This window comes from Tiliqua scincoides, chromosome 5 (genome assembly GCF_035046505.1).
Source record: "Tiliqua scincoides isolate rTilSci1 chromosome 5, rTilSci1.hap2, whole genome shotgun sequence".
NCBI lineage: Eukaryota > Metazoa > Chordata > Lepidosauria > Squamata > Scincidae > Tiliqua > Tiliqua scincoides.
Genome location: NC_089825.1, coordinates 103,098,879 through 103,170,967, shown reverse-complemented (window position 1 = coordinate 103,170,967; position 72,089 = coordinate 103,098,879). Strand labels below are relative to the sequence as shown.

The window sequence follows — 72,089 nt, the reverse complement described above, 5'->3', positions numbered from 1 at the left end:
TGTAAAGAGCATCTCCCTATCCACTCTGTCCATTCCCTGCATAATTTTGTATGTCTCAATCATGTCCCCCCCAAGCGTCTCTTTTCTAGGCTGAAGAGGCCCAAACGCCATAGCCTTTCCTCATAAGGAAGGTGCCCCAGCCCCGTAATCATCTTAGTTGCTCCCTTTTGCACCTTTTCCATTTCCACTATGTCTTTTTTGAGATGCGGCGACCAGAACTGGACACAATACTCTAGGTCTAGCTTTACCATAGATTAGTACAACGGCATTATAATACTAGCCGTTTTGTTCTCAATACCCTTCCTAATGATCCCAAGCATAGAATTGGCCTTCTTCACTGCCGCCGCACATTGGGTTGACAATTTCATCGACCTGTCCACCACCACCCCAAGATCTCTCTCCTGATCTGTCACAGACAGCTCAGAACCCATCAGCCTATATCGAAAGTTTTGATTTTTTGCCCCAATGTGCATGACTTTACACTTACTGACATTGAAGCGCATCTGCCATTTTGCTGCCCATTCTGCCAGTCTGGAGAGATCCTTCTGGAGCTCCTCACAATCACTTCTGGTCTTTACCACTCGGAAAAGTTTGGTGTCGTCTGCAAACTTAGCCACTTCACTGCTCAACCTTGTCTCCAGGTCATTTATGAAGAGGTTGAAAAGCACCGGTCCCAGGACAGATCCTTGGGATACACTGCTTTTCACCTCTCTCCATTGTGAAAATTGTCCATTGACACCCACTCTCTGCTTCCTGGCCTCCAACCAGTTCTCAATCCACGAGAGGACCTGTCCTCTAATTCCCTGATTGTGGAGTTTTTTCAGTAGCCTTTGGTGAGGGACCGTGTCAAACGCCTTCTGAAAGTCCAGATATATAACGTCCACGGGTTTTCCCGCATCCACATGCCTGTTGACCTTTTCAAATAATTCTATAAGGTTGGTGAGGCAAGAATTACCCTTACAGAAGCCATGCTGACTCTCCCTCAGCAAGGCCTGTTCGTCTATGTGTTTTGAGATCCTATCTTTGATGAGGCATTCCACCATCTTACCCGGTATGGATGTTAGGCTGACCAGCCTATAGTTTCCCGGGTCCCCCCTCTTTCCCTTTTTAAAAATAGGCGTGACATTTGCTATCCTCCAATCTTCTGGCACCGTGGCCGTTTAGAGGGACAAGTTGCATACCTTAGTCAAGAGATCTGCAACTTCATTCTTCAATTCCTTAACCCTTGGGTGGATGCCATCAGGGCCCGGTGACTTATTGATCTTTAATTTATCAATGAGGTCTGAAACATCTTCTCTTTTAACCTCTATCTGACTTAACTCCTCGGTTAGGAGGGGCCGTTCGGGCAACGGTATCTGCCCGAGGTCTTCTGCCGTGAAGACAGATGCAAAGAACTCATTTAATTTCTCTGCCATCTCTAAGTCTCCTTTTATCTCCCCTTTCCCTCCCTCACCATCCAGAGGGCCAACCGCTTCTCTGGCGGGTTTCCTGCTTCTAACATATTTGAAGAAGCTTTTATTATTCCCCTTAATGTTGCTGGCCTCATAGACTTGCTTGGCTTCCCATATCACCTTCTTACATTTCTTTTTCCACAGTTTATGTTCCTTTTTATTCTCCTCATTAGGGCAAGACTTCCATTTACGGAAGGAAGCTTCCTTGCCCTTCACAGCCTCTCTAACTTGGCTGGTTAGCCATGCAGGCACCCTCCTGGATTTAGTGGCACCCTTCTTTCTTTGCGGTATACACCTCTGCTGGGCCTCTATTACTGTTGTTTTAAGCAGCCTCCATGCACTCTGGAGAGATTGGACTCTTTTTATCCTCCCTTTCAACCTCCTTCTAACCAGCCTCCTCATTTGAGGGAAGTCTGCCCGTCGGAAGTCACGGGTTTTTGTGAGAGATTTGCCTGGTATTCTTCCCCCAACGTGCACGTCAAAACGGATCACAGCATGATCACTGTTCCCCAATGGCTCAGTAACGTTTACATCTCTAACCAGGTCCTGCGTATCGCACAATATTAGATCCAGAGTCACCTGTCCTCTGGTGGGCTCCGTGACTAGCTGATCTAAGCCACAGTCATTTAGCACGTCAAGAAATCCGGTTTCCTTATCGTGACCAGAACACAAATTGACCCAGTCAATATGAGGATAATTGAAGTCCCCCATGATTACAACCCTCTCCCTCCTTGTCACCTCCCTGATCTGTTTCCTCATTTCAAGGTCCCCATCAGATTTCTGGTCTGGAGGACGATAGCACACCCCCAGTATTACATCGCTGCACAAGCCTGGTAATTTAACCCGCAGAGAACCCTTCTTCTTCATAGGTGTCTGCGGTAGGCTTTGAGAATCTGTGGGTCTGTCTGGGGTCTCCGGCTCATCGCAGCTCTCCATCTTGAGCAGTTTGTGAACGTAGTTTTGAGAATTCACGGGTCTGACCGGGGTCTCCCCCCCTCAGAAGGTGGCATGTTCTCCTTCTCTTCTTCGGGGCTCTCCATCTTGACCACCACTATAGTGTGATTTTCACTCCCCTCCCCGGCAGGGGATTCGCACTCCAACTGGGGAGCCTCCATCTCAGAAGGCGAAACGGGTGAGCTTTTCAGAGGGGAGGCCATGGCAGAAAACAGCAGCAACTGCAAAGGCTGAACGGCTTTCTCCCTTCCCCCGAAGGCCCTGGGCCTTAAATAAAAGGACGTACGGACCTGTTCCCACTCCCCCTTTTTTTGCATTGGCTCCACACGGTGGTCCGAGAGCTATGAAACCTGCGCCTATTGGTCGGCGGCGATGGGGCAAGTTGTTTGAGTGGTCAGGTGAACCCCTTTCCCACACTTTATTGGCGGGCTCCTTTTCCCACCAAACCAAATGTCAGGGTGCTACAAAACCCTTCCCTAGCGTTTGAGGGGAACGGCGGGAGTTGTTTGAGTGGTCACATGAACCCCTTTCCCACACTTTATTGGCGGGCTCCTTTTCCCACCAAACCAAATGTCAGGGTGCTACAAAACCCTTCCCTAGCGTTCGAGGGGAACGGCGGGAGTTGTTTGAGTGGTCACATGAACCCCTTTCCCAAACTTTACTGGCGGGCTCCTTTTCCCACCAAACCAAATGTCGGGGTGCTACAAAACCCTTCCCTAGCGGTCGAGGGGAACGGGGGAAGTTGTTTGAGTGGTCACATGAACCCCTTTCCCACAAGTTATTGGCGGGCTACTTTTCCCACCAAACCAAATGTCGGGGTGCCTCAAAAACCCTCCCCAGTGGTGAGGGGCAGTGGGGAGAGTTGTTTGAGGGGTCACTTGAACCCCCTTAGGGGGCGGGATTTCCAGTAAAAAGGGGCGGGACCAGCTGTCAAAGTTAGTTTTGACATAAGGTATGTACTTCCTACTACTCATTTGTCCTCCTATACAGGGTGAGCATCCACAGAGTGAAGGGTTCTACTCAGACTTGTGCCTCCACAAAGGGTACCCTGTGGTCATGCGCAAGAGGGGGAGTCAGTGGCATTCTCGGGAGTGGCATCTGTGGTCCTGGCCGCATGCAGTAGAAGGGCCAGGACTGCAGCTAGTACTAGCCACCTTCTCAATACTGGTGAATCCCCAACTTAGGAGTTTCTATGGCTTCTAATTTCATGACCAGAGGGCAGACATCTCAAGTTGCTTGCTCTTTGTAAAAGAACACTTTCCCCCTCTTCTGTGTGTTTAAACTTGCTAGCAATCAAATTCTACATTGAAATGTCCTCCAATTCACCCTGATTTTTTCCTCTACCACATTATCTCAGTGGCACTTGGGAGCATATGGACAATTGCATTTATGTTGCCTTCTTGGACAAAGAACAAGGAAATACCTACAACACTGAGCAAGCATCCTTTGAAGAGCAGGAAACATTTATTAAATAAGTAACTGTGATTCTTAGTGGCAAAGATGGATTTAAAACATCATCCTTTAATGGAGGCCATGCATCAAATTAAAAACAGGTTTTAAAAATCCTAGGTGGGAGAGTGCATCCGAGAGCCACACAATACTACAGCCCTGGCTGGTTGCACCTTTCCTTTTTTTCATCCACACCGGAATGGGTTCCACGACTTCATTCAATTTTGGTTGTAACATTTGACTAATGCTTAGAATTACAGTTTTGTAATACTTTGCATTTTTGCATCCGGTGCTACTCCACAGTTCTAGGATAGATCACCTATCATCCCAAGCATCACAGATGACAATATTCATCCATTTGAAAACCCCCAAAGAAGAAGGAATTAGTCTAGTTTAATTTCACTGGGAAAATCATACATCAATCCCAGAGGACAATGTTTCAGAAAAGCAACAGAAACCAATGTTTATGATTCAGTTTACAAACTGCTTTTTTCCTCGTAATAATGCTTTGGTGTTGAGATCAGATCTTAGAATAATAGTATAGCATTTAGGGGAAAATATGTAAGCCAGTAGCGCAGTGTTGGAGGCCAAGATGGCAAACGCTTCCACTATCACCACCATTTTGCCCTTCATGCTCAAATAAGCAGGAAAAAAGAAGATCCAAACACTGCAAAAGACCAGCATGCTGAAGCTGATGAACTTGGCTTCGTTGAAAGCATCTGGTAATTTTCTGGCTAGGAAAGCAACAGTGAAGCAGATGGTGGCCAGAAAACCCATGTAGCCCAAGACACAGTGGAACATAATGGAGGACCCTTCACTACACCCCAGCATGATTTGCCCAATCTCTGAGTGCATGTCAACATCTGGGAATTGGGGAGAGGATGAGAGCCATGCCGTGCAGATACCCAACTGAATGAAGGAGCAGGACAGAACAATGGAGTTGGCCACTTTCTGGCCTAGAAATTTCCTCATCCTGCTTCCTGGCTTGGAGGCCAAGAACACAAGGACCACCATGATTGTTTTTGCCAAGACACAAGAGACTGCCACTGAGAAAATGATGGCAAAGACTGGTTGTTGCAGAAGGCAGGTCATCCTTCTGGGTTTCCCAATGAATAGCAAGGAAGAAAGATAACAAAGCAGGATGGAGCCCAGAAGAACACAGGTGAGGTTCCGGTTGTTGGCTTTCACAATGGGAGTATTCCAGTTCTTGAGAAATGTTTGCATCACCAGTCCTGTGATTACAGCACAGGAAACAGCAATGCAAACCAAAGCCATTCCCATGGGCTCTTGGTAGGAAAGGAAAGATGCCACTTTGGGGATACACTCATCTTGATTCTTGTTTGGATACTGTTCTTCTGGGCATGGATCACAGTATGCAGCATCTGAAACAGGCAAATGTTCTGATATTCTTGAAAAAATGTCACAATGAGTGCATATTTGAAAATATCCCCTGGCAATTGTAAGCATTCACTTACCTGTCTGATTAGAAATCATAGCTTCTGGGCATGATATACATCCATAGCAGCAAATTGGTTGCCCCTCTCCCGCTCTCTTCCAGTGTCCAAGAGGACAGCTCTCAACACATCTGGAAGGAGGAGGTGTCTAACAATGAAAAAAAAATGGTAGCACTCAGTAGAATATGTGAAATTATAAATCTAATTCCCCAATCCTTCCCCCATTGCCAATGCAGCTGGGCAACAGGGAAATGTACTGATCTTGCATAGGGGGCAGTCTTGGAAGTCTCCACCAGTTAGGGAATATTTTTTTTCCCTTTAGCCAGGGGTAAGCCTCCACCACCAGAATGGATCTATTTGGGCATGCATCAGCAATTTCACTGGTGTAAGTCAAATCAAAGGTGGATAAAGACTTTAGAGGAGGATGGAACGTTGGCAGCAGTGGAGTAGTTGATACCATCACCTTCTAACCTTTGTACTGCCCCTCTTCTGATGCCATCTCCTCTCTGTTCCTCCCCTTTCAAACCTCCCTCCTGCCTCCACCCCACTGACTTGATGGTGCAGGGAATTGCAACAGATCTGCTGGCAGGCCATCACAGCTGTTGACATCTTGTGTCATCAGCCCATATCTGTGGAGTCCTATAGCGGAATATGTGGTGATTGGGACCCTTCAGTAAATATTTCCCTCCCCTCTCCAGTGGCCTCTCCACTGTGGCGACTCACTGTCAGTGAGAAAATAGCGAAAAATAAAAAAACTAATATGAAGCTCTGCACCCAAGGTTCAACACAGTGTCAGAGAGATGATGTGGCCATCCTGCGAAAAAGTTGGGACACCCATGCCTTATAGCAAACATTCAGAGATCAGTTACCTCTTATACCCAGAGATTGCATACATTTCCAAAGATATCCCAGTTTTGAATTTCAAGGTGTGTCTCAAAGGCTGTAAGACTTGGGAGAGGTAGCCTTGACCTCCTTCCTAAAATGATTTTTTCTCTTACTATTTTCTTTCTCAAACTTCTGTGCTACATGAAAACTTCAGGCAGGAGGCAGTGACTATGGTATGCATAGTACAACTGTTGAAGCAACTGTTGGTGATGATGTTGATCACACAACATTGTTCATGGGCATGGCAATCCACATAGTGTGAAATGACCAGTCACCACTGTGAAGTGGCCCAATTGAAAAGAGGTGCAAGGGAGACAAGAGAAGGTGGGAAGTTGATGCAGGATCAGACTCCTTGCAGTATGTGATTTTTCATGAATGTACTATGAGACAAGGGAGTTAAGCAGAAGCCTTCAAGGATAGGGTGACATTTTCACAAGTTATGTTCAGATAACTTCCTGTTTTCCATACCTGCTGTAATGCCTTATTCCATACAATTAAATCATCTCTTATGGTGAGCACTTTGCTTGGAATAAACTTCCCAACCCTCTGCATAACATGGTGAGATCCATTGACTGAACAGAAGTGATTCTTGATATCAAACTCAATTGATGAATGCCTCTTCTCAAAACAGAATTCCTGTTCAGCTCCATTGTTAAAATGGATGTTTTTCAGGACAGAGAGAAGCTAGATTGAAAGAGAGAAAAATAGACTTTTTGAAATTGAATAGATAAGCTCAGTTTGCTTACTCAGTCTTGTGCAAACACTTTACTGTAACACCAGAGCGAAGTGTCCTGGCAAACCAAGAGTGCATAGGTCAGGAGACAGGAGTAAACAGAGAGGGAATGTGGAGTTTTATGGTCAGTAAGGCAGAGTTTTGTGAGAGAGAGAGAAGATGGAAAGATGCTCTTATGCAGCTCTGGAAGATACCCAATGAATCATGTTTCTGAGTGAGGGTGAGACAGTTTTCAGTCTGGCTCACTTTGGCTTAGAACTTCTTGAGCTATTTCCTGAAGTCAGAACATTAGGGGTGGGTATTCCAAGATGGAAGGCTGAGATCTCCCATTACTAGATGAGGCATGTACCTGTGGTGTAAACAGCCAAATTAAGGGCCCGATCCTATGCAGAGCACTCCAGCTCAGCACTGGTGCGCACTGTTGCAAACATGCTGTAAATCACATTTGTAGCCCTCAGTGCTGGTGGGCCACCAGTGCTCCACCACTCGGCAGCTGCGCAGACCTCCAGGCAGCAGAGAGATAGGCGGGGGCATGGGGGAGGCAGGGAGGAGGGGTTCCTGGGTGGGGGAAGGTGGAAGGAGGGCAGGAAGGTGGAGTGCTCACAGAGGGAATGGGGCTGGAGGGAGGCAGGACCCAAGGAGCTTCGTTCCACCGTATCCTGAGCCACTGTTTTGGGCCACCAGCCTGACATGGAAGCTCTAAATTCTATGCCAAACTTTAGGTGATTCCAAAATTGAAGAGCCCTGTTGCGGAGCTACTCGCCTTACTCAGGGAAAGGGGGAAAAGTCTCTTTCTACCGAGGAGCCACCGGTGCTGTCTGAAGAGCATGCTGGATGCATCAGCGGCAGTGAGGTGAATATGAAATGCTTTGGGCCCGAGGGCCAGACGGCGTTGCACCAGTCCATCATCCTACTTGAGACAGGGGGCTGGGAGGGGGTGGAGCCTGAGGTGGCTTAGTCCTGTTTTTCTGAGCTCCCGGAAAGCTCTTGGAAAGGATGCTATTTCTTCCCAAAATCATGGGTCTGATGTGATGTGATGTATAATCATGGGTCTGAGGATCAGTGGTCAGGAGAGGCTGCGATCCCACAGATGCTGTTCTGTTTCAGTGAAGAAGGGTCCAGCCAGGGACTGTTTTTTCTCTGAGGGAACCCAGCCAGCGATGACGGTGATGGAGAGGATTAAATGTTTAAATAAAGAAGCAAGTGAGTGTTGTGTGTGTGTGGCATTAATTGATTAAGTGACTGCCTGATGAAGCTTTTCCCCGAGAGAAGGAGAAGGAGGGTCAAGCTTCCCCCTTGTGGAAGAAGAGGAAGGAGGGGGAGGCTTTCTCTGCTTATTTGTTCGTTGATGTGAGAAGAAGCTTTCGAGGAGATCTGCCAAGCTTGTTATGGAAATATGAGTGCATAACTCTAAATTTATAAATCTAAAATTTGTTGGATTACAAATTAAGTGTCTTGGGATACAGTTAATGTTGTGGAGTGTTCAGTTTTGTTTTCCTGTGGAGTGCCAGTGGAGAGTAGCTGGAGACCTGGATTTTTTTTTTTTTTTTGCTTTGCAAAACTGGTTGATTGTTTACATTACTTTGATCATCTCCTGGAAAGGAATGTGGTTGACATAGAAACAAATATAAATAACAGAAGAAAGATATAAACAACAGAAATAAGGACATCAGGGACATCTAGTGGACCAAAAAAGACACTACAAGGTCAAGAACAGGAATTGACAAGTGAAGTAAGAAGAAAGAAGATATAAGAAGGAAGTAAAAGGATGACAGGAAAAGGAGCAAAAGTTAGGAGCCCTCCTGCCCCAGAGTCCAGCTTGGGAAAACTAACACAAGAGGAACTGAAAAGGAAAGAATGGAAGCAGACAATCCGAGACAATATAGAGAAATTCATGGCGATGGGACAGCAACATACAAATCAATATCTGCGGGTTCAAGCTAGTTTGGATGTGTTAACTACACAACTAAATGATCTTAGTGTGCAACTTAAAGATGTTATATTTGAATCACGTGAGAAAAAACAAAGGATTATGGAAAAAGTACTGGAAATGGGAAAGAAACAAGCAAATCGATATTTACAAATCCAAATTATCCGAGAAATCTTAATTCAACAGACAAATGAGTCTAATACGCAACGAACAGGAGAGAATCAACAAAAGAGCAAAGAAATGGAAGATAAATCCAAAACACTGGAGACAGGACAAAACAAACAATTGGAAGAGACAATGTTAATGGAGGTAGCTTGGAAGATAAAGACTCAAAAGTCACCAGACCAGAAAGGAGAAGAAATACTTTGACTAACTGATGCAGATTGAAAAGATGGAAAGCTAAAGTCTAGAAAAGAGAAGAGATTTGGCTTACCTGTGGATATTTAGGTTGGAGACAAGGGAACAGATAAATAGAAAGACAATAATGTGTTAATTTTGTACGTTAGAAATTAAAAGTTCTCAGATGTCAATGAGAAGTTATATGAGCTTTATAGGTGATATGTAATATGTATACAAATTTTAGTTAGCTTGATACCAATAGTTGTTAGAATTTTAGAGGATAATTTTAATAAATTAGAATTAATTTTAGGTGATATTATTTTGGATGTTTATGTATATGTTTATGTATTTAGTTATGAGGATATATTAATTTTGGATGTTACAGATCGAGAAATGAAATATGTAATTATCAGGATAATAAAAGTTGTTAGAATTTAGTATGTTAGAGGTTGGACTATGATATTAATTCTGGTGAGAATTTCATATGCTAGATACTGGAAAGACACGAATATCCCAATGAAAGATGAATTAATAGAGAAAATAATAAATGTGGCAGAAATGGACAGATTTTTAGAGAGCTTGGATCAACAGTGGAACCGATATAGATTGAGTAACGAAAATTATTTTATGTTTGGTTGTAAATAAAGTCGTAGAAGTATAAGATAGGGTATTTAGATGAATGTATTATATATATGATATATTATATATAATATGATATGATAGATAAAAGATAAATGATATTAAGAGGCTAACTTAGAAAAGGAAAGGGAACACCACTGAAGGAATAGCTAGAAAATCTTGTACAAGAAGAACAGTATAAGATGATGAAATATTTGAGATCAAAAGATAAGGAAGAAGCATGACTACTGAGTAACAGGTCTCTTTTGGTTCATTTTTATGGAAAGATAAGCCATCCAGCTGGGAATGCAGGTGGAGGGAGACTTGTCTGGATCCCGCCTGCATGACATGCTGAGCAGCTCTTGGTTGGGGGAGGGGGCAAGCCTGGGGCGTGTAGTTTAAATGCTGATCCCCATGCTTTCCCCAGCCTCTTTGTTCCTCGGCAGCAGTGGAACCCATCCACCCGCCCTTACCGCTAGACGTATATACAGCTAGACGTCTGTATATACAGACGTCTAGCTGGTTGACTTTTGGGGCCGGGCAGTACTTTTTTGGCTTTTCCCCTGATTGGCCATGGGGTGAAGCTTTCTTTGCCTACCCCTGACTGTCCCCTTGGGGTTCTTGTGGGTCTTTCAACCAGGTTGGCCGTGTCTGGCAGGGTAGTGCGGGAACGGGAGGCGAAATAGGGAACCTGTGTCTTCCTTCAGGCAAGCAACAGGCCAGGTTAAGGCCATTGCTGAGCTCTGAGGCTACCCAGATTGGGGGCAGCCTGGCTTGACCCTGGAATGGAATTGGTATACTCACATTCGTGATTCCCCGACTCAGGGTGGGCAGAACAATTCATCTGGCTGGACTCCGTTTCCAGAGTTGGTGATGAAGAACCTGGGGGAGCCTTGGGCGAGCTCAGGTTCTGAGTCAAGCTGGTTTGCCCAAAGGAGGGCTCAGATAGGAACTGTCTCCTCCTAGATAGGAGCCCGCACTAAAGGGGGGTGGAGTATAGCCAGGACCCGTTGCATTGCACCAATCACTGTGCAACCTTGTAATGGAATAAATCATGGCCCTGTTTCAACCAAGTCTTTTTTCTCAGGCATGTTTATGGAGGGATACCTGAGCGAAGCTCCCTGCTAAGGATGGTTCATCAATGGGTCAGAATCTGCACGCGTTCACTAAATTGTATTTATGAGATGTTTTCACTGTAAACTGTAATATTTAAAGATCATCATAAATTTCTTCACTGTTTATATCCAAACATAAACCCAAGTTCCACTTACGCATCTGAATCCAGTCTTATATTAAATTTTTATTTGCTAGTATTCTACTCAAAGGTTTGCAAGCAATAATTCTGCAAAGCACATTCATCCATACATAATGCTTGAGTTTTCATAAATAAATTTCTTTAGAAGACTTTACCTGCCAGGGCTGAACGTTCCAATTCTGAGATGTGTTTTTATGATGCCTCCCTTTCTCTCGGGACATGTACATGGCATGCAAAGCATTTGCAATCGTGTAGACTGCATTGTAGATGTTGAAGCTCTCCTCGGACATACCAGTGTTATAAATTACCTCAAGTCTCCCCTCTCGTGTACAGTTTTCTTTTTGGAATTGGGTTTCATTGAGATCATAACAATGGCGTCTGTCATAGTAAGGGACAAGGAGAAAATTCATGAGTGACTTGTTAGGTGTAAAGCTATGAAGGAAGTCCTTGAAAGCTGGCACTGTTTTTTTGCGGAGTGAGAAAGATAAGGCTCCATGGAAAATGTTTTGACTCAATACTTGTCCAGTGGGTAAGATAGTCAAACTCCATTCTGGTGGCACTAGCCAAACTTTTCGGATGTACTCCTTTGTGTTTTGTTCAAAAATATCTAAGGCAAATGCTATGAGACCTTGAAACCATGTTTCCCCAAGGAGAATAATCACATTGGCTTTGGTTAATAGAAGGGTTTCCCTCATCTTTTGAAATAAACCTAGGTAGTCCATGGCGTTCTGCGTCATTCGATCATGCCTCTTGACACTTTCCAAAAAGGCAACGCAAATGCTGTTCTCTTTAAACAAAGGCTGGATGTCCTGTACAAATTTCTCCTCCACATCACTTGAAACAATGCCAACCCACGTCCATGCAAAGTGCAAGAGAAGCTGGACAAGCCCCACGTAATATGTCATCTCCTTTGGTGCCATTTGGTACAAAGTAGGAAAATCATTTTGACCGCTCAACGTAGTGTCCGTCATCCCATAAGAGAGCTAATGGGAGGAGTTGATTAGAACTTTAGAAAAAAAAGAGTTTCTAAAATAATGTGACCAACTCTGAATGTCTAGCAATACTAAATCCAAATGGTTAAAATCTTCATTATCTGTTCAGTATGTCGAACAGCTCTTGGCCTGTCTGCTACTGTATGTACCTGGGTGTTTAGGGACCAGCTTTGTGGTGTAAGTGGTTTGAGTACCAAGCTATTTCTTGGAAGTGTGTTTGCACTGGTGGCATAAGGGTCTTGAACTTTGGGTGCAGAGCTTCCTATTAGTTCTTTATTCTTCTCTATTTTTTCAAATGGCACCATAAGTCCTGTAGGAGGGTGGTGGTGTTGTGGCATCCTAGTGTATCAGCATGTGTGTGTGTGTGTGTGTGTGTGTGTGTGTGTGTGTGTGTGTGTGTGTGTGAGTGAGTGTGAGAAAGAGAGAGATTGTGTGATGTTGTGGGGCCTCTCCCTATGGTGCTTGGTTGGGATGCCTTTTGCTATTGTTCATACCTAGTGGCTGGCAGGAGGTGTCATCCCCAGTGTTGGCTGCTTATTGGTCCTCTATCTATCTGTACCCCAGTCCAGTTCACCATGTCGGCACCATTCTGGCTGCCAGCATTTGGGCTGGTTGGAGGTCTCCACAATCTTGTTCTCCTCTCAGGTCTGCTTCTTCCCTAGTTCCATTCTCTTGAACCAAGAAATGCCCCCTCCCCAACTTCCCTGGGCCACCCAGCACAATGTGACCTGTGATGGCCAGCACTGCTCCAGTATACGGAGCTGGCAGGCCAGCGCAGGCCAATGTGAGAGCACAGCTGACTCATGGGTCATTGCGAACGTACCACACGGCATGTTTGTGACATTCTGAGCTGGAACAGAAACAGCTGTGCCAGCTCAAGGGCCAGTTTGGACTGTGCAGCGAGTCACATTAAAGCAAAGTATGCGTGAACATCAACAACAAAACCACATACCTGTGGGATCTTGTAGACGCTGGTGATTGTGGCCAGATGGCTGGAGGTTTCTTCGGTGAGCCCTCCAATAACAGCCAATACATTCTTTTTCTTATCGCACAAATAATTAGTTACATTCCTTTGCTCTGTGAACAAAAGCTTCAAGATGGTCTCATATGTTCTCCGTGCATCATGAAAGATGTCAAAGATTTTAGATCTCAAGGTGTCATTTGGCAAGAGTCTCGGATTCTTATTGATCTCATGGATCGCAAAGATGAAGGACAGGACTTGCTGAGGTGGTTTATTATTGGTAATGTAATGAGATTGGTACTATGTTAGTGGAAATACTAGTGTGCATCAAATTATCTATGGCTGTTGAGCACCTCATTTCAGTGATGTGTGGTGATGTTTGCAGTCACCTACCACCTCAGGTCAAGCTCTCTGTGCCAGCCAGGCAATGCCCACAACCAGAGATGTGCACAGTCTCTCTGCCAACTGCCAATTCCCAGTAAAACACAGCACCTTTAATGCTTTCTCCCCTCTCCCACCTCAGTCTGCATTCTGTACATGCTCTGTCTTGCTCCTTTCTATGAGTGATCTTCCCTCTCTTTTCAAACTCTCTCTCGTTCTCATTTTCTATCACCCACCTGTCTGTGCCAGCCAGGCAATGCCCACCAAAGATCTAGCCACCAGCAAGTCAGCCTCTCTCTCAGTGTCACCAGCAGAAGCTGGGCGACCGCTGGGCTATCACCGACGGAAGCCTGGCAGTGAGCGCCGCAATCGTGCCTTACGGTGACTGTGCTCGGACTGTGTGCATGGATTGGGATCTGAATGGGCTCAGATCCCAATCTCTCTGGCGCTTAGAACCCTCTCCAGATGCAACCAGAGCACAGTTCCAGTCATGTTCAACCAAGAGGAAAAGAGGCTGGCTGCGGGCCTGATTGAGGCTGGCTGTGGGGCCACATCTGGCCCCCAGGTCAGGGTTTGGAGACCCATGCTTTAAATGGATGGACGCGGAGCAAAATGGATCAGCTTGGAAAGGGAGGAAAAGGTGTCTTTTTAAAACTTGGTGGGTCCTTTCCTTTTTGTTCTTTCTTTTGCTGGGCCAGGTGAGGTTCTGCCTACCCTGCCACCCCTGACAGCACATCCCTGCCTCATTAAAAAAAATTAGACAGAAAGGTGAAGATCTGAAGGAATTTTTAGTCTCAGGCAAAGTGATGGTTTGTTAACAGTAGCATTCACTGCACAGTTTAGAGGAGAGAGAGGGGAAGTGGTAGTGATGAGATCTGGTTACAAATTCAGGGCAGAGAAACAGAGAGTGAAGCACTTTAAGACCTGCTGTAGAATGTTTTCCCACTCTGCCCAATGAAATCCAAATCCTTAAAATCAACTGGATTTTCAGCTACTTCATTCCAAAGACAGGTAAGAATGAGAGGCAAGGGAGGGTGTTTGAAAATTTGGCTGAAGGCCCTCAATTCTGTTGGGAATCAGACAGATCATGAGCAGTACTGGACTTACCCCTTGCTGCACCTGGAACAAAGGTCTGCGATGCAGCCTCCCCCCCCCCCCGGACAATGCCACCCTCCATACTTACCTAGTGCGATGGAGCCTTGCACGACTCCAGGGCTGTCTGGGGAAGCATTCCGAAGTTTCCCTGCTGTCTTAAACAGTACTTCTGGGAAAGCCTCAGAAGGCTTCCCACACAGTCGTGGAGTCAGGCAGGCTCAGAACCAGGGGCATTTACCCCATTTGCTCTGCCCCAGGTCCATGTGAGAAGGAGTCTAGTACTTAATTGAGACATCCATTGAATTAGCCATTTCTTGAGTGGCAGCAACAACATGCTAGACAAAATACTAGTAGGGAGCCTAATTCAAGTGAACTAGTTCTTTGCTGAAGTAGGAAGAGCCATCTGTATTCCTGACCCTGAAGCAATTGGAAAGGGTCAGACTGCAACCATAGACTGCACTCTGCAGCAGATTTGAGACTGATTCACGTCATACCCAGGCCAGGGCAGTCAGGCTACTGAGCAAACATCTGGATTCTTAACCACAAAGAAACATTGTGGACTCTGGGTCAGTGGGAGTGGGGGTGGACAGGAGAAAACAAAGTGGGAAGGAGGTTCAGGTGATGAAGGAAAACCTCAGGAAACCTCCACACAACTCCACTGTTAGCTTTACATCCCCGGCACTGTCCCATTCATCTCTGTACATCATCTAAGAACTCATTGAATCGTCTCCTGCCAATTTCTCTGGGCAGCTTAGTGAGAACTGTAGCAAAAAAGTGGCTCTTCATGACTTTCACCAATGCCAAACTGTAAAAAGTTAACCCTTTCTCACACAACACGGGGATGATCGATGAACATGTATGTAAATTCTACCCATTCAATTGCTTTTAGTAACTCAACGTCTACAAGCAACTGATATTCCTGCTATGAAGCAACATAGAACTGACCTCATGGTATGAACCTTGAAAAATGGATATTCTGTAAAAGTGTGCGTTTCTTTGTAATCTGTTAGTATAGAGAAGATTCCACCTATCAGCACTTGTGTCAGCATGTTTAAGTCAGGAACAGCAGCAACAACAGTAGCAACACAAACAGCAGCATAAGCCCCATTGAACTCTTGCAAGCTGCCACGGACGACAGAGGTCCTTACAGCAGTGGAACTAACATGATCCTAGATGTTACTGCATAGAACTAGATTCTGAGCATCATGAAATTCTGTTAAGAAGTTTCTCTTTGGGGAACAGAAAATTGCCTGAGCCCTCATTCTCTTTAGAGCAATCCCTACTCTCAGCTTTGAGCAGCACTTTTGTGTATACGGACAAGCAAGCTCAGAACTTAACAGCTAATTATTTTTCTTTTTTAAAAAAAAAAATTGTTATTTTCTGAACAGAAGAAAAGAAGGAAAATAAGTCATCAACTGCAATTTTGATAATAATACAGCAGGCAAACACCTTGCTTGGGGATACACTTTGGGATAGTACTTTGGGTTGTGCTACTTGGGGAAAAAAAATATTTGCAAGATGTCAGAAAATTTGCATCTCTCCTCCCTGTTGTAGATAATAAGGATGTTTGCTTCAAACTGCACTCCTGTGAGCAGATAGACATTCACTGAGTGTGCTGTTCCTAATTGTACTTCAATGGCATATGAGATGAATTGTGTGGCCCCACAGGGAGAGGCCCTGCTTTCCAGGATGGGAGACACCAAGGAGGAAGACCCAAGTGTGGGTGTTAGATGGCTCAGTCATTGATGATAATAGCCAGGCTGGACAGAGAACAAGGTTACCTATTTTGTGCTTGGTTGAGTTCAAGGCACTGCAGAAATCCTTCTAGATCTATCACCTTACTTGTGGCCTTCTAGATTAGGAGAACCTAGATTAGGAGGACATCTGTCTTACCCAGATTTCATTTCATCTAGGTGCCAACTGCTTCCAGGCAGTGCCACAGATCTGTGACAGCCCCCTTGTAAACAGGTGGAAAAGAGAGATTGAGCTGGGTGTCATCTGCATATTGGTTGCAGACACCCAAATCCCAAGGTGACCTCCCATAGTGGCTTTAACATGTACACTTCAAACAGCATGGGGGACAAGATGGATCCCTGTGGGAGCCCACAGGTCATCCAGTGTGCAGAAGACATGTACCCTGCCTCACCATCTGGATCCAAACTGAAAGGAAGGAGCAGAACCTTTGCACAGCCATGCCCTCAAGCCCTAACAGAGCCAGCCAGTCCAGACAACATGGTCAATGATATCAGAAGCCACTGAGTGGTCAAGTAGGACCAACAGTGACCTGCTCCCTCTATACAGTCCTCAGAGCAGGTCATTGTTCAAGATTGGCCATTGAATTGGGCCATCAGTCTGGAGACAGGTGCCTGAATTAGTGTTCAGTCCTTGATTGAACTTGGTCATGAAGTTGGTGGCTTGGAGAACTTCCTTTTGAAGTTTCTTTGTTTACTCCAGGAAGCTACCAGGATGTGGCTTTTGTCCACAGGTTGGAATGTGATGTAAAAGCAAAGTGCACATGGAATTTTCCAAGAAGCAAAAGCAAGGCAAGAATTCTCTCAAGCTAGGCAGATGAGTGGAGGGTGATGCTAGTGTCTGACTGCTCAAAGTGACCAAAGTGTGGCCTTCGTCAAGACCTGTGGGATATGAAGTCTTTGCCATTAGTCGTAATTAATGGGCATAGCACAGACCTGGGTCGGGCTCTCAGAATTGACCATATACATATATAATCAAGTAAACCATGCATCACACATCCAATCAGAAGATATCAGGCTACAACACTGCAAGACATCATGCAGATACAAAGGAGACATCGGAATGAGCACAATGTGCCCCATGCAAAAGGCACTGAAATGCAACATACATGATGAAATATGCAAGCATGTGCTGCAGCTAACAGGGAGTAGCACACCCAACACAAACACCTCATTTGCCAGCATCCAAGCACGTGAATAGGCGTGCTTTTCAAAACATACACCTAACGTGCACACACGAGGGGGAAAGCAAACATGTGCCCAGATTCTGTGTCAAAGCTACATGTGCCATCCATGGAAATCGGGGGTGAAAATTTACCAATGTGTAAAATTACAGGCTTGTACATTAAATATTCTGCATCCACTGCTCCTTCACCATCCCCAGGTAAATCATCTATCGGCCCAAGCATCATGGGTGACAATATACATCCATTTTTCCACCCCAAAGAAGAAGCAATTAGTGTAGTTTTAATTTTACTGGAAAAACTGTACATCCACACCAGACAACAGTGATTCAGGAAAAAAACTACGGAAAGCAACATCTATGATTAGTTTTGCAAACTGCTTTTTTCTCTTAATAATGCTTTGCTGTTGAGATCAGACCTTAGAATAATGGGATAGCATTTAGGGGAAAAGATGCAAGCCAATAGCCCAGACACTAAATTGAATGAAGGAGCAGGAGAGAACAGTGGAGTTGGTGACTTCCTGGCCTAGAAGTTTCCTCATCCTACTTCCACAAGAACCACCACAATTGTTTTTGCCAAGACACAAGACACTGCCATAGAAAACACAACACCAAAAGTCGTTTGTTGTAGAAGGCAGGTCACTTTTCCAGGTTTCCCAATGAATAGCAAGGAAGAGAGATGGCAAATCAGGATGGAGTCAAGAAGAACACAGGTGAGGCTCTGGTTGTTGGCTTTGACAATGGGAGTATCTCAGTTCTTGGTCACAGAGCAAAGGAATGCAGTTAATTATGACTGTGATAGGAAAAGAAATGTGTTTTCTCTTATGGAAGGGCTCACTGAAGAGAAATTCAGCCAGTGGGCCACAATCACCAGTGTCTACAAGATCCCACAGGAATGGGATTTTGATGTTCATTTTCATTTGTTCTGGGCTTTATGGTCACTGAGAGTCCACTCCTTCATTAAGTTATGCTCAGACAAATTGAAGAAACTGAAATGTCTGCATTATTGGAAGCCAAGTCTGAGAATGTTCTGGCCTTTGAATTTTTCTATTTACAAGTTGGAGAAAAGTGATTACGTATAAGGAATGAATTGGTACACATTGTGGAGAGTGACATGAACTGACTGATGAGTTGTTCTGTCTTGCTTAGGAAGACGGATAAGAACTCAACTGGAGAAGAAAATTAGTTTTGAAATACTGAAAATCGAATGGAAACTATTTCTGCCCAATGTTGCATAGAAGCAACAGGGATCAAATGTGTATGCATTTGGGCTGGGCAAAAATGGATTAATGTTTTGAGTACTTACCCCTGCTAATTAGGCAAAGAGGCACCTTTTTAAGTGTGCTTTTCTTCTATTTAGCAAGGAGAGAACAACTGTCCCTCTTCACCTCGTCATGGCATCTTTTCTATTGGGTGTTGCTGGTGTCTCTCACTTTTTACACTGTAAGCCTTTGTGGACAGGGGGCCATTTACTGATTGGTTTTGCTCTGTAAAGCACTTTGTGAACTACTTTTTGTTAAAAAGTAGTATATAAATATTTCTTAATAATAATAATACTAAATATTGATAGACAATATTTAATATTGGTTGACAATATTAAGAGATTTACTTGATAAATTCCGTGTAATTTCTGTAAGATCTAATGCAACTTACTTCTCCCTTCAGCTCTCTTACGGTTCGTCTGCGACTATGCTGAGTGGTAAAACCAACTTTCCTCCATTGTACCAAATGGCACCAATGGAAATGACTTATTATGTCGGGCTGGTTCAACTTCTTTGCACTTCTCATGGACATGGGTTGGCATTATTTCAAATGATGCAGAGGAGAGATTTGTATGGAACCTCCAACCATTGTCCTAACATTACAGCGTTTGTGTTGAAATGGTCAATAAATATGGTGGACTGAAGCATGGTTTCATGAACAGCATAGGCTTATTCTTAAAGCTAAAGGAAACACTTTTATTAACTGAAGCCAATGTGATTATTCTCTATGGGGAAACTTGGACAAGCCTTTCACCTCTCCACCATCAACAGAAAAATATTTTCGGAAAAATTGGTGGGGCTATTTTTTTTGTATTCCAACTTTTACCAGTGTTGTGTTAACGTGTCTACGATAGAATAAGTGTTAAGTAGAATCATTATGGCCTTGAGCGAGGGCGTATTTTATGGCCATTATAGTGGTTCTCATAATATACTGATTTTATATTTTAAATTAGAGTAGTCTTATGAATAGCGTTTTTACAGTACCATAATATGGGTTTTTAAGCTGTGTTGGCCTTGTATTGGTACTGATTTTATGCTGGTCTGTGACCATAAAAACGATTTTGAGATTTGAGACAAACATTTCCCACCTGCTCTAAAAGATTTCCTGGCTGTGAACTGGAAAAATATATTTATAAGAAAAACTCAACCGTTGTTCTTCTCCTTGTAGAATGTGCTACTTTGAGCAGATGGGCTTTCTCCAAATGTAGACATAGAAATTCTGCTTGCAGGCTTTTGCTTTTTGGTAACCAGGGCTTTTTTTCTAATGGAACGCTGGGGGACGGTGTTCTGGCACCTTTTTGCAGGGGCCCCTCCCCTTTGGAGGCATTCCAGGAGGGGGGAGCAAAATAGAGGCATTCATGGGTGGGTGCTGGGGGGTGCAGGGTGGGCGGGCACCTGGCCCCTGCCTGACCACACAATGACCCCCTCCTGCACCCATCTCCAAGCTCTCGCCTGAGCCCAGCCTGCCTCCCCTCCCCCTGCGCTCTGCTTCCCAGCGCAGCTTCCAAGCTGGGGGAGGGCTCAGGGGACACACGCCAACGCCGAGGAGGAGGATGGACAGACAGACAGCCAGCCAGGGAGATGGGCTGTGGCACCCATGGAACGCCCAGGTACTGGCTTGGCGGAGGAGGAGAGGAAGGAAGCTGGCTGGCGCAGCCCCATGCCAATCTGTTGCACGAGCCTAGGAGTGTCTATTCAGAAGTATGTCTCATTGTGTTCAATGGGACTTGCTCCTGGGAAAGTGTCATAGCCTTGCAGCCTGAGTAGACAGGCAGAGGAAGGGCTCTCTGGCTGCAGTCCTCTCCACTTTTTCCTGGGAGGAAGCCCCACTGCCTCTAGTGGGACTGACTTCTGAGTAGACAGGCACAGGAGGGGCTCTGAGGCTGCAGTCCTCTCCACTCTTTCCTGGGAGGAAGCCCCACTGCCTCTAGTGGGACTGACTTCTGAGTAGATAGGCACAGGAGGGGCTCTGAGGCTGCAGTCCTGTCCACACTTTCCTGGGAGGAAGCCCCACTGCCTCTAATGGGACTGACTTCTGAGTAGACAGGATTGGGCCCTAAGGCTGCCATCCTATCCACAGTAAGCCCCATTCACTAAAGTGGACTTCTGAGTAGACATGCATAGGATTGGGCTCTTAGGCTGCAATCCTAGGCACTTTCCTGGGAGTAAGCTCCATTGACTTGAACAAGAGTTACTTCAGAGTAGACATACCTAGGATTGGGCTCTTAATCCTGACAGAGATATATATCTGCACCCGTTTTCACATGCTAAGGGCAGGTGAAAAGGGATTCTATGTGTGTATAACGTGCTGTCCAGCCTTGCCAGATATCCTCCTCATCCTTCCCCCACAAGTATGCCCTCCGCCAGCCAGCGTTTGCAGCTCCTCTCCAGCAATGCACAGCAGCTGCTCAGGGCAGCAGAGAACATACAATTGCATGCCAAGTGCCTTCCCAAAGTCACAAAGTATTCTGATACCTGAATTAAACCATATATAATTGCTTGTTTGCAAACATAGCTGTTTCTATGTGCACCTAAGGACCCCTCTTGTGTAAGAATTCCTTTTTTGTTCTTACTCCCACAGTTGCTTAGAGTAATTTTAATACATGGAACTCATGTAAGCCATTTTCCGGAATCCATTCACTGCTTCCTCTCCTCGAAGTAGTGCCACGCTACATACTACACGCTACAAGTGCACCTGTACAGTATTTTTCCCCGTGTGTAGAAAAAATAGCTAGGGGAAGGGGATGTGGAGATTGACAGCCCAATCCTATGCATGTCTACTCAGAAGTAAGTTCATCTTTAGGGAGGAAGCACATAAAAAAGATTTTATTTCTCCAATAAAAAATGGCTTAAAAATAAATAAATAAATAAATAAATAAATAAATAAATAAATAAATAAATAAAAGATTAACAAGTTGTGAGTTCCTGCACCTTTTTATTTACAAAAAAAGCACTGTTGGTAACTATAATGAAGAAAGTGAATTGAACCCTCTTTCTCTATGGAGTAATACCTATTATCAGCTCTGAGCAGCACATTTGCTTCAAAACACATGTGAGCTTGGCTCACATGGACATGTTGTGTTACTGAACTGAGAAGAAGAAGGGGAAAAAATTATCAGCAGTGATTTCGATAATTACAGAGCAGATAGACACTGGCATCAGAAATTCCCTGTCTATGCAAGTGGGGGGGGGGGGGGTTGGAAATGTTAGCAAGAGTTCAGGGAATCTGCTTTGTCATCCTAATTACAACTAATCAGAAAGGTTGACTCAGTTATACTAATGCAAGCCAAAAGCTTGGTCCCCTACATCCATATGGAGGGCACAGAAAAATTCCCATCTGACCCCCATCTGCGGGTCAATATCACTGAGACAGTTGGGCAATGATCTGATTCAGTATTAAGCATCTTCCTAGTTGCTTACTCCTAGAGTAGTAGAATTATTTATAGGCTAATTCATTAGTTGTAGGGAAAGCATATCTAGATAGAGAGCCGATGATTTCTTTTTCTTCAAGGCTCTGGATCTGAGAAGACCTTTGTGACAACTGCAGTAAAATATTATGTGTCCCAAGAAGCAAATGCAGGAAACGACTGAGAACAAACGAGGGTACAGGAAAAAAGAATAGAACCTTAAGACTACCTTTATAGTTTTGAATTCCATTTTTGGATTCCAAATGTAAAACAAAATTTAAAAAAAAAAAAACTGAGAAAAAGATGAGGAGATCTGGAAAGCCCCTAAACTCTGACAAAACTATGTTGTTCTGTGGTGTTCTGACGCTCACAAATTGGTTATACTCCACAAAGAAACTTTCTGAATTAACAGGGGAACTGCTACGCACAATGGTCTTTACCATGTATGTCCAAAGTTAACGTCAGAAAGATACTGAGTGTTTTCTAATAAATGAGACTTGGGGGATTGGGTCCAATGGGAATGCAGAAGCAGACAAAGTTTTGTAAAAAGTCACAACATCTATAAATAAACTTCCTCTAAAGACAGAAGAGTCCCTCTTCTAATTTACACTGATATTAATTAAACAGACTTTTGTTAGAACATATTTCTCCTTCGCTTACTTGCTAATGAAAAGGCAGCATCAATTATTCCTTCAGCTATTTCTAATTATTATGGCAATCCCTAGTAACATTTAACTTAAAAAAAATTGTTCTAAGTAGAGAGGCTGATTCAAGAACATTTTTGTCCCATAAAAAATGACATTTTAATCAATTTTAGAGCATTTTTACCAAGTGTAATCACTGTCATAGAGGTGGTATACAGGTTGAGCCTCATTATTCGCTGGGTTCTGTTTCAAGTACACACATGGATGGCAAAAAACACACTACAGTAAATCAATTTAAAAAACAATCAGTCGTCACCACTTCCATTTAGGAAGGAAGCTTCCTTGCCCTTTACAGCCTCTCTAACTTGGCTGGTTAGCCATGCGGGCCCCCTTCTGGATTTAGTGGAGCCCTTCTTTCTTTGCGGTATACACCTCTGCTGGGCCTCTATTACTTTCTTAATAATTACAGAAGTTGTGATTAAAAATAAATAATTAAAAAAGTGAAATTAGAGATAGGAATAGGTGAAAGGAGAACATCAGAGTACTTTAATTGTAAGTATTGTAGGGGTGATAGGTTAGTTAGCAGTGGCCCGCCCCAGTTGTTCAATCGTAAGTATGTGTAAGAGAAACAAGAAATCCGTGGGAAGGACCCAAAGTGCCCCCCCAATCCCGCACCAGCTTCTTCCTCGGATGAGGAGGATAATACAGCTGAGCTGTGGGCCCTGGTTGCGTGGGGGGAGGCGCTCTAGAAGGAGAAAGCAATGCGTGAGGCTGGTCTGGGAGATGGTGGCAGCACATCAGGTGCTCCCCCCGTTGGAGGTCTACCAGAAAGGGGGGTGGTGCGAAGCTCATGCAAATCCTCTCTTCGAGATTCACCACTTTGGAGAAACCTATTGAGCGACAGGCTCCAGCTGGACTTCCATTTGTTCAGGCACAGGCATCAGACCCTGATGAGCAGCAGCATTCACAAGGGGCATTTTCCCATGCAGTGCCCATGCCTCCAGTGGAGAGAGCGGTCAGATGGGTAGCTCAGCTTGGGCTGGAGTATGGGATGAGAGAGAAGGAGTTTTCCCCAGTGTTGGCACCTACGGCTGTGATGCCCTATTGGTCAGCCTGGGGTTATTCTCAGGTGCCGCAAGCCCCCCTTTCCGTATTCACCAGGAATATGGCAGCAACCTGGGATCTCCCCAGGGGCAACAGCAGTCCAGGTGGGGCAGACCGTAGCTGCTGCTCTTCCATTTATGGGGGTTTCCAATGTCCCGTATGGGGTTTTTTCTCAGGGAGCCATGGAAGGGTCAGGTCAGCATCTGCGAGTGGCTTATGGGGATGTGGCCCTGCCTTTGGGTGGTCACCTCGCCTTGGCAGTTAAAGAAAAAATTTGATGGGGCGAGTCTGTTGATGTGTTTAGTTTATTGCACAAGGAACCTGAGTCAGCCTTGGAGGTGCATGACCCAGCGCCTGACCCCAAGTGGTACAAAGGCGGAAAATTGATAAAAATTGGAATAATTGGTTGAATGGATTAATTATTTATGCTGCAGTAGTTATCCAAATGCAGCAAGCGCGGGCGACTGCACTTTTTAAGTACCTGGATATTATCCACAGGGCTTTCCTCGAATATGTGGGTGTGGCCTGGCTTGCATATGATAATCATTTTTGTTTGCGTGCTTCGCATGACCCTGCCCTCGACAGGCAGGTTCTACAGTGGGAATTGTGGGTCCAAATTATCCTGCCAAATTATCCTGTCCAATTTAGGCGATCGATCCGAGGCTGCCCATGGAGTGGATATGATCCAATGCTCAGCATTGCTGCCAGTTCTACCCCCTTCTGCAGCTTTCGTACCCCTCATTCCAGGTTGGCTATTATCAGAGATCGCACAGGTGTATTTAATTTGATGTTATGTAACCTGGTTTACGTGCCAGTTTGGGGATAGCCTAAAAGGCTGAAAAGCCCAACACGGAGGTTCTCAAGTCTGTGCCAGGAAAATAACCAGCGTATACTTGGGAAGACCCATTGTGGGGACTGTGTCCAGCTGTGTTCCTTCCATAGAGCTCCCTGGGGCAAATGCCCCAGACACCAGCCGCTAGGACCCCCTGAAAGCCTCTCTGAGGTTCCTGACAGGGGCGGAAACTGTGCTTCCATGAAACTGGAAGCACAGTATATAGCACCATGGAACCTCACAGAGGTTCAGGCTTCGGTTACGTAAAGGGTTTCCCTTATCTTTTGAAATAAACCGAGGTTGTTCATGATATCCTGTTTCAATCCTTTACAAGAGTCACCCCCCCTTTACTGGTTGCAACTGGGGCTCTGTACAGCCTCCTCTGGAGGACTTCTGAGGACTCTAGACGCCTTTAAACGTCACTTCCGGTTTTCATGGAGGAGGGCTGAGGGAGATCATAGATGGTAGCAGCGGTGAGGGGGGTGTGGGCAGCAGTGCTGCCTCCAGAGGTGTGGTGCCCCAGGTCATTTGCCCCCCTTGATCCCCCAGGTACGCCAGTGCTACAATGTGTCAGAGAATGTGATTGGGCAGTAAGCCACTCTATTCTCTCCAAATGCATTTGAGCTGAAATGATGAACAGCAGCACACTTGCTAAATGAACTGGGAAGGACACAACAGCACTACGGAAGACCCCAGTTTCACCTTATGGTGCATTTCTGCACCATTAGGAACAAAAAATAGCCCCAACCAATTGTTCTGACCTTTTGGTTGTGGTTCCTAGTGGTGCAGAAATGCAAAGTTGAGTCCCTTTCCATACAAAATATGCCAAAGTTCCATTTTCATTACATAATTTCAACTCAAATGCATTTGAAGAGAATAGAGGGGCTCATTGCCCAATCACACCATTCAATGCACCATTGAGACATGTGGCATGCAGTGCATTGAGGGCTTTTCAGTCACACTTATCTCTTTGCATCATGCCTCTCCTTTTCTGTTTCTTATTCTTCACATATAACTTGTACCCCCCCCCCGCCACCACTGCTGTTCCTCACTTGTTGGCTCACTTCAAGCTCCAGAGTGAAGTTGGTTGGCTTGCAGGGAGCAGAGGTTAGGGTTAGGGTAGAGGGGACCGTTGGATATAGTCATAGAGGGAGCACATCCATTTTGGCTGCTTCAGGGCTCTTCACCGGCTGACATACTGCCCTATATGCAAGCTGTTCCTCAGTGGTGTTTGGGGGAAATAAGGTCACCTTAGGCATGGGGCCTGATTGGGCCCAATTTGCCCAATCAAGTTAAAGCTGGCCATGACTAGCTTAGACAAATTACATGGGCAACATGGTACATTACTGCAAGAGGCAAATGTAGTGACATGAAACAACACATCAGCAAGGTTACTCAATCCTGCTTCCAATAAGCATCTTCCTGGTGTTCAGATCAGATCTTAGAACAATAATATAACATTTGGGGAAAAAGATACAAGCCAATAACCCAAGAGTGGAGGCCAAGATAGCAAACACCTCCACAGCCACAGTGATTTTCCCCTTGATGCTGAGATATACTGGGAGAAAGGAGATCCAAACACTGCAAAACACCAGCATGCTGAAGGTGATGAACTTGGCTTCATTGAAAGCATCTGGCAGCTTTCTGGCAAAAAAAGCTAATGCAAAGCTGATGATAGCCAGAAAGCCCATGTAGCCCAGTACACAGTAAAACATGAGGACAGAACCTTCGTTACATTCCAGTATGATCAGCCCAATCTGTGAGTGCCTGTTGGCATCTGGGAATGGAGGTGATGCTGACAGCCATGCAAGACAGATGGCCACCTGAATGAAGGAGCAGCACAGAACAATGGAGTTGGCTACTTTGGGGCCTAGCCATTTCCTCATCTTGTTGCCTGGCTTGGTGGCCATAAAGACCAGGAATACCATGACGGTTTTGGCCAAAACACAAGAAACAGCCACTGAGAAAATGATGCCAAAAGCCTTTTGCCGGAGAAGGCAGGAAACCTTCCCAGGCTTGCCAATGAAGAGCAGGGAAGAAAGGTAGCAAAGGAAAATGGCGCCCAGAAGAATACAGGTGAGGTTCCGGTTGTTGGCCTTGACAATGGGAGTGTTCCAGTGCTTGAGAAAGATTTGCATCACCAGACCTGTGATCACAGCAAAGGCAACAGCAACGGAAACCAAAACAATCCCTAAATGCTCCTGGTAGGAAAGGAAAGATGTAATCTTGGGGATACACTGATTATGCTTCATGTTTGGATATTGATCTTCTGGGCATGGATCACAGGACCTGCATCCGGAAAAAGGTAAACATTGTGACATTCTGAGTTTACTCTGATTGTGCAGAGTGGCCATCTTTAAAGTACATCAAGAAGGCTGGCACCCATGAACCAAAGCTTTAACACACCTATGTGTTCTCTCTTTATGCACAGCACTGATAAGGAGCAATAAAAAACCATCACTTAGGAGAATATTTCCCTTTGATGTGGAATCTTGAGAGACCATTTTCACTGCATAGCATGGTTACAGACTCTGCAAATTGGACTATGAATAGCAAATAAATATAGTATATAGATGGGGAGTAGGATATGGTGCCACTAGTGCCAACAATGACACCAATTATGCCTTTCTCCTGGACCTGATTTGCCCACCCCATAACTGCCCTTCCCTACTCCATTCAATCCCCTCCCTGTCCTTCCCCCATTCTATTCCACCCCCTCACTACCCTTCCCAAGCCCCTCCACTGGACTTAACTGGTCCAGCACGCATCTGTTGTGCTCTAGTGACAGTGTGTGCCAGTGGAACCCCTACCCACCAGTGCAGAGATTCAATAGATGTTGGACATATGCCCTTCTCACCCCCACTTTGGATACTTATGGATTATGGTCTGTCATATATTGAGGTGCTGCATGAACAGGGATCCATAGTCACAAAATGTCACAGTGAACACATATTTGTAATTGGTATCTGGTAATTGTCGGCATTCACTAACCTGTGTGATTAGAGATTGTGGTTTCTGGGCATGATACGCAGTCATAGCAACAAACTTGCTCCCCCTCTCGATCTCGTTTCATGTGTCCAAGAGGGCAACTCTCAACGCATCTGGAAGGCGGTGATGTGTAATGATTAAAAAAGAAATTGGAAGGAATGTAGCACTACGAATACAGGAAATTAGAACTTTAATGCCCCAATTCTATCCAGTTTTCCAGTCGTGATGCAACAGGGCACACACTGGGTCCTACGGTGGGAGAGCACTCACAGCGGCCTCCTTAAGGTAAGGAAATGTTTGTTCTCTTATTTCAGGGCTGCACTGTGGCTGCATCAGTGCTGGAAATTTGGATAGGATTGGGCCCTAAATCACTGTTGATTGAGATCGTATGAAATGACCAGTCAGAATTGTGAAGCGGCCCCATTGAAAAGAGACCTAAGGGAGACAGGAGAGGAAGAGGAGGGAAGTACATACAGAGAAAGAGAGGCATCCCAATTCTCTCCAAATCCCTCCTCACCAATGAAGCCACACCATCTGAGCGCATGCTAAAACCTGTGGAGGGGCAGTCCTGGAGGTCTCCTCCAGATAAGGGAACATTTTTCCCTTGCATGAGGGGAACCTTTCACTGCCTTGAGGGGCCTACATGGATCTGTACCAGGTACTACCGGTGTAAATCCAAGTGAACCTAGAAAGGTGGATCAAGGCTGGGAAGTGGAATAGATTGGTGGCACTGCTGCCATTGAAATTCTCCCTTTCCCAGCCTCGATCTGTCCCTTTCCTGTCCTGTTTCTTCTCTGCTTTGCTCCCTCCCATCCCATCTTCTGCCCCTGCCACCATTGGACTTACTTTTTTGAGTCCGGAGGCAAATTTCCCTTGCTGCTGCTGTAGCACTCCTAAAATGGTTGCTAGCAGCACACTGTGTGTGCCAGTGAAACCCATTGTACACCAGCAGAACTGCATTCTGCTGTCATAAATCTCTCTGTGTGCCAGTCAAATCCAGGACAGTATGGCACCGTTTGGTTGCAATCCTATACACATATACCAGAGAGTAGTATGTAAGTATGTAAGAGTAGTAAGTAGGCTGCGCTGAATTCAATGAAACTTATTTCCTTATGTGTAGACATGCATTGGATTGTGCAATTACTAAAATATAAGTTTCTTCATGTTGAGCACTTCCTTAGCCTTAATTAAAGGGTGGTGGAGTTTAGTATGTGGATTGAGTACTTAAGCAAAAAAAGTCAAGGATAGGGTGGAAATCTCAGATGTCATAAAATCAGGTTACAAATTCCCCAGATCATGCCAGTCCAGAGAATTACCCCTCATTTGTTCTTTAATCTGGAGAATTGCCCCATATTTGTTCTTGCCTGAGGGCCCAATCCTATCCAACTTTCCAGCACCAGTATAGCTGCAGTGGAAAATTTTCCCATACCTTGAGGAGACCTCTGTGACTGCTTCCCCACCACAGGATGCAGTGCACGCCCCATTGCTACAGTTGTACCACCACTGGAAAATTGGATAGGATTGGGCCCTGAATCTCTTATTCCATGCAATTAAATCCTGTCTGATGCTTCACAGAAAAATATTCCAACATGGATAACATGTCTAGATCCATTGTCCAAATGGAAGCAATCTTCATCACTTCCAGCTGGTGTGGTCTCACTTCACTCCCAGTAAGACCTGTCTCTGATCAACCTGTTGAATTTGGGCATAACCACTCCATGGAGATAGCAGGGAACCAGGAAAGAAGTGAATGAAGGGAAAGTATTTGAAAAAAGTGTGATTATTCATTATGAGTACATCCTTTGTCTTTGTTACACTTTAGAATGGAGAGTATACTCAAGTCTAATATAAATGTGAAATTTTTGGGTGTCAGAAGATCAGATTATGGCTCCCCAGCCCAGATCATATCAAGCTGGGGAGTTCAGAGATCTTTCCATTTTTTGTACCTGCTTTAATCTCTTATTCCATATAATAAAATCCTCTCTGATGATGATTTCTTCACTTGGGAAAAAATTCCCAACTATCAGGGCAATATGACCGGATGCATTGACTGAATGGATGTGGTTGATGATGTCATACCCAGCTGACAATTGCCTCTTCTCAAAAAGGATTTCCTGTCCAGCTCCATTATTAAAGTGAATGTTTTTCAGGAAAGAGTGGAGCTGCATTGAAAGAGAGTCAAATAAACCTACTGAAACAGGACAGATAAGTTCATAGTAGTCAATCATGTCCAATCCTATCTCCCACACTTTGCACCAAATCAGCTGCTTGATGGTGGCAGACTTTGCATCCTATGGTGGGGTGGTGGAAACGGCACGTTTTCCTTACTTCCTGGTAAGCCCCCCCATTGCCCTATGTCAGCTTCTTGTCTGACACAAATCCAAGTGGCCCCAAGGGGTGTGGCAAGGTGAGGTAGGGAGTATAGCATAATGGTGACCTCATTGCCGCAGAAAAGTGCCCCACCTCCTGGCATGATCCCGACAGCATCAATCCTTGCCCCGATCCTCACCCAGCCCACCCACCACCACTACCCATCCCCTGCAACAACTAGTCAGCGCCAAAGGAGCTAGACGAGCCACTGCTGCATGGCCAGTGCTACTTGGCCCAGTAGTGCATGACAGTGTTGCATTTCACAATGCCATAAAACACAGTGTGCTTCCAGAATGCAGCTTCCAGCAGCGTAGGTGATGAATGGGACTGGGCACTCAGTGCCGAATCCTAAACAAATTTCCAGCTCCAGTGTAGCCACAATGCAACCCCATGGATAGGGACCACATGCCCCATATGTTAAGAAGGTCCTAGTGACTGTCCCTCCATCACAGGATGCAGCGCACAGCCCACTGGCACAATTGCACCAGCAGTGGAAAATTGGAGAGGATTGGGCCCTCAGACTTGTCCACTTATTCTACTACAGTACTTGAGTGAAGTGCATCAGAATAGAGCCCTGGAGAAGCAACATCATGCTAGTGACATGCAGTCAGGGTAGGCAGAGCCTCACCTGACCCAGCAAGTAAAAATAAGAAAGGACCCAAGAAGTTAAAAGTCCCTTTTGCCTGTCCCAAACTGCTTCTCTCTGCTGCAGCACACAGCCTGTTTTTGGGGAGGACAGGAATGTGTTTTTGGGGAGGACGGAATGTGTGTTGCCTCCCCTGGCCTGGATCTCACTGCATGTCACAGGAGGTAGGAGGGAAGGGGCAGGAAATGTAGAGGTTTGGAGATGGGAAGAGAGAAGGAAGTGTATAACTGGGAGAATGGATGGAAAGATGGTCACAAGATTACCTACCAGGGCTGAACATTCTGATTTTGAGATGTACTTTTATGAAGCCTCCCTTTCTCTCGGGACATGTACATGGCATGTAAAGCATTTGCAATTGCGTAGACAGCATTGTAGATGTTGAAGCTCTCACCTGTCATACCAGTGCCATAAATGACCTCTAGTTTCCCCTCTCTTGTACAGTTTTCTTTTTGGAATTGGGTTTCATTGAGATCATAACAATGGCATGTGTCAGAAGAATAGACAGGGAGAAAATTCATGAGTGCTTTATTGGGTGTAAAGTTATGAAGGAAGTCCTTGAAAGCTGGCACTGTTTTTTTGTGGAGTAAGAAAGATAAGGCTCCATGGAAAATGTTTTGACTCAATACTCGTCCAGTGGGTAGCAGAGCATAACTCCATTCAGGTGGCACTAGCCAAACTTTCCGGATGTACTCCTTTGTGTTTTGTTCAAAAATATCTAAGGCAAATGCTATGCAATCCTGAAACCATGATTCCCCATGGAGAATAATCACATTGGCTTTGGTTAATAGAAGGGTTTCCCTTATCTTTTGAAATAAACCTAGGTTGTCCATGACATCCTGTTTCAATGCACCATATATATTGACTGTTTCCACGAAGGTGACACAAATGCTGTTCTGTTCAAACAAAGGTTGGAGGTCCCATACAAATCTCTCCTCTGCATTATTTGAAACAAAACCAACCCATGTCCATCTGAAGTGCAAGAGAAGTTGGACCAGCCGCACATAATATGTTGTTTCCTTTGGTGCCATTCGGTACAAAGCAGGAAAATCATTTTGATCACTCAGATATACCATAAGACAGCTAATGGGAAAAGTGAGATCGTAAAGAAATTATAAATGACTGAAGTAATGTGACTACCTCTGAATGTCTATCAATATTCAGCCAGCAACATCAACGTTTTCCATGATATTTTCACTGTGTCAAGTAGATCTTCGCCTCTCCTCTGTTGCTCGTACCTAGTGATGAGCCTGTTTCTGTGTTGTTCATACTTAGTGGCTCACAGGAGGGTGTCCTCCCCACAGTTGGCCTCTCACTAGCCCTGAACCTGTCTGTACCCTCTTCTCAGGTCACCCTAGTGGCACTATTCTGGCTGCCAGCTTTTGGACTGGTTGGATGCAGGGATTGGCCCTTTGCACAGTGCATTGATGAGGCCTGGATGTCAGGACACCACTCCGTGGGTGACAGGCCATGTTGGGATTTCCATGGAAGCTGTTGGCCTTACTGGAAAAAGTTGTACTAGCATTCATGGCATTGATATTGTGATATGACCAACATTGCACCAGCAATGGTGTATAGTCAGTACAGCATCTGAATAAGACTGGACTGTAAATCACTAGGCTAAACCTGCTTTCTAGATGTGGCTGCATCTATTTAAGACAGCCACACCTTCCCTATGCAACAATTTCTGGACACAAATTTGGATTCCACACATATGGTATTTTCTGCTTATTTAATTTGTTTCTCCTCTAGTTATAGTGAACATAATTAAACTAAACTGTGTTAAAGCAGAGTACGAATGAACATCAACAACAAAATCACATACCTGTGGGATCTTGTAGGCACTGGTGATTGTGGCCAACTGGCTGGAAGTTTCTTCAGTGAGCCCTCCAATAACAGACAACACATTCTCTTTCCTATTGCACGCATAATTAGTTACACTCCTTTGTTCTGCGAACAAAAGCTTCAAGATGACCTCATATGTTCTCTTTGAATCATGAAAGATGTCACGCATGTCGGATCTCAAGGTGACATTTGGCAAAAGGTTAGGATTCCTATTGATCTCATGAATCGCAAAGATGGAGGACAGGGCTTGCTGAACGGATTTATAATTTGCGCTGCAAGGAGATTTGTACTTTGTATGTTATAGTAGAAATACTGTCTGGCAGAGATACTTCTAGCAGAAGCGTACAGGAAGACCTTGACAAAGCTGAATACAGGACAGAAATGAATGCAATTAAATTCAACAGGAACAAATGCAAGGTTCTGCAAAAAACTTGGGCAAAAATAACCAGACACAGGTATAAAATAGGAGATACCTGGCTTGGCTCCCAGCACGTGAGAGTGATCTTGGAGTTGCAGTGGATCACAAGATGAACCTGAGTCATCAGTGTGATGCGGCTGCAAAAAAGGCAAGTGCAATTTTAGCCTGCTTTAGTAGAACTGTAGCTTCCACCTGGGAAGAAGTTGTGGTTCCTCTTTGGTCTGCGTCAGTCAGAGCTCTAGTGGAGTGCTGTGTCCAGTTCTGGGCACCTCCCTTTAAGAAAGATGTGGCCAAACTGCAGTGCTTTCTCCAAGTAGCATGTTGTTTAACTGTTGATGCACATAACCTAACCTACCCTGTCAGTTTGGTGGACCACCAAAAATTGGGTTATGACCCACTCGTGGGTCCTGGACCCACAGTTTGAGAACTGCTGATCTAAGGCCTTGTTGCATCTTCTCCTGCCAATTTCTCCTGCTATTCTTCATGAGAACTGTAGCAGAAAGTGGCTGTCCGTGACTTTCACCCATTCCAAGTGGTTAAAAGTTCACAATTTTTCCAGAGATGATGTAGGAACAGAAAAATACATGTATCCCACCCATTCAATTGCTTTTAATAACCCTACATCTTCAAGCAACTGATATTACTACAATGAAGCAATATAGGACTTACCTCTTAAACAGGCCCCAGTTATGTGGATATTCTGTAAAAGTGTGACTTCTCATGGAAGCTGATATTATAGAGAAGATCCCCTCTATGAAAACTTCTGTCAGCATGGTTAAGTTAGGAGTAGCAGCAGCCACAACAGCAACAGCAACAGTAACATGACCACCACTGAAGTAGTACAAGCCATGATCTTCCTGACTGCAGTGGCCCTGATTCCAAACACCATCAGTGGAACTAACACAGTCCTTGGTGCTGTCTCATAGAAATAGGTTCTGTGGACCCAGAGTTTCTGCGAAGAAGCTCTTGTCTGTTTGGTGAAGAAAAATTGCCTGAAAATGGCATTCTCTGTAAATGAATCCCTACTCTCACCTTTGAGTTGTACATTTGAAGAAGCAGAGTTGCAAGCTCAGAACTTCACCACCTATTGTCATATACTGATTTTTAACTCTGACTTGTTATTCTCCTGAACTGAGGAAAGAAAGAAAATAAGTCATCAACAGTGATTTGGATCATTATAGAGCATCGATAATTATCCATTTGATGATTATAGAGCAACCATCTCCTTTGTGGTAACAGATACTCTGAGTCAGTGCAATTGGGGGGGGGGGTGGACATGTTTACAAGATGCCCAAAAACTGACATTTGTCCTCCCACTTGTAGCTAATGAGGACGTTTGCTTCAAACTACTACTGTACTACTGAGAGCAGTTGGATGTTCACTGAGTGTGCTGTTCTTAATTTTACCTCAATGGCATCGGAGACGAACTGTGTGGCCTCACAGGGAGAGGCCCTGCTTTCCAGGATGGGAGGCACCAGGAGGAAGGCCCAAGTGTGGGTGTTGGAGGGCTCATTCAGTGATGATAACAGCCAAGCTGGACAGTGAACAAGGTTACCCATCTTATGCTTGGTTGAGTTCAAACATTGTGCAGTTTAATTAGAAATTGTGCAGTTTAAGTATCCAAGTTATCTCAGATCAATGCAAAAGACAGGAAATGGCTTCCCCATACAGTCATCCATCAAGCACAGGTCATCAATCAAGACTGGCCATTTCAAGGGACATATTGCATATTTTACTCAGACATCACTCACTCCAAAGATGGAAGCATGGCAAGAACTCTGAAGCTGCTTTTCCAAGGGAAGGGGTGCAATGTCATCTCAGGAAGGGAATGGGTGCACTAGAACAGGCATTCCTTGGTTGTGCTCAAGCTGAAGAAAGAAGGGAGTCCAGTTTCTTCAAGCTGAAGAAAGAAGGGAGTCCCGAAAGAAAGAGATCTTAATGTAAGAACAAAAGAAGAGCCTTGCTCGATCAGACCAAGGGTCCATCTAGACAGCTTCCTGGATCTCACACCGGATGCCACTGGAAGCAAGGACAACGCAAGGGTAAGTCTTGCCTCACAAACTTTTTAGAATTCTTTGAAAAGGTCAACAGGCAGGTGGATGCGGGAAAACCCATGGACATTATATATCTGGACTTTCAGAAGGCATTTAACATGGTCCCTCACCAAAGGCTACTGAAAAAACTCCACAGTCAGGGAATTAGAGGGCAGGACCTCTCCTGGAATGAGACCTGGTTGAAGACCAGGAAACAGAGAGTGGGTGTTAGTGGGCAAATTTCACAGTGGAGAGAGGTGAAAAGCGGTATGCCCTAAGGATCTGTACTGGGACCGGTGCTCTTCAACCTTTTCATAAATGGCCTGGAGACAGGGTTGGGCAGTGAGGTGGCTAAGTTTGCAGACGACACGAAACTTTTCTGAGTGGTGAAGACCAGAAGTGATTGTGAAGAGCTCCAGAAGGATCTCTCCAAACTGGCAGAATGGGCAGCAAAATGGCAGATGCGTTTCAATGTCAGAAAGTGTAAAGTCATGCACACTGGGGCAAAAAATCAAAACTTAAGATATAGGCTAATGGGTTCTGAGCTGCCTGTGACAGATCAGGAGAGAGATCTTCGGGGGGGGGGGTGGACAAGTCGATGAAAGTGTCGACCCAATGTGTGGCAGCAGTAAAGAAGGCCAATTCTATGCTTGAGACCATTAGAAAACGTATTGAGAAAAAAAACAGCTAATATTATAATGCCGTTGTACAAAACCGTGGTAAGGCCACACCTGGAGTATTGTGTCCAGTTCTGGTTGCCCCATCTCAAAAAGGATATAGTGGAAATGGAAAAGGTGCAAAAGAGGGCAATTAAGATGATTGCTGGGCTGGGGCACCTTCCTTATGAGGAAAGGCTACAGCTTTTGGGCCTCTTCAGCCTAGAAAAGAGATGCCTGAGGGGGGACATGACTGAGCCATACAAAATTATATATGGGAAGGATAAAGTAGATAGAGAGATGCTCTTTACACTCTCACATAACACCAGAGCCAGGGGACATCCACTAAAATTGAGTGTTGGGAGAGTTAGAACAGACAAAAGAAAGTATTTCTTTACTCAGTGTGTGGTTGGTCTGTGGAACTCCTTGCCACAGGATGTGGTGATGGTGTCTGGCCTGGACGCCTTTAAAAGGGGATTGGACAAATTTCTGGAGGAAAAATCCATTACGGGTTACAAGCCATGATGTGTATATGCAACCTCCTGATTTTAGAAATGGGCTATGTCAGATGCAAGGGAGGGCACCAGGAAAAAGGTGTCTTGTTATCTGGTGTGCTCGTGGGGGCTTTTGAGATATAGGGGCAGATGTGAGATACAGGATGCTGGACTAGATGGGCTATGGCCTGATCCAGTGGAGCTGTTCTTATGTTCTTAACAGGTTACCTGTATCCTTTTGCCACTCTCTTGCACCAGGAGTTCATAGGCTACCTGTAAAACTCACAGGTTGCACACAGTCATAATGATTTATCACATGTAATACACCCTTCCTTCTGCCTCTCCCTCTTTATATATATATATATAAAGAGGGAGGTATATATATATACCACCTTTCCTATGTTGGATGGTTTAAAATTAAAATAATACATGAAGAAATGCTTCCTCTTGCTCTTTTCATTGGTACCTTTCTGGGTGTCTGCTGGCCTCTGACATTTTTTCAACAACATCTGTACCAGGATACACCACAGAGCAGAGACTAGAACTTACACCCTGTATGTGGGAATGAGTACAAAACCTCAGAGTGTTCATATAGAAAGTTTAAAAAAAAATCTTAAACACAAATGTCTGAATTTCGGAATAATCTGGATTTCAGATGTTCGGATAAGGAGTAATCTACCTGAAGCATTTTGTGTAGGATGAGTTAACTGAGTATTTTCTTCTGTGGTTTGTTAATCCTTGATTGCTCATCTTGAGATAGAGATGGGTGACGCTTTTACTTTGCATCCTGCCAAGGACTTGGCAACAAACACTTGACTAGCTGTCTAATCGTATCTCTCTCCCTCCCTCCCCTCAAATTGGCATTGATGCCAAAATGTGCATCCTTAAATAATTAAGGATTATTATTAAAATTAAAATACTACACGAATTATAGTATTATAATTAAAATAATTATATTTAATTATAGTATTGTAAATAAAATAATACATGAAGAAATGCTTCCTCTTGCACTTTTCACTGCTACCTTTCTGGGTGTCTGCTGGCCTCTGACATTTTTTCAACAACATCTGTAGCAGGATACACCACAGAGCAGATACTAGTACTTACGCCCTGTACCTGCACTGTACTTGGGAATGAGTACAAAAGCTAAGAGTGTTCATACTATAGAAAGTTTAAAAAAAAATCTTAAACACAAATGGCAGTACAAGGGCCAGGATTGCAGCTAGCACTAGCCACCTTCTCAATACTGGTGAATCACCAACTTATGAGTTTCTATGGCTTCCAATTTCATGACCAGAGGGCAGACATCTCAAGTTGCTTGCTCTTTGTAAAAGAACACTTTCCCCATCTTCTGTGCGTTTAAACTTGATAGCAATCAAATTCTACATTGAAATGCCCTCCAATTCACCCTGATTTTTTTCCCCTGCCACATTATCTCAGTGGCACTTGGGGAGCATATGTGTAATTGCATTTATGTTGCCTTCTTGGACAAAGAACAAGGAAATACCTACAAAGCTGAGCAAGCATCCTTTGAAGATCAGGAAATATTTCTCAAATAAGTAATTGTGATTCTTAGTGTCAAAGATTGATTTAAAAAATGGTCTTTAATGGAGGCCACATATCAAATTAATAACAGGTTTTAAAAATCCTAGGTGGGAGAGTGCAACCGAGAGCCACACAATACTACAGCCCTGGCTGGTTGCACCTTTCCTTTTTTTCATCCACACCGGAATGGGTTCCACGACTTCATTCAATTTTGGTTGTAACATTTGACTAATGCTTAAAATTACAGTTTTGTAGTACTTTGCATTTTTGCATCCGGTGCTACTCCACAGTTCTAGGATAGATCACCTATCATCCCAAGCATTGCAGATGACAATATTAATCCATTTTAACACCCCCAAAGAATAAGGAATTAGTTTAATTTCACTGGAAAAATCATACATCAATTCCAGAGGACAATGTTTCAGAAAAAGCAACAGAAACCAATGTTTATGATTCAGTTTACAAACTGCTTTTTCCTCTTAATAATGCCTTGGTGTTGAGATCAGACCTTAGAATAATAGTATAGCATTTAGGGAAAAATATGCAAGCCAATAGCGCAGTGTTGGAGGCCAAGATGGCAAACTCTTCCACTATCACCACCATTTTCCCCTTCATGCTCAGATAAGCTGGAAAAAAGGAGATCCAAACACTGCAAAAGACCAGCATGCTGAAGCTGATGAACTTGGCTTCATTGAAAGCATCTGGTAATTTTCTGGCTAGGAAAGCAACAGTGAAGCAGATGGTGGCCAGAAAACCCATGTAGCCCAAGACACAGTAGAACATAATGGAGGACCCTTCACTACACCCCAGCATGATTTGCCCAATCTCTGAGTGCATGTCAACATCTGGGAATGGGGGAGAGGATGAGAGCCATGTCGTGCAGATACCCAATTGAATGAAGGAGCAGGACAGAACAATGGAATTGGCCACTTTCTGGCCTAGAAATTTCCTCATCCTGCTTCCTGGCTTGGAGGCCAAGAACACAAGGACCACCATGATTGTTTTTGCCAAGACACAAGAGACTGCCACTGAGAAAATGATGGCAAAGACTGGTTGTTGCAGAAGGCAGGTCATCCTTCTGGGTTTCCCAATGAATAGCAAGGAAGAAAGATAACAAAGCAGGATGGAGCCCAGAAGAACACAGGTGAGGTTCCGGTTGTTGGCTTTCACAATGGGAGTATTCCAGTTCTTGAGAAATGTTTGCATCACCAGTCCTGTGATTACAGCACAGGAAACAGCAATGAAAACCAAAGCCATTCCCATGGGCTCTTGGTAGGAAAGGAAAGATGCCACTTTGGGGATACACTCATCTTGATTCTTGTTTGGATACTGTTCTTCTGGGCATGGATCACAGTATGCTGCATCTGAAACAGGCAAATGTTCTGAAATTCTTGCAAAAATGTCACAATGAGTGCATATTTGAAAACATTCCCTGGCAATTGTAAGCATTCACTTACCTGTCTGATTAGAAATCATAGCTTCTGGGCATGATATACAGCCATAACAGCAGATTGGTTGCCCCTCTCCCACTCTCTTCCGGTGTCCAAGAGGACAGCTCTCAACACATCTGGAAGGAGGAGGTGTCTAACAATGAAAAAAAAAATGGTAGCACTAAGCACTAAGAATATGCGAAATTATAAATCTAATTCCCCAGTTCTGTCCCTCCCCCCCTTGCCAATGCAGCTGTGCAACAGGGACATGTACTGATCTTGCATAGGTGGCAGTGCTAGAAGTCTCCACCAGTTAGGGAATATTTTTTTCCCTTTACCCACAGGTAAGCCTCCACCCCCAGAGTGGATCTACTTGGGCATGCATCAGCAATTTCACTGGTGTAAGTCAAACTAAAGGTGGATAAAGACTTTAGAGGAGGATGGACTGTTATCAGCAGTGGAGTAGTTGATACCATCACCTTACTGCCCCTCTTCTGATGCCATCTCCTCTCTGTTCCTCCCCTTTCAAACCTCCCTCCTGCATCCCCTCCCCCTCCACTGACTTGCTGGTGCTGATGATTGTAACATATCTGCTGGCAGGCCATCACAGCTGTTGACATCTTGTGTCATCAGCCCATATCTGTGGAGTCCTATAGCGGAATATGTGGTGGTTGGGACCCTTCAGTAAATATTTCCCTTCCCTCTCCTCTCCAGTGGCCTCTCCACTGTGGCTACTCACTGTCAGTGAGAAAATAGAGAAAAATAAAGAACTAATAGGAAGCTCTGCACCCAAGGTTCAACACAGTGTCAGAGAGATGATGTGGCCATCCTGCGAATAAGTTGGGACACCCAGGCCTAATAGCAAACATTCAGAGATCAGTTACCTCTTATACCCAGAGATTGCATACATTTCCAAAGATATCTCAGTTTTGAATTTCAAGGTGTGTCTCAAAGGCTGTAAGACTTGGGAGAGGTAGCCTTGACCTCCTTCCAAAACTGATGTTTTCTCTTACTATTTTCTTTCTCAAACTTCTGTGCTACATGAAAACTTCAGGCAGGATGCAGTGACTATGGTATGCGTAGTACATCTGTTGAAGCTACTGTTGGTGATGCTGATGATCACACAACATTGTTCATGGGCATGGCAATCTACATAGTGTGAAATGACCTGTCACCACTGTGAAGTGGCCCAATTGAAAAGAGGTGCAAGGGAGACAAGAGAAGGCGGGAAGTTGATGCAGGACCAGACTCCTTGCAGTACGTGATTTTTCATGAATGTATTATGAGACAAGGGAGTTAAGCAGAAGACTTCAAGGATAGGGTGAAATTTTCTGATGTCAGAAGAACTATGAATTTCCAGAACATGTCAACTTATGTTCCCATAACTTCCTGTTTTCCATACCTGCTGTAATGCCCTATTCCATACAATTAAATCATCTGTTATGGTAAAAGCTTTGCTTGGGATAAACTTCCCAACCCTCCGGATAACATGGTGAGATCCATTGACTGAACGGAAGTGGTTGATGATATCAAACTCAATTAATGAATGCCTCTTCTCAAAACAGAATTCCTGTTCAGCTCCATTGTTAAAATGGATGTTTTTCAGGACAGAGAGAAGCTAGATTGAAAGAGAGAACAATAGACTATTTGTAATTGAATGGATAAGCTCAGTTTGCTTACTCAGTCTTGTGAAAACACTTTACTGTAACACTGGAGTGAAGTGTCCTGGCAAACCAAGAGTGCATAGGTCAGGAGACAGGAGTAAACAGAGAGGGAATGTGGAGTTTTATGGTCAGTAAGGCAGAGTTTTGTGAGAGAGAGAGAAGATGGAAAGATGCTCTTATGCAGCTCCGGAAGATATCCAATGAATCATGTTTCTGAGTGAGGGTGAGACAGTTTTCAGTCTGGCTCACTTTGGCTTAGAACTTCTTGAGCTATTTCCTGAAGTCAGAACATTAGGGGTGGGTATTCCAAGATGGTAGGCTGAGATCTCCCATTACTAGATGAGGCACGTACCTGTGGTGTAAACAGCCAAATTAAGGGCCCGGTCCTATGCAGAGCACTCCAGCTCAGCACTGGTGCGCACTGTTGCAAATATGCTGTAAATCACATTTGTAGCACTCAGTGCCGGTGGACCACCAGTGCTCCAACACTCGGCAGCTGCGCAGACTACCAGGCAGCAGAGAGGTAAGTGGGGGCGTGGGGGGAGGTGGGGAGGAGGGGTTCCAGGGTGGGGGAGGGAAGGCAGGAAGGTGGTGGGGCTGGAGGGAGGCAGGACCCAAGGAGCTTTGTTCCACTGTATCCTGAGCCACTGTTTTGGGCCACCGGCCTGACATGGAGGCTCTAAATTCTATGCCAAACTTTGGGTGACTCCAAAATTGAGTAGCCCTGTTGAGGAACTACTCGCCTTACTCAGGGAAAGGGGGCAAAATTCTCCTTCTACTGAGGAGCTGCCGGTGCTGTCTGAAGAGCATGCTGGATGCATCAGCGGCAGCAAAGTGAACGTGAACTGCTTTGGGCCTGAGGGCCAGATGGCACTGCACCAGTCCGTCATCCTACTTGAGACAGGGGGCCAGGAGGGGGTGGAGCCTGTGGTGGCTGAGTAGTTCTGTTTTTCTGACCTCCTGGAAAGCTCTTGGAAAGCACGCTATTTCTTCCCAAAATCACAGGTCTGATGAGATCCGAGGATCAGTAGTCAGGAGAGGCTGTGATCCCACAGATGATGTACTGTTTTGGTGAAGAAGGGTCCAGCCAGGGACTGTTTTTTTCTCCAAGGGAACCCAGCCAATGATTTTGTTGATGGAGAGGATTCAATGTTGAAATTAAGCCAAAGGCTCAAAGCAGGGAAGGAAGTTGAAAGAAGCAGGTGAGTGTTGTTCTGTTGTGTGTGTCTGGCATTAATTGATTAACTGACAGCCTGATGAAGCTTTTGCATGAGAGAAGGAGAAGGAGGGTCAAGCTTTCCCCCTCATGGAAGAAGAGGAAGGAGGGGGAGCCTTTCTCTGCTTATTTGCTCGTTGATGTGAGAAGAAACTTTGGAGGAGATCTGCCAAGCTTGTTAGGTAACTATGAGAGAATAACTCTAAATTTATAAATCTAAAATTTGTTGGATTACATATTAAGTGTCTTGGAAAACAGTTATTGTTGAGGAGTGTTCAGTTTCGTTTTCCTGTGGAGTGCCAGTGGAGAGTAGCTGGAGACCTGGATTTATTTATTTTTTTGCTTTGCAAAAGTGGTTGATTGTTTACATTCCTTTGATTATCTCCTGGAAAGGAATGTGGTTGACATAGAAACAAATAAAAATAACAGAAAAAAGATATAAACAACAGAAATAAGGACTTCAGGGACATCTAGTGGACCAAAAAAGACAGTACAAGGTCAAAAACAGGAATTGACAAGTGAAGTAAGAAGAAAGAAGATATAAGAAGGAAGTAAAAGGATGACAGGAAAAGGAGCGAAAGTTAGGAGCCCTCCTGCCCCAGAGTCCAGCTTGGGAAAACTAACACAAGAGGAACCGAAAAGGAAAGAATGGAAGCAGACAATACGAGACAATATAGAGAAATTAATGGCAATGGGACAGCAACATACAAATCAATATCTGCGGGTTCAAGCTAGTTTGGATGTGTTAACTACACAACTAAATGATCTTAGTGTGCAACTTAAAGATGTTATATTTGAATCACATGAGAAAAAACAAAGGATTATGGGAAAAGTACAGAAGATGGGAAAAAACAAGTAAATCGATATTTACAAATCCAAATTAGCCTGGAAATCTTAATTCAACAGACAAATGATACACAACAAACAGGAGAGGATCAACAAAAGAGCAAAGAAATGGAAGATAAATCCAAAACACTGGAGACAGGACAAAACAAACAATTGGAAGAGACAATGTTAATGGAGGTAGCTTGGAAGATAAAGACTCAAAAGTCACCAGACCAGAAAGGAGAAGAAATACTTTGACTAATTGATGCAGATGGGATTGATCAAGTGAAGGAAGAAGAAATACTTCAACCAACTGACATACATTGGAATGACCAAGTGAAGGAGATGACTCATCAAGATGTTGCTTGAGCAAGAAGAGCGATTACATTAAACCGTGATCTGTTAAGAGGAATTCATGTGAAATTTATTAGAAAAAAAGATGTAAAGTTAAAGTCTAGAGAAAAGAAGAGATTTGGCAGACCTGTGGATATTTAGGTTGGAGACAAAGGGAACAGATAAAAAGAAAGACAGTAATGTGTTAATTTTGTACGTTAGAAATTAAAAATTCTCAGATGTCAATGAGAAGTTATATAAGCTTTATAGGTGATATGTAATATGTATACTAATTTTAGTTAGCTTGATATCAATAGTTGCTATAATTTTAGAGGATAATTTTAATAAATTAGAATTAATTTTAGATGATATTATTTTGGATGTTTATGTATATGTTTATGTATTTAGTTATGAGAATATATTAATTTTGGATGTTATAGATCGAGAAATGAAATATGTAATTATCAGGATAATAAAAGTTGTTAGAATTTAGTATGTTAGAGGTTGGATTATGATATTAGTTCTGGTGAGAATTTCATATGCTAGATACTGGAAAGACACGAATATCCCAATGAAAGATGAATTAATAGAGAAAATAATGAATGTGGACAGATTTTTAGAGAGCTTGGATCAACAGTGAAACCGATATAGATTGAGTAATGAAAATTATTTTATGTTTGGTTGAAAATAAAGTCATAGAAGTATAACATAGGGTATTTAGATGAATGTATTATATATGTGATATTATATATAGCATGTTATGATAGATAAAAGATAAATGATATTAAGAGGCTAACGTAGAACAGGAATGGGAACACCACTGAAGGAATAGCTAGAAAATCTTGTACAAGAAGAACAGGATAAGATGATCAAACATTTAAGATCAAAAGATATGGAAGAAGAATGACTTCTGAGTAACAGGTCTCTTTTGGTACATTTTTATAGAGAGATAAGCCCTCCAGCTGGGAATGCAGATGGAGGGAGACTTGTCTGGTTCCCGCCTGCATGACGTGCTGAGCAGCTCTTGGTTGGGGGAGGGGGCAAGCCTGGGGCGTGTAGTTTAAATGCTGATCCCCATGCTTCCCCCAGCCTCTTTTTTCCTTGGAAGCACTGGAACCCACCCACCCGCCCTTTATACACAGACATCTAGCTGGTTGACTTTTGGGGCCAGGTAGGAATTTTCTGGCTTTTCCCCTGATTGGCCATGGGGTGAAGCTTTTTTTGCCTACCCCTGACTGTCCCCTTCGGGTTCTTGTGGGTCTTTCATCCAGGCTGGCTGTGCCTGGCAGGGTAGTGCGGGACGGGAGCAGAAGTAGGGAACCGGTGTCTACCTTCAGGCAACAGGCCGGGTTAAGGTTGAGCCCCAAGGCTACCCAGATTGGGGGCAGCCTGGCTTGACCCCGGAATGGAATTGGTATGCTCACCTTCCTGATTCCCCGGCTCAGGGTGGGCAGAACAATTCAGCTGGCTGGACCCCGTTTCCAGGGGTTGATGATGAAGAACCTGGGGGAGCCTTGGGCGAGCTCAGGTTCTGAGTCAAGCTGGTTCACCCAGAAGGAGGGCTCAGACAGGAACTGTCTCCTTCTAGATAGGAGCCCGCACTAAAGGGGGGTGGAGTATAGCCAGGACCCGTTGCTTTGCACCAATCTCTGCGCAGCCTTACATAAGAACATAAGAACAGCCCCACTGGATCAGGCCATAGGCCCATCTAGTCCAGCTTCCTGTATCTCACAGCGGCCCACCAAATGCCCCATGGAGCACACCAGATAAAAAGAGACCTCATCCTGGTGCCCTCCCCTACATCTGGCATTCTGAGTTAACCCATTCCTAAAATCAGGAGGTTGCGCATACACATCATGGCTTGTACCCCATAATGGATTTTTCCTCCAGAAACTCGTCCATTCCCCTTTTAAAGGCATCTAGGCTAGACGCCAGCACCACATCCTGTGGCAAGGAGTTCCACAGACCGACCACACGCTGAGTAAAGAAATATTTTCTTTTGTCTGTCCTAACCCGCCCAACACTCAATTTTAGTGGATGTCCCCTGGTTCTGGTATTATGTGAGAGTGTAAAGAGCATCTCCCTATCCACTCTGTCCATTCCCTGCATAATTTTGTATGTCTCAATCATGTCCCCCCTCAAGCGTCTCTTTTCTAGGCTGAAGAGGCCCAAACGCTGTAGCCTTTCCTCATAAGGAAGGTGCCCCAGCCCCGTAATCATCTTAGTCGCTCTCTTTTGCACCTTTTCCATTTCCACTATGTCTTTTTTGAGATGCGGCGACCAGTACTGGACACAGTACTCCAGGTGTGGCCTTACCATCGATTTGTACAACGGCATTATAATACTAGCTGTTTTGTTCTCAATACCCTTCCTAATGATCCCAAGCATAGAATTGGCCTTCTTCACTGCCGCCGCACATTGGGTCGACACTTTCATCGACCTGTCCACCACCACCCCAAGATCTCTCTCCTGATCTGTCACAGACAGCTCAGAACCCATCAGCCTATATCGAAAGTTTTGATTTTTTGCCCCAATGTGCATGACTTTACACTTACTGACATTGAAGCGCATCTGCCATTTTGCTGCCCATTCTGCCAGTCTGGAGAGATCCTTCTGGAGCTCCTCACAATCACTTCTGGTCTTCACCACTTGGAAAAGTTTGGTGTCGTCTGCAAACTTAGCCACTTCACTGCTCAACCCTGTCTCCAGGTCATTTATGAAGAGGTTGAAAAGCACCGGTCCCAGGACAGATCCTTGGGGCACACCACTTTTCACCTCTCTCCATTGTGAAAATTGCCCATTGACACCCACTCTCTGCTTCCTGGCCTCCAACCAGTTCTCAATCCACGAGAGGACCTGTCCTCTAATTCCCTGACTGTGGAGTTTTTTCAGTAGCCTTTGGTGAGGGACCGTGTCAAACGCCTTCTGAAAGTCCAGATATATAATGTCCATGGGTTCTCCCGCATCCACATGCCTGTTGACCTTTTCAAAGAATTCTATAAGGTTTGTGAGGCAAGACTTACCCTTACAGAAGCCATGCTGACTCTCCCTCAACAAGGCCTGTTCGTCTATGTGTTTTGAGATCCTATCTTTGATGAGGCATTCCACCATCTTACCCGGTATGGATGTTAGGCTGACCGGCCTATAGTTTCCCGGGTCCCCCCTCTTTCCCTTTTTAAAAATAGGCGTGACATTTGCTATCCTCCAATCTTCTGGCACCGTGGCCGTTTTGAGGGACAAGTTGCATACCTTAGTCAAGAGATCTGCAACTTCATTCTTCAATTCCTTAATAACCCTTGGGTGGATTCCATCAGGGCCCGGTGACTTATTGATCTTTAATTTATCAATGAGGTCTGAAACATCTTCTCTTTTAACCTCTATCTGACTTAACACCTCGGTCAGGAGGGGCCGTTCGGGCAGCGGTATCTGCCCGAGGTCTTCTGCCGTGAAGATAGATGCAAAGAACTCATTTAATTTCTCTGCCATCTCTAAGTCTCCTTTTATCTCCCCTTTCCCTCCCTCACCATCCAGAGGGCCAAACGCTTCTCTGGCGGGTTTCCTGCTTCTAACATATTTGAAGAAGCTTTTATTATTCCCCTTAATGTTGCCGGCCATGCATTCCTCATAGGCTCTCTTGGCCTCCCATATCACCTTCTTACATTTCTTTTGCCACAGTTTATGTTCCTTTTTATTCTCCTCATTAGGGCAAGACTTCCATTTACGGAAGGAAGCTTCCTTGCCCTTCACAGCCTCTCTAACTTGGCTGGTTAGCCATGTGGTCACCCTCCTGGATTTAGTGGAACCCTTCTTTCTTTGCGGTATACACCTCTGCTGGGCCTCTATTACTGTTGTTTTAAGCAGCCTCCATGCACTCTGGAGAGATTGGACTCTTTTTACCCTCCCTTTCAACCTCCTTCTAACCAGTCTCCTCATTTGAGGGAAGTCCGCCCGTCGGAAGTCAAGGGTTTTTGTGAGAGATTTGCCTGGTATTCTTCCCCCAACGTGCACGTCAAAACGGATCGCAGCATGATCACTGTTCCCCAATGGCTCAGTAACGTTTACATCTCTAACCAGGTCCTGCGTACCGCACAATATTAAATCCAGAGTCACCTGTCCTCTGGTGGGCTCCGTGACTAGCTGATCTAAGCCACAGTCATTTAGCACATCAAGAAATCCGGTTTCCTTATCGTGACCAGAACACAAATTGACTCAGTCAATATGAGGATAATTGAAGTCCCCCATGATTACAACCCTGTCCCTCCTTGTCACCTCCCTGATCTGTTTCCTCATTTCAAGGTCCCCATCAGATTTCTGGTCTGGAGGACGATAGCACGCCCCCAGTATTACATCGCTGCACAAGCCTGGTAATTTAACCCACAGAGATTCTACGGTGGAGTCGGACCCACCTTCAATCTCTACTTTGCTGGATTCTATCCCTTCCTTAACATAAAGGTCCACCCCACCTCCAACACGCCCCTGCCTGTTCCTCCTGTAGAGTTTATAGCCCGGGATTGTGGTATCCCACTGATTCTCCGCATTCCACCAGGTTTCCGTTATGCCCACTTTGTCAATATTTTCCCTTGTCACCAGACATTCCAGTTCTCCCACCTTTGCTCGTAGACTTAGGGCATTCGCATAAAAGCATTTATACACGGAATGCCCTAGCATGGCCTGCTTATTTGCTCCTTTGTCCCCGCATCCTCTCATTGTGCCAAACCGTCTATCACATCCCATCACCCTACCTTTCCCAATTTCTTCTCCTACCCTGCCTTTGTCTTGTTGTTCTCTAACCTCCCCATCCTCATCCCATAGGGATGAGGAGTCCCGAACCGGATGCCCCTCGGCTCCTGTCGGCCTTCCCCCAGGGATCAGTTTAAAAGCTGCTCTGCCACCTTTTTAATGTTATGCGCCAGCAGTCTGGTTCCATTCTGGTTCAAATGGAGCCCATCCCTCTTGTACAGGCCCCGCTTGTCCCAAAACGTTCCCCAGTGCCTAACGAATCTAAACCCCTCCTCCCTACACCACCGTCTCATCCACGCAATGAGACCCCTGATCTCCGCCTGCCTAGCTGGCCCTGCGCGTGGAATAAATCTTGGCCCTGTAATCATGGCCTTGTAATGGAATAAATCATGGCCCTGTTTCAACCTAGTCTTTTGTGTCAGGCATGTTTGTGGGGGATACCTGAGCAAAGCTCCCTGCTAAGGATGGTTCATCAATGGGTCAGAATCTGTACGCATTCACTAAATTGTATTGATGAGATGTTTTCACTGTAAACTGTAATATTTAAAGATCCTTATAAAATTCTTCACAGTTTATATCCAAACATAAAGCCAAGTTCCACTTACGCATCTGGATCCAGTCTTATTTTTAAATTTTATTTGCTAGTATTCTGCTAAAAGGTTTGCAAGCAATAATTCTACAAAGCACATTCATCCATACATAATGCTTGAGTTTTCATAAATAAATTTCTTTACAAGACTTTACCTGCCAGGGCTGAACGTTCCATATCTGAGATGTGCTTTTATGATGCCCCCTTTTCTCTCGGGACATATACGTGGCATGCAAAGCATTCGCAATCGCGTAGACTGCATTGTAGATGTTGAAGCCCTCCTCGGACATACCATTCTCATAAATTACCTCGAGTCTTCCCTCTTGTGTACAGTTTTCTTTTAGGAATTGGGTTTCATTGAGATCATAACAATGGCGTCTGTCATAAGAAGGGACATGGAGAAAATTCAAGAGTGACTTGCTAGGTGTAAAGTTATGAAGGAAGTCCTTGAAAGCTGGCACTGTTTTTTTGTGGATTGAGAAAGATAAGGCTCCATGGAAAATGTTTTGACTCAATATTTGTCCAGTGGGTAGGGCAGCAAATATCCATTCTGGTGGCACTATCCAAACTTTCCGGATGTACTCCTTTGTGTTTTTTTCAAAAATATCTAAGGCAAGTGCTATGAGAGCCTGAAACCATGTTTCCCCATGAAGAATAATCACATTGGCTTTGGTTAATAAAAGGGTTTCCCTTATCTTTTCAAATAAACCTAGGTTGTCCATGGTGTTCTGCGTCATTCGATCATGCCTCTTGACACTTTCCAAAAAGGCAACGCAAATGCTGTTTTCTTCAAACAAAGGCTGGATGTCCTTTACAAATCTCTCCTCCGCATCAATTGAAACAATGCCAACCCAAGTCCATGCAAAGTGCAAGAGAAGCTGGACAAGCCCCACGTAATATGTCATCTCCTTTGGTGCCATTTGGTACAAAGTAGGAAAATCATTTTGACCGCTCAACGTAGTGTCCGTCATCCCATAAGAGAGCTAATGGGAGGAGTTGATTAGAACTTTAGAAAAAAAAGAGTTTCTAAAATAATGTGACCAACTCTGAATGTCTAGCAATACTAAATCCAAATGGTTAACATCTTCATTATCAGTTCAGTATGACGAACAGCTCTTGGATTGTCTGCTACTGTACCCGGGTGTTTAAAGACCAGCTTTGTGGTGTCAGTGGTTTGAGTTCCAAGCTATTTCTTGGAAGTGTGTTTGCACTGGTGACATAAGGGGTCTTGTACTTTGGGTGCAGAGCTTCCTATTAGTTCTTTATTCTTCTCTATTTTTTCAAATGGCACCATAAGTCCTTTAGGAGGGCGGTGGTGTTGTGGCATCCTAGTTTATCAGCATGTGTGTGTGTGTGAATGAGTGTGAGAAAGAGAGAGAGATTGCGTGATGTTGTGGGGCCTCTCCCTATGGTGCTTGTTTGGGATGCCTTTTGCTATTGTTCGTACCTAGTGGCTGGCAGGAGGGTGTCATCCCCAGTGTTGGCTGCTTATTGGTCCTCCATCTACCTGCACCCCAGTTCGGTTCGCCATGTCGGCACCATTCTGGCTGCCAGCATTTGGGCTGGTTGGAGGTCTCCACAATCCTGCTCTCCTCTCAGGTCTGATTCGTCCCTAGTTCCATTCTCCTGAACCAAGAAATGCCCCCTCCCCAACTTCCCTGGGCCACCCAGCACAATGTGACCTGTGGTGGCCAGTGCTGCTCCAGTATACAGAGTTGGCAGGCCAGCGCAGGCCATTGTGAGAGCACAGCTGACTCACGGGTCATTGCGAATGGACCACATGGCATGTTTGTGACATTCTGAGCTGGGGCAGGGACAGCTGTGCCAGCTCAAGGGCCAGTTTGGACTGTGCAGCGAGTCACACTAAAGCAAAGTATGCATGAACATCAACAACAAAACCACATACCTGTGGGATCTTGTAGACGCTGGTGATTGTGGCCAGCTGGCTGGTGGTTTCTTCAGTGAGCCCTCCAATAACAGCCAATACATTCTTTTTCTTATCACACAAATAATTAGTTACATTCCTTTGCTTTGTGAACAAAAGCTTCAAGATGACCTCATATGTTCTCCGTGCATCATGGAGGATGTCAAAGATTTTAGATCTCAAGGTGTCATTTGGCAAGAGTCTCGGATTCTTATTGATCTCGTGGATCGCAAAGATGAAGGACAGGACTTGCTGTGCTGCTTTATTATTTGGGCTGTAATGAGATTGGTACTATGTTAGTGGAAATACTAGTGTGCATCAAATTTACCATGGCTGTTGAGCACCTCATTTCAGTGATGTGCGGTGATGTTCTGAAACAATGAGGCAACACACAAGTTTGCAGTCACCCACCACCTCAGGTCAAGCTCTCTGTGCCAGCCAGGCAATGCCCACAACCAGAGATGTGCACAGTCTCTCTGCCAACTGCCAATTCCCAGTAAAACACAGCACCTTTAATGCTCTCTCCCCTCTCCCTCCTCAGTCTGCACTCTGCACATGCTCTGTCTTACTCCTTTCTACGATTGATCTTACCTCTCTTTTCAAACTCTCTCTCTCCCTCTCTCTCTCTCTCACTCTCACTCTCACTCTCACTCTCACTCTCACTCTCACTCTCATTGTATCACCCACCACCTCAAGTTAGGCTGTCTGTGCCAGCCAGGCAATGCCCACCAAAGATCTAGCCAAGTCAGCCTCTCTCTCAGTGTCACCAGCAGAAGCTGGGCGACCACTGGGCTAGCACCGGTGGAAGTCTGGCAGTGAGCGCTGCAAACGTGCCTTACGGTGACTGTGCTCAGAGGCATGGAGCCGTGCCGCCAACCACAGGACTGGGATCTGAATGGGTTCATTCACTCAAACTCTCTGGCCCTTAGAACACTCTCCAGATGCAACCAGAGCACAGTTCCAGTCATGTTCGACCAAAGGGACAAGAGGCTGGCTGCGGGCCTGATTGAGGCTGGCTGCGGGGCCACATCTGGCCCCAGGCCAGGGTTTGGAGACCCATGTTTTAAACGGATAGAGCCCTCAATTCTGTTGGGAATCAGACAGATCATGAGCAGTACTGGACTTACCCCTTGCTGCACCTGGAACAAAGGTCTGCGATGCAGCCTCCCCCCCCCCCCCCGGACAATGCCACCCTCCATACTTACCTAGTGCAATGGAGCCTTGCACGACTCCAGGGCTGACTGGGGAAGCATTCTGAAGTTTCCCTGCCGTCTTAAACAGTTCTTCTGGGAAAGCCTCAGAAGGCTTCCCACACGGCCCTGGAGACAGGCAAGCTCAGAACCAGGGGCATTTACCCCATTTGCTCTGCCTCAGGTCCATGTGAGAAGGAGTCTAGTACTTAATTGAGACATCCATTGAATTAGCCATCCATTTCTTGAGTGGCAGCAACAACATGCTAGACAAAATACTAGTAGGGAGCTTAACTCAAGTGATCTAGTTCTTAGCTGAAGTAGGAAGAGCCATCTGTAATCCTGACCCTGAAGCAATTGGAAAGGGTCAGACTGCAACCATAGACTGCACTCTGCAGCAGATTTGAGACTGATTCACATCATACCCAGGCCAGGGCAGTCAGGCTACTGAGCAAACATCTGGATTCTTAACCACAAAGAAACATTGTGGACTCTGGGTCAGTGGGAGTGGGGGTGGACAGGAGAAAACAAAGTGGGAAGGAGGTTCAGGTGAAGAAAGAAAACCTCAGGAAACCTCCACACAACTCCACTGTTAGCTTTCCATCCCCGGCACTGTCCCATTCATCTTTGGACAACATCTAAGACCTCATTGCATCGTCTCCTGCCAATTTCTCTGGCCAGCTTAGTGAGAACTGTAGCAAAAAGTGACTCTTCATGACCTTCACCAATGCCAAACTGTAAAAAGTTAACCCTTTCTCACACAACACGGGGATGATCGATGAACATGTATGTAAATTCTACCCATTCAATTGCTTTTAGTAACTCAACATCTTCAGGCAAATGATTTTACTACTATGAAGCAACATAGAACTGACATCATGATCGGAGCCCTGTAACCTGGATATCCTGTAAAAGTGTGCATTTCTTTGTAATCTGATAGTATAGATAAGATTCCACCTATCAGTACTTGTGTCAGCATGTTTAAGTCAGGAACAGCAGCAACAGCAGCAACACAAACAGCAGCATAAACCCCACTGAACTCTTGCAAGCTGCAATCTTCCAGACGACAGCAGTCCTTACAGCAGTGGAACTAACATGATCCTAGAAGTTACCGCATTGAACTAGATTCTGAGCATCCAGAAATTCTGTTAAGTTTGTTTCTCTTTGGGGAACAGAAAATTGCCTGAGCCCTCATTCTCTGTAGAGCAATCCCTACTCTCAGCTTTGAGCAGCACTTTTGTGTATACAGAGAAGCAAGCTCAGACCATAACTGCTAATTATTTCTTTTTTAAAAAACTTCAACTTGTAATTTTCTGAACAGAAGAAAAGAAGGAAAAGAAGTCATCAACTGCAATTTTGATAATAATACAGCAGGCAAACGTCTTGCTTGGGGATACACTTTGGGGTAGTACTTTGGGTAGCACTAATTGGGGAAAAAATATTTGCAAGATGTCAGAAAATTTGCATCTGTCCTCCCTGTTTTAGCTAATGTTTGCTTCAAACTGCACTCCTGTGAGCAGATAGACATTCACTGAGTGTGCTGTTCCTAATTGTACTTCAATGGCATATGAGATGAATTGTGTGGCCCCACAGGGAGAGGCCCTGCTTTCCAGGATGGGAGACACCAAGGAGGAAGACCCAAGTGTGGGTGTTAGATGGCTCAGTCATTGATGATAATAGCCAGGCTGGACAGAGAACAAGGTTACCTATTTTGTGCTTGGTTGAGTTCAAGGCACTGCAGAAATCCTTCTAGATCTATCACCTTACTTGTGGCCTTCTAGATTAGGAGAACCTAGATTAGGAGGACATCTGTCTTACCCAGATTTCATTTCATCTAGGTGCCAACTGCTTCCAGGCAGTGCCACAGATCTGTGACAGCCCCCTTGTAAACAGGTGGAAAAGAGAGATTGAGCTGGGTGTCATCTGCATATTGGTTGCAGACACCCAAATCCCAAGGTGACCTCCCGTAGTGGCTTTAACATGTACACATCAAACAGCATGGGGGACAAGATAAATCACAGGTCATTGACCAGGGTGCTGAAGACATGTCCCGCGCCTCACCATCTGGATCCATAGTGAAAGGAAGGAGCAGAACCCCTGCAGAACCATGCCCTCAAGTCCAAACAGAGCCACCAGTCCAGACACCATGGTCAATGATATCAGAAGTCACTGAGTGGTCAAGTAGGACCAACAGTGCTGTGCTCCCTCTATACAGTCCTCAGAGCAGGTCATCCTTCAAGATTGGCCATTGGATTGGGCCATCAGTCTGGAGACAGGTGCCTGAATTAGTGTTCAATCCTTGATTGAACTTGGTCATGAAGTTGGTGGCTTGGAGAACTTCCTTTTGAAGTTTCTTTGTTTACTCCAGGAAGCTACCAGGATGTGGCTTTTGTCCACAGGTTGGAATGTGATGCACAAGCAAAGTGCACATGGAATTTTCCAAGAAGCAAAAGCAAGGCAAGAATTCTCTCAAGCTAGGCAGATGAGTGGAGGGTGATGCTAGTGTTTGACTGCTCAAAGTGACCAAAGTGTGGCTTTCCTCAAGGCCTGTGGTATATGAAGTCTTCGCCATTAGTCCGAATTAAGGGTCATTGCACAGAACTGGATCGTGCTCTCAGAGTTGACCATATACATATATAATCAAGTGTGCCATGCATCACACATCCAATCAGAAGCTATCAGGCCACAAAACTGCAAGACATTATGGAGATGCAACGGAGACTTTGGAATGAGTGCAAAGTGCCCCATGCAAAAGGCACTGAAATGCATCGTACAAGATGAAATATGCAAACATGTGCTACAGCAAACAGCAGCACACCCAACACAAACACCTCATTTGCCAGTATCCAAACACGTTAATAGACGTGCTTTTCAAAACATACACCTAACATGCACACACGAGGGGGAAAGCAAACATGTGCCCAGATTCTGTGTCAAAGCTACATGTGCCATCCATGGAAATTGGGGGTGAAAAGATGACTGTGGTCAAATTCAATTGGACTGAAATTTTTATTGACGTCTTCAGAAAACCAAGCAGGGGTCTTGATGGGGACACTCAAAAGTAGCATATTCCCTCTGACACTATGCAGGGGAAATCTAGTACTAGCAATCAGGCTTCATGGTGTGCGATGACGGCCAATGGTATGTTTGTGTTTGGTCTGCTGCTGCAGCGTTTGTTTGCACGTGAAATGCCACATCAGCTATGGTGCATTTTGGTGTGGTGCATCTCACAAGGGAGCAAAAATGAGCTCATTTGGTCCTGACTTCTGCTTTACTGCACAGGGCCATGCCATCTTCCACAACTAAACCACCACAATGAGGAATAGGCCCCTTTCCAAGTCACATTGCACTAGCCACTGGCATAGAGGGGGGCTGGGGCAGGGTTTGGAAAAGCCCTGGGCAGCATTAGGGAGAGGGTGGCGGCATGCCACCATCCAGTATTCCATGCCACCACCACCCCCATAAACCTCCTGTGTACCCTGTACTGAGGCCTCCAGAGCATCTCCCAACTGCTTCTGGTTTTTAACGAAAAATGGAAGTGATGTTTTAGGCCCTTAGAATGCCTTTGGAGGACTGGAAGGGCCCCCTCCCTCCGCCATCGGCTGCCTTCTAAGGACCTAAAATGTCACTTCCCATGTTCACCGAAAACTAGAAGTGCAGTTGGGAGGCCATCTGGAGGCATCCATGAGGGGCAACGGTGTTGGGATTTTTTCAACCCCATGTTTGTAGCAGTGACAGTCTCGGGGATCAACACCTGTGGTCCTGCCCCCTGCCAGCACAGGAGCCAGGATTGCAGCTGGCACTAGCCACCCTCTCAATATGGATTAATCATCACCTTATGAGTTTCTGTTGCTTCCAATTTCACCACCAGGGGGTAGACACCTCAAGTTGCTTGCTCTAGGTAGAAAGCTCCTTTCCCCTTTGTTTCTGTTTTTAAACATGCTAGCAATCAAATTCTACATTGAAGTGACCCCCAGTTCACCCTAGCTTTTTGTTTCTCCCCCCCCCCATGCTACATTCTCTCAGGTATTATTTGGGGAGTATATGGGCAATTGCATTAATGTTGCCTTCTTGAGCAAAGTACAAGCAAATACCTACAACACTGATCAGACATCCTTTGAAGATCAGAAAACAATTCTAACATTAGTAATTGTGATTCTTAGTGGCAAAGACTGATTTAACACATCATCATGTAATGGAGAATGTGTATCAAATTAAAAACAGGTTTTAAAAATGCTAGGTGGGAGAGTATACCCAAGAGGCACACCATGCTACAGCCTTAGTTCATTGCAACTTTACGTGTTGTTGTTTTTTTAATCCACGCTGGACTGGGTCCCTTGGTTTATTTCAAATATGGTTGAAACACTTGACCAATGTGTAAAATTACAGGCTTGTACTTTACATATTCTGCATCCACTGCTCCTTCACCATCCCCAGTTAAATCGTCTATCGTCCCAAGCATCATGGATGACAATATTCATCCATTTTTCTACCCCAAAGAAGAAGCAATTAGTCTTCTCCCTTCAGCTCTTTTATAGTTCATCTGTGACTACGCTGAGTGGTTAAACCAACTTTCCTACGTTGTACCAAATGGCACCAAAGGAAAGGACTTATTATGTGGGGCTGGTTCAACTTCTTTGCACTTCGCATGGACATGGGTTGGCATTGTTTTAAATGATGCAGAGGAGAGATTTGTATGGAACCTCCAACCACTGTTTGAGCATTACAGCGTTTGTGTGGAAATGGTCAATATGTATGGTGGAGTGAAGCATGATTTCATGAACAGCATAGGCTTATTGTGAAAGCTAAAGAAAACACTTTTATTAACTGGAGCGAATGTGATTATTCTCTAAGGGACAATCCTTTCACCTCTCCACCTTCAACAGAAAAAAATTTCAGAAAAATTGGTGGGGCTAATTTTTTGGGTATTCCACCTTTTACCAGTATTGCGTTAACATGTCTACGGTAGAATAAGGGTTAAGTAGAATTATTATGACCTTGAGAGAGGGCGTATTTTATGGCCATTATAGTGGTTCTCATAGTATACTGATTTTATATTTTAAATTAGAGTAGTCTTGTGAACAGCATTTTTACAGTACCATAATATGGGTTTTAAAGCTGTGTTGGCTTTGTATTGGTATTGATTTTATGCTGGTCTGTGACCATAAAAAAGATTTTGAGATTTGAGGCAAACATTTCCCACCTGCTCTAAAAGATTTCCTGGCTGTGAACTGGAAAAATATATTTATACGAACAAGTGTTCTTCTCCTTGTAGCTAATTACGAGGTTGGTTCAGAATGTGCTACTTTGAGCAGATGGGCTTTCTCCAAATGTAGTCAAAGAAATTCTGCTTGCAGGCTTTTGCTCTTTGGTAACTATAGTGAAGAAAATGGATTGAACCTTATTTCTCTATGGAGTAACACCTATTATCAGCTCTGAGCAGAACATTTGCTTCATAACAGGTGTGAGCTTGGCATTATCAGGCTTTATTTTTACCTGGGCATGTTGTGTTACTGAACTGAGAAGAAGAAGGGGAAAAAATGATCAACAGTGATTTCGATAATTACAGAGCAGGCAGACACTGGTATCACAAATTCCGTCTATGCAAGTGGGGGGGGGGGGGAATGTTAGCAAGAGTTCAGGGAATCTGCTTTGTCATCCTAATTACAGCTAATCAGAAAGTTTGATTCAGTTATACTAATGCCAGCCAAAAGCTTGGTCCCCTGCATCCATATGGAGGGCACAGAAAAATTCCCATCTGACCCCCATCTGCGGGTCAATATCACTGAGACAGTTGGACAATGATCTGATTCAGTATTAAGCAACTTCCTAGTTGCTTAATACTAGACTAGTAGAATTATTTATAGGCTAATTCATTAGTTGTAGGGAAAGAATATCTAGATAGCGATCCAATGATTTTTTTTTTTCCTTCAGGGCTCTGGATCTGAGAAGACCTTTGTGATGACTGCAGCAAAATGTTATGTGTCCCAAGAAGCAAAGGCAGGGGATGACTGAGAACAAACGAGGGTAAAGAATAAAAGGATAGAACCCTAAGACTACCTTCATAGTTTTCAGATTCCAAAAGTAAAAATAAAATAAAAACCAGTGAGAGAGAAAAAGATGAGGAGATCTGGAAAGCCCCTAAACTCTGACAAAACTATGTTGTTCTGTGGTGTTCTGACGCTCACAAATTGGTTATACTCCACAAAGAAACTTTCTGAATTAACAGGGGAACTGCTACGCACAATGGTCTTTACCATGTATGTCCAAAGTTAACGTCAGAAAGATACTGAGTGTTTTCTAATAAATGAGACTTGGGGGATTGGGTCCAATGGGAATGCAGAAGCAGACAAAGTTTTTTAAAAAGTCAAAACATCTTCTATTTAAAATCTTCCTCTAAAGGCAGAAGAGTCCCTCTTCTAATTTACACTGATATTAATCAAACAGACGTTTGTTAGAACATATTTCTCCTTTGCTTACTTGCTAATGAAACTGCAACATCAATTATTCCTTCATCTATTTCTAATTATTATGGCAATCCCTAGAAACATTTAATAAAAATTGTTCTGAGTAGAGCGGCTGATTCAAGAAGATTGTTGTCCAATTAAAATTAACATTTTAATCAGTTTTAAAGCATTTTTATCAAGTGTAATCACTGTCATAGAGGCGGTATACAGGTTGAGCCTCATTATTCGCTGGGTCCTGTTCCAAGCACTCACATGGATGGCAAAAAACACACTACAGCAAATAAATTTAAAAAACAAAGTTTCTTTGCTCAGGTGACTTAAGTAGGTGACTTGCCTACTGAGTTTGCTTTTGACCTTGCAACAGCTGGGCCCCATACCTTAAGGGGGAATGGCCCACTTCCTGTTCTTACTATGGGTCGCAACCCACCACTTTGGGAACCTATGGGGTATAGCATTTTATAGTTCTATAAACTCAATTTCATGTTACTTTGTGGTATTTTGTTTTTACCATTTTAGACGGCCCCTCCTCATATGTCCCATTGTGTTCAGAAGGGCTTACTCCCGGAAAAGCATGTATAGGATCGTCGCCTTAGGTTCAGTGAAAATGAATGTATAGCAGCTGCATACCTGGCCCCTGTGTCACCCAGAGGCACAGGACTGCAACATGTTGCTCCTCCAGAGGAGACTCACCCAGCCATACAGAGCCTCACGCAACACCCCTGGGTGCTCCAAAAGCCTTCTGAGGCCTTCAGAGTTCTGTTAAACAGTATTTGTGGGTTCTTTTTAGTGCCCAGGGACATAGCATGGAGCCTCCCGACCCGCAGAACAGCTCCAATGGGTGAGCGGAGAAGGTGACAGTGGTGCCGCCCCCACAGGCTCTACAGGCATGACTCCTGGGGCTCTTGCCTGCCTGACCACCCTAGCACCACCACTGATGTATAGAGATTAGAAATCCAATCCTAAGTCTATGCGCCAAGCATGTTCTTTTTAGTTGTATGAATAAGGCCAAAACCTATTTGTCTTCCGGGCATACTTATCCACTTAGCTACAGAAGCTCTCAGAATGGTAACCCCATCAGGGAACACATGCCAAAAATGTACCAAATCAAAGCTTTAAAAATGTGCATTGATTTGAGTGAACTGATATAGTTAAGCATCTAAAAGTTTGTAGAAGGTGATTCAATATTTTGCATTACAAAATATTCCAGTGACTTGTGAAATAGCGCACCACCGGCTTTTGCCCTGACCCCGCATGAGGCACAGGAGGGCCAGACTCTCAGCTGATTGGCTGGGGGCTAATTGGTGTGAGGCCACAAGCAGGCTGCTCGAAGGAGCCCGCGCAGTCAAGACCAGGCAGCGATCAGAGAAGGACCTCCTTCGCGATGCTCCCCAATGCAGGCCACGTTGCTGTGGCCCTGAGCCCGGCGGTATCGGCTGTCGGCACCTGCTTGCCCACCTGCCCTCTTTTGAGGCTTACCTGGGGCAGTGAGCGGCTGCTGGCAGTGGTGCCTAGGTTGGGGCTGGGCTGCCGGGGGGCTTTCCTTGCAGGGGCAGCGGTCCGGCTGCACCCCTCTTTGGCTGCATTAGTGCAGCTGGTGTTCCTGCGCCTCTGGTTGGGGTTGGTGTTTGTGGGGGCTGGTGCGAGGGTGGACCTGGGCTCCCCACTCACAGGCTGAGAGGCAGCCATGCACAGCTGCCGGCTGGGCTCAGCGGGATCTTCTGAGCGCTCGACCTCCCCCCCACCTCCCACGGGTGGTTTGGGTGGCCAGCACTGGGGCACCTAGCAGCTCTGCTTGGGCAGGTCCGTGCCTGAGCCTGCCCTTTGCCCTCACGGTTGGGTGGGGTGGCTACACGGAATGGGCCGCCTGCTTGGTTTGCAGGCACCCCATGGGAGCGCTGTCCAGGCACGTGTGTGGCTGTGGCTAGTGCCTGCCTGGGTTGGGGTCGCTGGAGTGTGCTGCCTGGGCTCCTTGCTGGCTGCCTGTTGCACCTGCCAGTAAGGGTACCAGGCGCTTTCATCCCTGCTTGCCCTCCTGCCTGTGATTGGGGCTTGCAGGTGGTGCTGGGCAGTTCATCTCCCCCGTGCATAGTGCAGATGCACGGTTTTGTGTATCTTGCCTCCTTCATTTAGCTGGGAGGCCTGGTGGCTGTGTGGTGTTGATGCTTAGCCATAAATGAAGCTAAGCATGGTTAGCTGTGGACTTGGCTTGGATGGGAGACCTAGATTTGGCGCCTTCACATTAGAAAAAAGTTGAATAAATAAAGGAGGGATAAGAATTTAATTTTTTAGAACATAAGAACAGCCCCACTAGATTAAGCCATAAGCCCATCTAGTCCAGCTTCCTGTATCTCACAGTGGCCCACCAAATGCCCCAGGGAGCACACCAGATAACAAGAGACCTCATTCTGGTGCCCTCCCTTGCATCTGGCATTCTGACATAGCCCATTTCTAAAATCAGGAGGTTGTACATGCACATCATGGCTTGTAACCCGTAATGGATTTTTCCTCCAGAAAATTGTCCAATCCCCTTTTAAAGGCATCCAGGCCAGACGCCATCACCACATCCTGTGGCAAGGAGTTCCACAGACTGACCACATGCTGACTAAAGAAATATTCCCTTTTGTCTGTTCTAACTCTCCCAACACTCAATTTTTGTGGATGTCCCCTGGTTCTGGTGTTATGTGAGAGTGTAAAGAGCATCTCTCTATCCACTCTGTCCATCCCTTGCATAATTTTGTATGTCTCAGTCATGTCCCCCCTGAGGTGCCTCTTTTCTAGGCTGAAGAGGCCCAAACACCGTAGCCTTTCCTCATAAGGAAGGTGCCCCAGCCCAGTAATAATCTTGGTCGCTCTCTTTTGCACCTTTTCCATTTCCACTATGTCTTTTTTGAGATGTGGCGACCAGAACTGGACACAATACTCCAGGTGTGGCCTTACCATAGATTTGTACAACGGCATTATAATATTTGCCATTTTGTTCTCAATACCTTTTCTAATGAACCCAAGCATAGAATTGGCCTTCTTTACTGCTGCCACACATTGAGTCGACACTTTCATCGAGCTGTCCACCACCACCCCAAGATCTCTCTCCTGATCTGTCACAGACAGCTCAGAACCCATCAGCCTATATGTGAAGTTTTGATTTTTTGCCCCAATGTGCATGACTTTACACTTACTGACATTGAAGCGCATCTGCCATTTTGCTGCCCATTCTGCCAGTCTGGAGAGATCCTTCTGGAGCTCTTCACGATCACTTCTCACTTCACAATCACAATCAAAAGCACAATGACAATCACTTCACCGCTCGGAAAAGTTTGGTGTCATCTGCAAACTTAGCCACCTCACTGCTCAACGCTGTCTCCAGGTCATTTATGAAGAGCTTGAAAAGCACCAGTCCCAGGGCAGATCCTTGGGGCACACCACTTTTCACTTCTCTCCATTGTGAAAATTGCCCATTGACACCCACTCTCTGTTTCCTGGCCTTCAACCAGTTCTCAATCCATGAGAGGACCTGTCCTCTAATTCCCTGACTGTGGAGTTTTTTCAGTAGCCTTTGGTGAGGGACCGTTTCGAACGCCTACTGAAAATCCAGATATATAATGTCTACAGGTTCTCCCGCATCCACATGCCTGTTGACCTTTTCAAAGAATTCTATAAGGTTCGTGAGGCAAAACTTACCCTTACAGAAGTCATGCTGATTCTCCCTCAGCAAAGCCTGTTCGTCTATGTGTTTTGAGACGTTATGTCTATCTTTGAAGAGGCATTCCACCATCTTACCCGGTATAGATGTTAGGCTGACAGGCCTATAGTTTCCCGGGTCCCCCCTCTTTCCCTTTTTAAAGATAGGCATGACATTTGCTATCCTCCAATCTTCTGGCACCATGGCCATTTTGAGGGACAAGATACATATCTTAGTCAAGAGATCAGCAACTTCATTTTTCAATTCCTTAATAACTCTTGGGTGGATGCCATCAGGTGACTTATTGATCTTTAATTTATCAATGAGATCTGAAACAGCTTGTCTTTTAACCTCTATCTGACTTAATTCCTCAATCAGGAGGGACCGTTCGGGCAGCGGTATCTGCCTGAGGTCTTCTGCCGTGAAGACAGGTGCAAAGAACTCATTTAATTTCTCTGCCATCTCTAAGTCTCCTTTAATCTCCCCTTTCCCCCCCTCACCATCCAGAGGGCCAATCGCTTCTCTGGCAGGTTTCCTGCTTCTAACATATTTGAAGAAGCTTTTATTATTCCCCTTAATGTTGCAGGCCATGAGTTCCTCTTAGGCTCTCTTGGCCTCCCGTATCACCTTCTTACATTTCTTTTGCCACAGTTTATGTTCCTCTTTATTCTCCTCATTAGGGCAAGACTTCCATTTACAGAAGGAAGCTTCCTTGCCCTTTACAGCCTCTCTAACTTTGCTGGTTAGCCATGCGGGCACCCCCCAGGATTTAGTGGAACCCTTCCTTCTTTGTGGTATACACCTCTGCTGGGCCTCTATTACCTTCTTAATAAATAGGGAACTTGTGATTAAAAATAAATAATTGAAAAAGTGAAATTAGAGATAGGAACAGGTGGAAGGAGAACATTAGAGTACTTTAATTGCAAGTATTGTAGGCGTGATAGGTTAGTTAGCAGTGGCCCGCCCCAGTTGTTCAATCATAAGTATGCCTAAGAGAAACAAGAATTCCGGGGGAAAGGACCCAAAGCACCCCCCCAATCCCGCACCAGCTTCTTCCTCAGATGAGGAAGATAATGCAGCTGAGCTGTGAGCCCTGGTTGTGTTGGGGGAGGTGCTCGAGAAGGAGAAAGCAATGCATGAGGCTGGTCTGGGAGACGGTGGCAGCACATCAGGTGCTCCCCCCGTCGGAGGTCTACCAGAAAGGGGCATGGTGCAAAGCTCATGCAAATCCTCTCTTCCAGATCCACCACTTTGGAGAAACCTATTGAGGTTCCCAGTGCCCATGCCTTTAACGGGTGAGAGTGGGCAGATGGATAGCTCAGCCTGGGCTGGAGTATGGGATGAGCAAGAAGGAGTTAATGCCCCAGTGATGGCACCTTCAGCTCCGACACCCTATTGGCCAGCTTGGGGTTATTCTCAGGTGCCACAAGCCCCCCCTTTCCCTATTCTCCAGGAATATGGCAGCAACCTGGGATCTCCTCAGGTGAGCCAGCAGCCCAGGTGGGGCAGAACGTAGCTGCTGCTCTTCCATTTACGGGGGTTTCCACGGTCTCCGGTGTCCCTTATGGCCTCGCCCCTTATGCCAATGTCCCATATGGGGTTTTTTCTCAGGGAGCCATGGAAGCGTCAGGTCAGCGTCTGCAAGTGGCTTATGGCGATGTGACCCTGCTTTTTGGTGGTCGCCTCGCCTTGGCAGTTAAAGAAAAAATTTGGTGGGGCGAGTTTGTTGATGTGTTTAGTTTATTGCACAAGGAACCTGAGTCAGCCTTGGAGGTGGGTGACCTAGCGCCTGACCCCAAGTGGTACAAAGGTGGAAAATTGATAAAAATTGGAATAATTGGTTGAATGGATTCAATATTTATTCTGCAGTAGTTATCCAAATGCAGCCAGCGTGGGCGATTGCGCTTTCTAAGTACCTGGATATTATTCACAGGGCTTTCCATGAATATGTGGGTGTGGCCTGGCTTGCGTATGATAAGCATTTTCGTTTGCATGCTTCACATGACCCTGCCCTTGACTGGCGGGTTCCACAGTGGGAATTGTCGGTCCAAATTATCCTGCCGGCTCCGTCCAATTTAGGCGATCGATCCGAGGCTGCCCATGGAGTGGATATGATCCAATGCTCAACATTGCTGCCAGATCTACCCCCTTCTGCAGCTTTCGTACCCCCCATTCCAGGTTGGCCATTATCAGAGATCGCACAGGTGTATTTAATTTGATGTTATGTAACCTGGCTTATGTGCCAGCTTGAAGATAGCCTAAAAGGCTGAAAAGCCCAACATGGAGGTTCTCAAGTCTGTGCCAGGAAAATAACAAGCATATACTTGGGAAGCCCCATTGTGGGGACTGTGTCCAGTTGTGTTCCTTCCATAGAGCTCCCTGGGGCAAATGCCCCAAACACCGGCCACTAGGACCCCCTGAAAGCCTCTCTGAGGCTCCTGACGGGGGCGGAAACTGTGCTTCTGGTTTCCTGTTAGCACATTTTAACACACCCCGGAACCTCACAGAGGTTTCTCCAGTGTGGGAGGTCTGACCCATTGCCATGCAGGGTTTGGCATTACACCTCGGATGTTAAAAAGATTGAACTGGCTAGGAAGAAGGTAAATTTGTATGTGAGGCGGGCGGTACTCCTTCAGGGAGGTGGCATCATTTCTCACCCAGGAATCAGCTATGATGTGCCCCAATTGTTCAGAAGCGATGGAGTACACCTCTCGGTGTTGGGCAATGATGTTTTTCTTCTTGGTTTGCAACAGAGCCTGCGGAAATTTATTTCCGTGTGGGGTGGTGGGGCCAATCGTTAGGCTGACATCCCGGGTGGCAGATATCGTGTAGGCTTTGGGTAGATAATGTCACCTTGGAGTACACCACATGGTGGCAATGGCCGGATGGACATATAACTTAGGCCGGGTGGTCATGCTGGCATTCCCGGCTGGGTGACGCAGTCTGGATGAACCTCAGCCTGGTGGCAAAGTCACACTGCATGTTCACTCTGGTGGCCTGAGCTAGCCTGCCATCTTAGCCCTTCAGGGTGACAATGAAGGGGGTGAAAGGCTTGAACGGATGCTGCCCAGAGTCTGGTGTGGTGGCCGAAATCATTATAGGGGAGAGTAGACGGGCAGCTCCATTTCCCCCATGCAGAACCCGCATGACTTATTTGTTAGGCCCTGATGCAATCTGAAGTATGTTTAAAGTGGCCCTTTGTACCATATGCCCTAGCCTGTGTCTTCATTGGGGGGAGCAAAGCTCCCTGCTAAGGATGGTTCATCAATGGGTCAGAATCTGTACGCATTCACTAAATTGTATTGATGAGATGTTTTCGCTGTAAAGTGTAATATTTAAAGATCCTCATAAATTTCTTCACGGTTTATATCCAAACTTAAAGCCAAGTTCCACTTACGCATCTGGATCCAGTCTTATTTTTAAATTTTATTTGCTAGTTTTCTACTCAAAGGTTTGCAAGCAATAATTCTGCAAAGCACATTGATATATACATAATGCTTGAGTTTCCATAAATAAATTTCTTATCATGACTTTACCTGCCAGGGTTGAACGTTCCAGTTCTGAGATGTGCTTTTATGACGCCTCCCTTTCTCTCGGGACATGTACATGGCATGCAAAGCATTCACAATCGCGTAGACTGCATTGTAGATGTTGAAGCTCTCCTCGGACATACCAGTGTCATAAATTACCTCGAGTTTCCCCTTTCGTGTACAGTTTTCTTTTTGGAATTGGGTTTCATTGAGATCATAACAATGGCCTGTGTCATAAGAAGAGACAAGGAGAAAATTCAAGAGTGACTTGCTAGGTGTAAAGTTATGAAGGAAGTCCTTGAAAGCTGGCACTGTTTTTTTGCGGAGTGAGAAAGATAAGGCTCCATGGAAAATGTTTGGACTCAATATTTGTCCAGTGGGTTGGAAAGTAAATCTCCAGTCAGGTGGCACTAGCCAAACTTTCCGGATGTACTCCTTTGTGTTTTGTTCAAAAATATGTAAGGCTACTGCTATGAAAACCTGAAGCCATGATTCCCCCTGGAGAATAATCACATTGGCTTTGGTTAATAAAAGGGTTTCCCTTATCTTTTGAAATAAACCTAGGTTGTCCATGTCATCCTGCTTCATTTGATCATGCCTCTTGACACCTTCCGAAAAGGCAACACAAATACTGTTCTCTTCAAACAAAGTCTGGATGTCCTGTACAAATTTCTCCTCCACATCACTTGAAACAATGCCGACCCACGTCCATGCAAAGTGCAAGAGAAGCTGGACAAGCCCCATGTAATAAGTCATCTCCTTTGGCGCCATTCGGTACAAAGTAGGAAAATCATTTTGATCGCTCAGTGCAGTGTCTGTTATCCCATAAGAGAGCTAATGGGAGGAGTTGATTAGAACTTTAGAAAAAAAAGAGAGTTTCTAAAATAATGTGATCACCTCTGAATGTCTAGCAATACTAAATCCAAACGGTTAACTTCTTCATTATCTGTTCAGTATGTTGAACAGCTCTTGGCCTGTCTGCTACTGTACACAGGTGTTTAGAGACCAGCTGTGTGGTGTAAGTGGTTTGAGTTCCGAGCTGTTTCTTGGAAGTGTGTTTGCACTGGTGACATTAGGGTCTTGAACTTTGGGTGCAGAGCTTCCTATTAGTCCTTTATTTTTCTCTGTTTTTTCAAATGGCACCATAACTGCTTTAGGAAGGTGGTGGTGTTGTGGCATCCTAGTGTGTCTACGTGTGTGTGTGTGTGTGAGTGAGTGTAAGAAAGAGAGAGATATTGCATGTTGTGGGGCCTCTCCCTGTGGTGGTTGTTTGGGATGCCTTTTGCTATTGTTTATACCTAGTGGCTGGCAGGAGGGTGTCATCCCCAGTGTTGGCTGCTTATTGGTCCTCCATCTACCTGTACCCCAGTTCAGTTCACCACATCGGCACCATTCTGGCTGCCAGCATTTGGACTGGTTGGAGGTCTCCACAATCCTGCTCTCCTCTCAGGTCTGATTCTTCCCTAGTTCCATTCTCCTGAACCAAGAAATGCCCCACCTTCCCTGGGTCACCCAGCACAATGTGACCTGTGACGGCCAGCAGTGCTCCAGTATACGGAGCTGGCAGGCCAGCGCAGGCCATTGTGAGAGCACAGCTGACTCACGGGTCATTGTGAACGTACCACATGGCATGTTTGTGACACTCTGAGCTGGGGCAGGGACAGCTGTGCCAGCTCAAGGGCCAGTTTGGACTGTGCAGCGAGTCACATTAAATCAAAGTATGCATGAACATCAACAAAAAATCCCATACCTGTGGTATCTTGTAGACACTAGTGATTGTGGCCAGCTGGCTGGAGGTTTCTTCAGTGAGCCCTCCAATAACAGCCAATACATTCTTTTTCTTACCACACAAATAATTAGTTACATTCCTTTGCTCTGTGAACAAAAGCTTCAAGATGACCTCATATGTTCTCCGTGCATCATGGAGGATGTCAAAGATTTTAGATCTCAAGGTGTCATTTGGCAAGAGTCTGGGATTCTTATTGATCTCGTGCATCGCAAAGATGAAGGACAGAACTTGCTGAGCTGGTTTATTACTTTTGCTGTAATGAGATTGGCACTATGTTAGTGGAAATACTAGCGTGCATCAAATTTACTATGGCTGTTGAGCACTACATTTCAGTGATGTGCAGTGATGTTCTGAACCAATGAGGCACCGCACAAGTTTGCAGTCACCCACCACCTCAGGTCAAGCTCTCTGTGCCAGCCAGGCAATGCCCACAACCAAAGATGTGCGCAGTGTCTCTGCCAACTGCCAATTCCCAGTAAAACACAGCACCTTTAATGCTTTCTCCCCTCTCCCTCCTCAGTCTTCACTCTGCACATGCTCTGTCTTACTCCTTTCTATGATTGATCTTACCTCTCTTTTCAAACTCTCTCTCTCTCTCTCGCTCTCACTTTCTATCACCCACCACCTCAGGTCAAGCTCTCTGTGCCAGCCAGGCAATGCCCACCAAAGATCAAGCCACCAGCAAGTCAGCCTCTCTCTCAGTGTCACCAGCCGAAGCTGGGTGACCGCAGGGCTAGCACCGATGGAAGCCTGGCAGTGAGTGCTGCAAACGTGCCTTATGGTGACTGTGCTCAGAGGCACGGAGCCGTGCCGCCAACCACAGGATTGGGATCTGAATGGGCTCATTCATTCAAACTCTCTAGCCCTTAGAACACTCTCCAGATGCAACCAGAGCACAGTTCCAGTCATGTTCGACCAAGGGGACAAGAGGCTGGCTGCGGGCCTGATTGAGGCTGGCTGCGGGGCCACATCTGGCCCCAGGCCAGGGTTTGGAGACCCATGCTTTAAACGGATAGAGCTGGAGATGGAGCAAAATGGATCAGCTTGGAAAGGAAGGAAAAGGTGTGTTTTTTAAAACTTGGTGGGTCCTTTCCTTTTTGTTTTTTCTTTTGCTGGGCCAGGTGAGGTTCTGGCCTACCCTGCCACTCCTGACAGCACATCCCTGCCTCATTAAAAAAAATTAGAGAGAAAGGTTAAGATCTGAAGGAAATTTTAGTCTCAGGCAAAGTGAGGGTTTGTTAACAGTAGCATTGATTGTGCAGTTTAGAGAGGGGAAGTGGTAGTGATGAGATCGGGTTACAAATTCAGGGCAGAGAAAACAGAGAGTGAAGCGCTTTAAGACCTGCTGTAGAATGTTTTCCCACTCTGCCCATTGAAATCCAAATGCTTAAAATCAACTGGATTTTCAGCTACTTCATTCCAAAGACAGGTAAGAATGAGAGGCAAGGGAGGGTGTTTGAAAATTTGGCTGAAGGCCCTCAATTCTGTTGGGAATCAGACAGATCATGAGCAGTAATGTACTTACCCCTTGCTGCACCTGGGACAAAGGTCTGCGATGGAGCCTTGCATGACTCCAGGGCTGACTGGGGAAGCATTCTGAAGTTTCCCTGCTGTCTTAAACAGTACTTCTGGGAAAGCCTCAGAAGGCTTCCCAAATGGTCCTGGAGTCAGGCAGGCTCAGAACCAGGGGCATTTACCACATTTGCTCTGTTCTAGGTCCACTACTGACCATGTGAGAAGGAGGCTAGTACTTAATTGAGACATCCATTGAATTAGCCATCCATTTCTTGAGTGGCAGCAACAAAATGCTAGACAAAATACTAGTAGGGAGCCTAACTCAAGTGAACTAGTTCTTTGCTGAAGTAGGAAGAGCCATCTGTAATCCTGACCCTGAAGCAATTGGAAAGGGTCAGACTGCAACCATAGACTGCACTCTGCAGCAGATTTGAGACTGATTCACGTCATACCCGGGCCAGGGCAGTCAGGCTACTGAGCAAACATCTGGATTCTTAACCTCAAAGAAACATTGTGGACTCTGGGTCAGTGGGAGTGGGGGTGGACAGGAGAAAATAAAGTGGGAAGGAGGTTCAGGTGACGAAGGAAAACCTCCGGAAACCTCCACACAACTCCACTGTTAGCTTTCCATCCCCGGCACTGTCCCATTCATCTTTGTACATCATCTAAGACCTCATTGTATCGTCTCCTGCCAATTTCTCTGGCCAGCTTAGTGAGAACTGTAGCAAAAAGTGGCTCTTCATGACTTTCACCAATGCCAAACTATATAAAGTTAACCCGTTCTCACACAACATGGGGATGATTGATGAACATGTATGTAAATTCTACCCATTCAATTGCTTTTAGTAACTCAACATCTTCAGGCAACTGATATTCCTACTATGAAGCAACATAGAACTGACCTCATGATATGAGCCCTGAAACCTGGATATTCTGTAAAGGTGTGCATTTGTTTGTAATCTGTTAGTATAGAGAAGATTCCACCTATCACAACTTGTGTCAGCATGTTTAAGTCAGGAACAGCGGCAGCAGCAACAGCAGCAACACAAAGAGCAGCATAAGCCCCACTGAATTCTTGCAAGCTGCAATCCTCTGGACGACAGCGGTCCTTACAGCAGTTGAACTAACATGATCCTAGATGTTACTGCATATAACTAGATTCTGAGCATCCAGAAATAAAGAAGTTTGTTTCTCTTTGGAGAACAGAAAATTGCCTGAGCCCTCATTCTCTGTAGAGCAATAACTACTCTCAGCTTTGAGCAGCACTTTTGTGTATACGGACAAGGAAGCTCAGAACTTAACCGCTAATTATTTATTTCTTTTTTTAAAAAAACAAACCTTTAATTTGTTATTTTCTGAATAGAAGGAAAGAAGAAGGAAAATAAGTCTCAACTGCAATTTTGATAATAATAGAGCAGGCAAATGTCTTGCTTGGGGATACACTTTGGGATAGTACTTTGGGTCGTGCTACTTGGGGAAAAAAATATTTGCAAGATGTCAGAAAATTTGCATCTGTACTCCCTGTTGTAGCTAATAAGGAAGTTTGCTTCAAACTGCACTCCTGTGAGCAGATAGACATTCACTGAGTGTGCTGTTCCTAATTTTACTTCAATGGCATATGAGAAGTATTGTGTGGCCCCACAGGGAGAGGCCCTGCTTTCCAGGATGGGAGACACCAAGGAGGAAGTCCCAAGTGTGGGTGTTAGATGGCTCAGTCATTGATGAAAATAGCCAGGCTGGACAGTGAACAAGACCTATTTTGTGCTTGGTTGAGTTCAAGCCACTGAAGAAATCCTTCTAGGTCTATAACCTTACTTGTGGCCTTCTAGAGTAGGAGGCCCTTGATTAGGAGGACATCTGTCTTACCCAGATTTAATTTCATCTAAGCCCCAACTGCTTCCAGGCAGTGCCACAGATCTGTGACAGCCCCCTTGTAAACAGGTGGAAAAGAGAGATTGAGCTGGGTGTCATCTACATATTGATTGCAGAGACCCAATTCCAAATCCCAAGGTGACCTCCCCAGTGGCTTTAACATGTACACATCAAACAGCATGGGGGACAAGATAGATCATCAGACAGGTCATTGAACAGGGTGCTGAAGACTTGTACCCTGCCTCACCATCTGGATCCAAACTGAAAGGAAGGAGCAGAACCTTTGCACAACCATGCCCTCAAGCCCAAACAGAGCCAGCCAGTCCAGACACCATGGTCAATGATATCAGAAGTCACTGAGTGGTCAAGTAGGACCAACAGTGACCTGCTCCATCTATACAGTCCTCAGAGTAGGTCATTCTTCGAGACTGGGCATTGGATTGGGCCATCAGTCTGGAGAAAGGTGCTTGAATTAGTGTTCAGTCCTTGATTGAACTTGGTCATGGTGGTTTGGAGAACTTCCTTTTGAAGTTTCTTTGTTTACTCCAAGAAGCTACTAGGATGTGGCTTTTGTCTACAGGATTTCATGTGATGCACAAGCAAAGTGCACATGGAATTTTCCAAGAAGCAAAAGCAAGGCAAGAATTCTCTCAAGCTAGGCAGATAGAGTGGAGGGTGATGGTAGCATCTGACTGCTCAAAGTGACCAAAATGTGGCCTTCCTCAAGGCCTGTGGTATATGAAGTCTTCGCCATTAGTCCTAATTAATGGGCATAGCACAGACCTGGGTCGGGCTCTCAGAATTGAACATATACATATATAATCAAGTGTGCCATGCATAACACATCCAATCAGAAGATACCAGGGTACAACACCGCAAGACATCATGCAGATGCATAGGAGACATCGGAATGAGTGCAATGTGCCCCATGCAAAAGGCACTGAAATGCAACATACAAGATGAAATATGCAAACATGTGCTGCAGCAAACAGGTAGCAGCACACCCAACACAAACACCATATTTGTCAGCATCCAAACATGTTAATAGACATGCTTTTCAAAACATACACCTAACATGCACACACGAGGGGGGAAGCAAACACGTGCCCAGATTCTGTGTCAAAGCTACATGTGCCACCCATGGAATTCTGGGGTGAAAAGATGACTGTGGTCAAATTCAATTACACTGAAATTTTTATTGAAGTCCTCAGAAAACCAAGCAGGCGTCTTGATGGGGACACTCAAAATTAGCATACTCCCTCTGACACTATGCAGGGGAAATCTACTAGTAATCAGGCTTCATGGTGTGCAAAGATGACAGCCAATGGTATGTTTGGTCTGCTGCTGCAGCGTTTGTTTGCACATGAAATGCCACATCAGCTATGGTGCATTTTGGTGTGGTGCATCTCACAAGGGAGCAAAAATGAGCTCCTTTGATCCAGACTTTTGCTTTAATACACAGGGCCAGGCCATCTTCAATAACCAAACCACCACAATGAGGAATAGGCCCCTTTCCAAGTCACATTGCGCTAGCCACTGGCATAGCGGGGCTGGGGCAGGGTTTGGAAAAGCCCTGGGCAGCATTAGGGAGAGAGCGGTGGCATGCCACCATCCACTACCTCATGCCACCACCACCCCAATACACCTCCTGTGC

At 45.1% G+C, this 72,089-nt stretch overlaps 2 protein-coding genes across 2 annotated transcripts; both read right to left on the bottom strand.

Annotated features, from left to right (window-relative positions):
* Positions 1 to 4,325: 4,325 nt before the first annotated feature.
* On the bottom strand, positions 4,326 to 5,348 carry LOC136652747 (vomeronasal type-2 receptor 26-like). Its single transcript, XM_066629670.1, has 2 exons — positions 5,330 to 5,348; positions 4,326 to 5,236 (listed from the first exon to the last, which is right to left on the bottom strand). Exons 1-2 carry the CDS (start codon positions 5,346 to 5,348, stop codon positions 4,326 to 4,328), a joined length of 930 nt encoding a protein of 309 aa, XP_066485767.1.
* Positions 5,349 to 38,131: 32,783 nt separating this feature from the next.
* On the bottom strand, positions 38,132 to 65,400 carry LOC136652746 (vomeronasal type-2 receptor 26-like). The gene is made up of 5 exons (XM_066629668.1): positions 65,266 to 65,400; positions 64,387 to 64,485; positions 59,527 to 59,721; positions 57,080 to 57,101; positions 38,132 to 39,036 (listed from the first exon to the last, which is right to left on the bottom strand). The coding sequence occupies exons 1-5, from the start codon at positions 65,398 to 65,400 to the stop codon at positions 38,132 to 38,134; spliced, it is 1,356 nt and encodes a 451-aa protein (XP_066485765.1).
* Between the last annotated feature and the right edge of the window lie 6,689 nt (positions 65,401 to 72,089).

Excerpts from the sequence above, each read along its gene's own strand:
- LOC136652746 (XM_066629668.1), bottom strand. The coding sequence starts at position 65,400 with ATGTCCGAGGAGAGCTTCAACATCTACAATGCAGTCTACGCGATTGTG. Across the intron at positions 64,486-65,265 it reads GGAACGTTCAACCCTGGCAG|GCTCTGTTGCAAACCAAGAA; the intron begins GTAAAGTCATGA and ends AAATTTCCGCAG. Across the intron at positions 59,722-64,386 it reads ACATCATAGCTGATTCCTGG|CCTGTGAGTGGGGAGCCCAG; the intron begins GTGAGAAATGAT and ends GCTGCCTCTCAG.